We start from the raw sequence: 72089 nt of genomic DNA, 5'->3' as shown, positions 1-72089 counted from the left end.
AATAGTAAAATTTATAAATAATGTAGCATGTCATATAAAAGGAAAAGGATCTACTACACTTGAAGGAAAGACTAACACTGAGAATGTTTACTTTGTGAATGGTTTGAGACATAATACTTTGAGTGTTAGACAACTTTTTCACAAGGGATATTAGTTGTAGTTTATAGTTGAGACTTGCATTATCAAGGATAATAATGGTACATTGATAGGTATTGGTACAAGGATAAGAGGTAATGTATTTCAATTGAACTCTATTGAAATTAGTTGCTAAAGTGGATGATAATTGGTTGTGCCATATAAAAATTTTCCATATCAACTAGATAACATTGTGAAGGGTAGTACTAAATTTTTAGTTAGATATTTTCCTAAGATTATGAAACCTACTAAAATCATTTCCAAAGAATGTATACTGGAAAAATGGAAGAAAATTTCATTTCCAAATAAGACATTTACTACTTCAGCAAACTTTTAAATTGTGCATACAAATCTAAGTGGTCCTACAAGAACATGAGATTTTTATGGTGAAAGGTAACTATTTCATTCTTCTTAGTGATTATTTCACTAGAACCACATGAATTACATTTCTTAGAGATAAATTTGAAGCCTTTGATAAATTTAGGATGTTTGAGAATAGAGTTGAGAATGAATCTAGTTTGAAGATTAAATGTTTGAGATCTGATACAAGAGGATAATTTATTTCAAATGAGTTTAAAAAATTTTGTGAGGATGATGGTATAAAGGGACAAATTTTAGTCCCTATAACTCTGTAATAGAATGTAATAGTAGAAAGAAGGAGCATATCAGTGATAGAAGAATCCAAATAAATGACATTTGAGAACTAAGTATCACATATCTTTTGGAGAGAAGTAGTGAACATAATAGTATACAATATAAACATAGTGGAGATTAGACAAGGCACTAGTGAGACACCTTATGAACTTTGATTTGGACATGCACAAACTATTGGTGTAAATTAGTACTTCACTATTTACACTTACTTAAGTTTACTTAGGTTAATGCATTAGTTAATTACTTTGCATTATTTTTATTATTTTTATTATGAGACACTTAGGATTTTGTGCCACCTTGTGATTTGTCATGTTGACAACATAGGAGTCTGCACCTTTATTTGAGCACATGGTGTCTACAACACTGTTTTGCGTATTCCACTCTTCTAGGCTTATCCTCTCATCACCGCACTTACTTCCGTGCTTAATGGAGGATAATCCATATCTGGTGGACATGTGCTAGGTTGTTTGACACTTCATGATGCTAACTTCTAGGCATTCTAGAAGCTCTCCTGTAGCCTTTATAATCAGGCACTCCTAGTGTACTCTGCATCATGCATAGCATATCACATTCTGAACAGAGCAATGTATTCGGACATACTCTGATTAATTGATCATATCCTTCTTTGGTCTACTGTGTGCTTGTGTTTGAGTTCTTGGTTCTTGGGTGAATTTTTCCCTTAAGCAAATTCTTACATGGTATCAGAGCTTGGAGACTTTCTCATCACAAGCTATTCGAGACCTCTTGCTTCATCACCTCAGGCCGAATCCGGAGTGCTACAAAAATTGGGAGCGTCCAGCATCAGATCTGACCTCTCCATTGCATCTGGAACGCTGAATCGGTGAAAATCGACTATAAGCACGCTTACTTTGGCCCCTAGTCGACCGTGAGGCAAATTTTTTTTGCAAATTGGCACCCGAAGGCCCGATTTGCGGTATGGGTATGGTCTTTTTTGTAGATTTATGATTAATTTCAGATCTGCAATTTTTCTCTGTAATGTCCATCATATTTTCGTAAAATTTTTAGAATTTATTTGGCCCTTTTTGGGCACAGTACAGAGGAAAATTTTTTGATAGATCCGGACAGTCACACCCCGGATCTACCAATTTGGAGGATATTTTATTATTTTCGCAGGGTATTTTTCTTTGTGTCGTACTGCAGAAACCCTCTCCAAATCCGGCACATCTTTCCCGCCCGCGTGACAGTGGCTCGGATAGCATTCATTTCCCGGCATTAAGTCTCAGTGGTTGGTAGCTGTTGTAGTGTTTCCCGACGTCGATCTCTCCTTCCATGGCGAGGGTTTTTCATGACTGGTAGACAGTCCGACGACTATTCTCGTCGTGTCTGAGATTCCTGGCGACTGCCCAAATTTTTGGCAGGGTTTAATCCCAATTTTTGACACACGATCTTCGATTTTTCGGTGACATTGGTGTTATCCGGCCCCTATGATCAGAGATTCCAGCGCTACTTAATACTCCCGCCCACAGACTTGGTATTTGGCCCCGAGCTCAGTTCCAACGATGTGAGATTTTCTTTTCTGCACGATTTTTGGCATCCTTGGTTTTTCGGCGATAGTCAAACCCCCGCCCACTGTTTCAAAGTAACATACGGAAGCACTGTTCCAAAGTGCTCGCCAACTAGACCCTCCACAAACCCGTTGCCCCGTGTAAACTTTGACACGTAAGCAATTCGGTACTGCCACATTTCCCCTGTGGAAATTGATTATTGACTCAACGTTCCACGTCAGCAAGGGCGCAATTTTTTGCTGACGTCATTATTTCAATGGGTTAAAATTGACGCCCGTCTGGACGTCATCCCAGGGTATTTTTACAACTGCGTTGACGACCGTTTGACCGTCAAATTTAACCTCGCAGTTCCTGCTCCAGACCCCTCTCCATATTGCTTTTCAATTTGGCAGCCTGTCTTCACGAGGTCATAACTCGGGCATCCGACCTCCGATTCAGGTGCAATTTTTTTTGAAATCAGGTAGAATTTCCTGAATTTTTTAGTGGTGGTATTATTTTCTATTTTTAGTGCATGGATTGGTTAGAATTTGTGTCTTTTGGCGACTGTACCTGCTTCATCCTGCATTTTGCAACTTGAAACGCTCCGTATAGGCACATCCGGACTCCTTTTCAAGTTCTGTTTTTTTTGAAAGTGCATTATTTTTTGTCTACTTTCTAGATCTGCATTCAGATTCTAGGGTTGTGTGGACATATTTGTCACTTTCAGAATTAGGAGATCTGAGTCTTTGGCCTCAAGCGGCAGTTGCATCTCACAAAATCAGTAGTCTACTTTGTTCTTTTTTGACTAGTGGACACACCACATTTCACATGCCAAAAGCATTTTTTTAGGGGGGGTTATTTGATTTTTTGGAGGTTCTTTTGATTGATCCATCATGCAAGAGGATGATTTGATTCAATTGACCACAGACAACTATCAAGAATGGAGTCAACTTGCTATCAGATATCTTAGTCAGCACAATGTACTACCCTATGCACTAGGTCTTGAGTTTACTTTTGATTAGCATAACATCATTTTGCGTACTCTCTAGTTACATATGGAATATGACGTTATTGACTTCGTCACGGATGAAGTTAAGTTCACTGATCCCTATGATGTTTGGATGTTTCTTTGGGAGACTTATGGAGATCCATCTATTCCTCCCTTCCCAAAGGAACTCATTCCTCCAGTTGCAGCTGACACCTCTTCAAATGAGATCACACCTCCAGCTCCTGTTGCTCCTACTGATCCTATTCCAACCACAGATGCTTCGGATTCAGTGCAACAAGATACTTTATGTCTTCCTACTCTACCTTCATGCGAAGACTTCCTTTCAGACATTGCACATTTGTTCGTGGAGTCTCACATTGAAGATGTGGGAGACATTCTTGATGACATTCGTCTACTTTTTGAGGCAGACACTTCATCTTTTGCCGCAGTGATAGATTCATGCACTTTAGCATTACAGGGTACACATGGTCTTCCAGGTGCTGATTTCTTGCCAGACATTTCAGCTTTGTTCTTGGAGTCACACACAGTTGATATGGGAGATTTTTATGATGATTTCTTGCTTCTCTTTGCTGAGACTGATTCTTCTATAGTTATTGTACATTCTCTACATGATCAATCATTTCAGGTTGGTGTGATTGTGGATACTTATGTCCAACCTTTGCAGGTGATCTCTCTCACATTCGAGAAGACTGTTGGTGTTATGACACAGGTTTCAGAGATACCAATCATCATTGAGATTCCTTCTCCATCCAGGGGACACTTCTCGCCTGTACCCTTGCTGATGTTTCTTCCAAAGGGGAGGAACATTGTTCAGAGGTCGTGGATCAGCTTCTTCATCGGAGCACTTCTCACTGATTGGCACACTACTTTTAAGGGGGGGGGGGGGGGACTATCTCGTCTCCTTCTTCTCTTTTTGGGGGGGACTTTTTCCTCATAGGAGGTTTTGTCTTTCTCCATTTTCTTTTGTATATATTGGATGTATGTCGTAATGAGGGGGTCTTGATTACTCCATCCATCGTTGCATCCATCTTTATCTCTCTTTTTGGGGGAGGGTTTTTCCCATGAGGTTTTCCCTCTTTCCCCGCTTTATGGGAGATTCACATTTCATTATGTACATGGGTACCTAACATGGCCTAGTAGCCGGGACCCATTCTGCATCTTCATCCTAGCTTGTAAGCTTAAGCGCATTCCCCTAACTTGCACTTAAGGGGGGGTGTTGGTGTAAATTAGTACTTCACTATTTACACTTACTTAAGTTTACTTAGGTTAATGCATTAGTTAATTACTTTGCATTATTTTTATTATTTTTATTATGAGACACTTAGGATTTTGTGCCACCTTGTGATTTTTCATGTTGACAACACAGGAGTCTGCACTTTTATTTGAGCACATGGTGTCTACAACACTGTTTTGCGTATTCCACTCTTCTAGGCTTATCCTCTCATCACCGCACTTACTTACGTGCTTAATGGAGGATAATCCATATCTGGTGGACATGTGCTAGGTTGTTTGACACTTCATGATGCTAACTTCTAGGCATTCTAGAAGCTCTCCTGTAGCCTTTATAATCAGGCACTCCTAGTGTACTCTGCATCATGCATAGCATATCACATTCTGAACAGAGCAATGTATTCGGACATACTCTGATTAATTGATCATATCCTTCTTTGGTCTACTGTGTGCTTGTGTTTGAGTTCTTGGTTCTTGGGTGAATTTTTCCCTTAAGCAAATTCTTACACAAACTGTTAAATACTTTAAAATATTTGGAATTAAATGTTACAACAAGAGAGATGATGATATTGGAAAGTTTTGTTAGAAAGTAAAGTCCACTATGATAACTAGGGGTGAGTAAATCAATTATGTAATTATAATAACTCTCAATATCCTTATTAATTTCAAAACATGTAAATAGTAGAAACAACAACCATAGAAAGGTCACCATACACAATTAAACTATATTTTTTAACTAGGGAAACCCTTGATCAGAGCAAAAACCCTAGTGGGGATGCTACCCACAAAATGATGTACTAATATATGAGTTCCTTGTAAGAGAGTGAACCCTATTCGGAGTCAATGAGATACATTAAGTACACATCAGCCCCTCTTAGGACACTTTGAATCCCTATTAGGAGATTCCAACCATGTTAGTGTGTGCTAAAAATGTCACATTTCTATAAACCATTACACTTGAGAGAAGCCATTGAAGAGGGAGTCTCAAGAAGTGGCTTATAGCTTCATGTCTATGACATAAAAAGGTGCAAGTAGTGAAATGGTGGCTCTCAAATGAACCTATCTTATGCAATCCTTGAAAGGTGCACCATAGAATAGAAGATTCAAAAATGAGAGCAAGAATGACAGCATCCAAGAATCACTATGTGATGAAATGCAAGATGAGAGCTAAACTAAATGAGATGCAAGATACAAGCTAACAAGTATGAAAGATTACAAAACCCCATATTTAGACTAGGTGATCTAAGCTAGAGAATAAAAGGAACTCTAAACTAAAATATCATAATGAAAGTGTGAAGAAGCTAAAATGAGTATGCCAATATGAGAATGAAAATGCTCCAAATCTTCAAAATCTCCAAGGAACCTAGAAATCCTGAAGTATAGCATTAGCATGAACACAAAAGATATGAGAGTGGGGAGAGAGCCCTCTCTTTTAAAGAAAAATGGACGGTTGAGATCAAAATCCAAGAGAGGGTTAACCAAGGGTGTAGGATGCAATTTGAGTGATCCTTGTGCACAAGGATCTCACCTAATCAAGATCAATGGTGGAGTTCAAAAATGTGAGAGATGTGTGGAGGAGAATAAACATTCTACCCACCTTGGAAAGTGTGCACCTCATGTGAGATGAAAAGCTTTTATTTTATTTTTAAAATAGGAATAATGTGCTATTTGTGCACACTTAGGACAAGTGGGAAGTGGGATTTTTTGTTTAACTAAATAAGAGGCTTAAGATAAAGTGGTCAAATCATATGTTATAATCAAATAAATAGATTTTTGATGATTTGATCAAGAATAAGCAATGGATAAATTATACAAAAATGCTAGAAAGGGGGCTTATAGTCTAGATGACCATTTTTGGCTAATTATATTTCTTGTCTTTAAATAATATGTGATCAATCTGGGAACACATTACGTTAAAGAATAAAGAAGCCAAGCAAACAATAGAAACTAACTATGAAGAATGAAGTGTAGAGAGATAACAAATCCTAAACACTCAACCTATTAGTGGTAGAACTAAACATCAAGAGAGAGATAAACAATATCAATACTCAAGATGAGCACCAATATGTCAATTCAAGTAGCCAAAGAAAGAAGATGAATCAATAGAAAATGTAAAGGTAAAGCATATGCTCCTAAACAATAAATAACCATAACAAAAAAGCTATTTGCAGTAACAATAGAATAGATAGAATATTCATGCCCCCTTAGGATCGAAATCAAAATAAGATAGAGGAGATGCATAAATAAGAAAGATGTGATCAAATTAAGATAAGATATAGTATTGTACTAATCGCCAGCCTTCCCCTTTGGAATTCGTGACATGGCTTAACTGCCTCATGTGTTCTATAAGTCTAGTGGTTGTATCAGGCATTAACAGGTTAATGTTTTGGTGCAATGACAACCCTAGCTTGTAACAAGTGGTATCAGAGCTTGATCATAGGTTTGAATCTCCTTGGGTAACGCTAAGGGGGGGAATTGTTGGACTAACCGCCAACCTTCCCCTTCAGGATTTGTGACATGGATTAACTGCCTCCTATGTTCTATAAGTCTACTGGTTGTATTAGGCATTAATATGTCAATCTTTTGGTGAAATGACAACTTTAGCTTGTAACATATAGGTCATGATGAAGCAATTAAAACCAAAGAGAGACCACCAAGTAGTGATATTATGCCCCAGTGTAATTAGATTTGACCAAGAAGGATAAAGCATGAGAATTATGTCAAAGCAAGAGAACAAGTGAACTAGAATGAATAAGAAGAGTGGAAGAGAGTAGAAATGATGAAGGAATGAAGAAAGGTGGTTTCGCCAACTAAATTTGAAGATTAAGCCTCAAATAGTCAACCAACTACATAGAAGAAGGAATAATTTTATAAACATGATTTAGACCATCAAGATGAACTCAAATTTCAATTTTGATCCCAAAATGTATCCATGACATCAAAATTAGCTAGGGATGCAATTTTTATGCAAATCTAAGAAGTTCATTATGTTGACCCTATGGTAAGACATATTGTCAATTAGTGACAAACCACTTAAGCTATCCAAGAAGTTTGGTTAATACTACAACCGAGCTTTCAGCCAGGGAGCATAATTTAGTGTAGCCCGAGTAGATGAAGGTATACTATGTTAACCAAGCTCATACTATGTCCTGAGCTATTTAGTGTTATCAGTGGGAAACAAGTTCCATGTGTGAATTGAGTTCAGAGAGTTAACCGAGCTCTCTATGTAAACGGAGCTCCTATATCACCCAAGTTTCATAGTCATGTTATCCCAACTTCCAATGCTAACCAAGTAACAATGTCACATGAGCTCATTGTATTGCTTGAATGACAACAAAATATTAAAAACATTGTATTTCCTAAGCATGAACACTTAAGCTGACTTAAAGGTATATTTGGTTTTTACAAAGATATCTATTGTGGAAGCCAACTTATTGTTTGGAGGATATATAAGGAAGAAAAAATTGTTTGTCTAATAAATAGTATATAAGATATATGAATATTTGAAGGTACAAGAAATGAATATGGAGAAGAGTAAGTAAGAAGGATACAAGATAATATATATGGCATAACATAGACACATCTCTCATAGTCAGGTGATCATATTATTCAAAGGATCTTATTCAACAAATCAAGTTGCAAAGTAGAGATCATTCAACTGATTCATCCTAACAGGTGCATCAGCCAAATCCTCTAACTAGGTGGACCTAACAGTCCTTTGCTAAGTCTCTTAATAGAGAAGATATTTCCTTGTATTATAGAATCCTTCTACAAGGTGGACCTAATAGTCCTTCATACTCCTAACAAAGTAGATCAGCAGAAGTGATCAATTGTAAGCCCTAACAGGCCAACTTTACTACTACAGTAGTGAAGCTTGTGGGTGTCATTCCTGCCCTAGTTTTACCCTCTACTTGGAAGGTTTATGGGTTACCATATCTTGTGTCAAAGTGTTATGGTATTGATTTCTTTATTTCTTTATGTTTATGGAAGTAGATTAGATAATCTAAAGAAGTAAAGTTGAAGTAAAATGAGTGGTAAAATTTTTATTGGTTCCTAATTCACACCCACCCACCCCCCCCCTCTCCTAGTCACTTGCTTGTCGTTACATTTCCAACAATTGGTATCATAATTAGGTTCTCCTATTAGAGGGTGAACGGATTGAGAGTAAAGATATGAGGAAATGAAAATTTACAAGTTAGAGAAAGTTATTGACAATGAAAAATTGGATCTACACATGGCTATGGAGAAAATCAAGAAACTCAAGGAACAACTTACTCACTCTCTGAAAAGAAGAAAATAATTGGCTTTACAAATGAATGAAAAATATACATAGAAGAAACAATAGGAGATCTATACAAAGAAATGAGTTTAGAAGAAGCAGATGCATTCATAGAATATCTACTGTTAAGAAATGCTACTCTACAAGAAGAAAGAAAATTGAAAGGAGAACAAGAAAGTCACTTAGTTTGGCTATGTGAAGTCATCAAGCAAAAGAACAAATAAATAAATGACAAAGAATTGGAAGGTGAAGATAGAAGACTACTTGCTACAAGGATAGAGGAAAAGACCAATGAAGTTCAACAGTTATCTCAACTGATAAGTAGGAGATCAACTAGATGATGCAAATCAAGGAATCACCAATCTAAGAGCAAAAAATGAAAGACTCCAAAATGAACTAAGAGTTGAAAAGGAATTGAATGAAAAAGATTGAGCAATTATATGAGAAAACTCTGTATAGACCTAGAGGCTCTACTAGCTTAGGATACACCAATCAAGGGGAATCATCTTAGTAAGGAACAGAGAAGAACAAAAGGCCTACTTGCAACATTTGTGAAAAAATAGGTCATACTCTAATGTTTTTTGGAGCAATTCCATACAACCCAAGTTCAAAGGTCAGTGCTACAATTGCAAAAAATATGGTCAGAAGGAAAATGAATGCAGAACCAAATCAAAGTTTGAAGGAAATTGTTTGACATGTCATAAACAAGGTAAAAAATCTCCAAAGTGTAAATAAAATCTAAACACTTAACACAATGGAACCAGACAAAAATCATTTATTTATTAGGACTACAATACATGGGGAAGATGTCATTATTGAGGCAAATATAGGCACATTGGTATAGACTACGTAGAAACTCACATCAGAAAAAGAAATACCAATATAATATGCTATGTATGCAAGAAGATAGGTCACTTGGCAAGAAACTATATGAATAGAGATACAAAAAATAATGGTGAAGAAAACAAAGGCAAGTCAAAGATTGAGGAAATTAGAACTCGAAGGAATCAGAAATGGGTAAGAAAATTAGAGGAAAGCCCAAGGCAAGAAGCTACCATCATGCAATCTATTGAGTTGGGTGAAGCATACACATCCAACTAGGCATCCATGGAGATGACTGGAACTAGGAAATCAAGAAAATATTACATTAGTTCTAGATATGAAAAAGGGAGTAATTCAAATTAGGATAGAAAGATGTACATATTTATGTTTTAATTGAGTTGCATCTTAGTTGTAACTGAGTTACACGTTGTCACGAGCAAGTCAAGTTAGAATCTAGTTCTAATCGAGTTGTGAAAGGATTAGCTTGTGCCGATCTTGAATGCCCTAACTGAGCTATTCTACCTACTATTGTACAATGCATCAAAGAGGCCTTAACTTTTATTTTATTTTTGATAAAAGGAAAAATTGAGGTTTTTTATTTTTATCTTGCATTAAGTTTTCAAAGCGATTTTGAGCCCCAAGTGATCTATAGGAAAGTTAGTGTTGAAGAGTGGAGTTGTAGTGTCCAACTCTAGCTCAAAGGTAAATAAGGGTTCATAAATGTTAGTGAAGAATGTGGTTTGTGAGGCACCCAAATTCAAGCTTTGTCCAACAATTGCCAAGAAAAAAGATCAAATCGAAACATACTCAATTTTACCACCAAAGGTACTATTGATTAACAATATTAGGTCAGTCTACCACTGCACTATTTAAGCGTTAGGGACATTTTAAATGAACAAAGCACATAATGCTTATGTGATAATGAAGTATTAAAGCCAGATCGTAGACATCTGGAGATCAAGGGTTTAGCTCATGCCTTATACATGCCAAGGATTTAAAAATAAAGTAGATTAGGTTCATGTTGAGAAGAGTGCATGACATGTCCTTCTAGCTTGAGCAACTTGTGAACATTACAAAGAAGATGATTCACCGAGTTATGAGTTACCCTATGTTGGATAGACCCAAAACGACAAGGACTCTAGCTTGTTGTAAATTGGAAAAGTACACCCTAGTAGAATGGGATGGTAGGGAATGAAGCTAAAAAATTTCACTAACATGGAGATCAAATTGGGGATCCATTTCATTTCTCAAAAAAATTATAGCTTGAGTAAATTGAACAATGTCCCCTATGAAGCTATTGAATTGGCTTACAAAGTAGTGAAGAACAACCCATCATTTGACCCTGCCAAGTTGCAACTTAGTTAGCTTAGCAAAAACATGGAGAGCATCTAATCTTCAAAGAAGAACATATGTAATTTTGGGTCCCTCCTAGTTTGTTTATTCTTCTATGTTCAAAAATTCTTTCCATCCAAAGATAGTATGGTATGGAGTAAGGATAGGCCAATAATTTATCAAATCAATGATTACATTCAAGAGTTGGGAGAGAATTTTGATGGCATAATGGAAGCATATTTTGAGAATTTCAAGGAGAAATTGTAGAACAAGTATAGGATACCTCAATAGTTGGTGAGCAATATGCTTAAGATATTTGTTTCTTAGTTGATTGTGATAATACTCACATTCAAGCAATCATTCCTAGGATTGCATGGGTGAAACCTTTGAGATATGAAGTCAACATAGATGATACAAGGGATATAATAGAAGCTCTTCTAAATGTTCCTAATAACCCCAAGGAAACATATTTTGGCACCTATGATGAAGCAAAGACTAGGATATCTCTATAGATAGAGATTCCTCAAGTCTTGAAAAGAGGGAAGAAGATGATGGAGACCTTGAAGAAGAAGATGAAAGGTGGCCCCTTCATGCTAACTGAGGGTAAATGTGAAGATGAAGAGGAAGAAGAAGAAGAGGAAGAAGAAGAAGAGGAAGACAAAGAAGAAGAGAAAGAGCCTCCCAAGAAGAAAGGAAAAGTGATTACAAAGGCACCTAAGAAGGCTACACCGAAAAATGCAACTACCCCTATAATCACAACTACCAAGAAATCTGAGAGGAAGCTAAAACTTTAAGATGAAGATGATGAAGAGGATAACACTCCTATCATCCAGTTGAAGACCTTTGATTATAAATTGTAGAGATTAAGGGAAGGTAGTGGTATGACAGGTTTCAAATGCATCAAGTATGAAACCAGAGGCAAAGAAGAGAAACAATAGATTGAAGATGCTCTAGTGGAGAAAATGGCCAAATGAAAATATGACCCAAATGAGTTAAAAGGACAAGCCCCTTTTGTCCTACTAAAGGCAGTCAAACATAGGTGGACTAATGTTGTTAAAATAGAAAAAGACATTAGAGAGAAAACCTTGAAGAGTGTCATGACTAGTTTATCAAATGAAGAAATGAAAGAGGCCATGAAAAGGCATGAGAACATGCTGACTCCAAGATTCAAGGCTTTTCAAATTTTGACAAAAAATATTGAGGATTTTGTGCATCCCACAAAAAAGTTGTGGAAAACCATTTTTGAGCAAGAGGGTAAAATGAAGAAGGATGAAGAGCAAGAGGTACAGACTATAGAAGAGTCTGATATAGAGATAATAGTTGTGAATGTATCTCTACCTTCCATTCCAAGCCAAGACATTGCTATACCTAGTGTAGAACAATCAGAGAAGAAGGAACAAATTCTTCCATCCACCCAAGTAGGAACCAAGTTACAAACTCAATCTACCTTTGGGACATATTTAACTAAGCAGAATCTAAAGGATGAAGACAAGGTTGACTAAGAGTCAACCAAGTGGAGAGGAGAAGCAAGACAGGGATAAAGATAAAGAAATCATTGTCTCTTCTAGTGTTGAAAGAGACTTCATATAAACCTGAAGAACAAAAAGATCAAATGATCTTTACACAAACCAACACTTGGTTTGTCGAAACTAGTAGATGCATAGAGTTGTCTTGTGCCAAAAATTTAGGTCAAAAAAACACAACTAATTCATTTTTTTGAAGGAAAAAGGTAAAATTAGGAATCACATACTGCCTTTATCCATGTTGGGCGACATTTCCAACTAGGTCTTAGTTATAATGTGGTTGATAATTGTGATGCATATACCTATAGGATGTGGTTTGCTTGGATGTATAATTCTAGTTGGCGAGCAAGTTTGAAGATTCATTTCATCCAATAATCTAGTATCACAACATAATAATTTAATGGAAGATCTATTAACATTTATTCTAGTGTTTGAGTTATAACACATGGGCTAGTTATTAGTGGATTCCATAAGGGTACGCTTGCCTATGAGACCTTGTCATACAAGTCTATTATCATTTTAATTTAGCGACCTATCCTTGTGGGTGGATATGGCATCTATAAGATCTTTTCTAAACATAGTTTTATAATTGAATTGTATTAAAATGGGTAACCTAAAAAAGTATTTATCCATATTGCCTTCAAACTCTATATGGTTTCTTTCACACTATGTAATGTAATCCTAACATTCAACACACACATTTGGATCACAACTCTTAAGAATAATTCCTACACATTTGTTCCACCTCTTGAATTCTATCATATACATAGTACATGTGTAGCATTGGCTCTTCATCACATTGCATGTATATAGATTAAGTATTATTACTGTATAGAATGTGTGTCAATGATAGAGTTTAACAATTGAATGTCTAAACAATTAAATAAACAAATCCTTAGTCTACTAATCTCTAAGTAACTTAAATTAATTATTAATTTCCCAATCAACTAATCACTGTCCTATTAACCTTACTATCTTACTAATCCATTAGTTCTAATTACTGATTAGTCAACAACTTGCTCTTCCATTTATCCACTATCAAGGTTATTACCAATTAATCATATCTATTTACAAACATTAAATTTACTTTTATATTTATAAATCAGTAAATAGTTTCATACCAAATAATCTACTATTATAATTGTATAGCTTATATTCTAACCTTTAATTCTCTCTAACAATTTATTATCACATAACCCTACTAACTCCTTACATAGTTTATGCCACTACGTATGAATTGACTAACAATCTACACTAACTACTATTTAATCTACAACAATTACTTACTAAATAAGTTATTACTTTTATTTACTAACTAAATTATTGACATTAATTAATGACTAACTATTGCTATTACCTACTAACTACTAACCAACTTACATCCTAATTTAATTACTTACTTGCCTAGCTATACTTTCCCCCCTAATTCCTAATCTCTATGCCCTTACCCAACTTTTTCCAAGTCCCAAATTCTTATCCACGTAATCCCACGTGGTCCCCTTCCCAAGCACCCAATCTAAGTGCTAACCCCAAGTGTAGTCTCCCATTATCCCATGTGCCTTACCTACCTTAACTCACATTAAGGGGATAAGGGCCTGCCAAAAGGCATCAACAACTTCCAGTCTGAGCATGTGGTACAGTGGCATGTTTGGGGAGTGGACCCAACCCAAAGGGTTGTTCACCCAAATAAGTTTAGTTAAGATGCATTTATGTTTTTTATTTATTTAGCATATAGTTTAGCCTATAAGCTATTTGTGGGAAAAAAGTTTCCAAAATTGAAATTTTGATGGAAAAGTTGTCAATTTGGTTAGAAAATTATAAATTCTTCCCATTAATTATTTACCGACCATTTTTTATCTCATTCCACTTTTAACTCTTGTTTTGATATTTATTAGTTGTTATCTCCAGCTTTAACTATTGTTTTTCTTTTTGTATTTATTTTAAAAAAAAATTACTTATGATCTCCACATTAGCTCATGTTGTGATTTCTATTTATTTAACTTTTGATTTTTAAAATTGATTTAGGTTTTAGTTTTTAAATTGTTTTTTATATTAGTTTAGTTTTTTCTTTAAATATTATTTTTGATTTTCTATAATTTATTTAGTCAATAGAATATTTGAGACATTATTTTTTCATATTTTTTTTGTATTTCTCTTATTATTTTTTCATAATAGATTTTTTGATGAGATTTTTACAAATAATTTCTTTTTCATATTTGATAAATTGAATTTAAATAAATAATATTTATTAATCTATTTAAAAGATTTTAGTGAATATTATGTTATTTAAATTGAAAATTATTAATAATCTAATATGTTAACATAAGATTATATTTAAAAATAATAATTTTATTATCGAGCACCTATTGGCTTATCGTTGCAAGCACAAAAGCATGCAACTGCTAGGTTTTAATTTAATTTAATTTAAGTTGTGACAAGTCCCTTCTGAGCCACGTGAATGGTTTTTCCAAATATCTTGCACACTTGGGATGTAAGGTATATTGTTTATGCTTTTATTTATTTTTGGTTTTGTTTTAAAGAGAATATACATTATGAGATTTTAAGGTCACATGAATTTTATTTTGAGCTCTCCCATGCATCGTTTTAGATTTGGATCATGTACATATATATGTTTTTGAGTTGCTACAATAGTCAATGTCAAATCACAAGATCCTCGTGATATGGTTAAGTCTAGTCTAGCAATCAGTTCCTTCTATGGGTTTTCTATTTAGGAGATTCTATGGAATAATCTTCTCTAAATATTTTAATGATCTATAATAGGCAGTGGGGTATATTTTTCATCCCCATATAAAATCGAGAGAGCTAAAACGTATACTTCTAGCTCTTATTTGCCCTGTATGTTTATGCCGTGACTTCCTCTAGACTATTTTCTCTACTCAATGTATTTTTGACATGAGATGTAGTTATAGGATTGAGTTAAATGTCAATATAAAATTCTATTTAATGTAGCAATGCAAATATTCTATTGAAGACTATTAGAATATTGAAACTTGAAACTTAAGGAAATCATGACATACTAATCACTTGTAAAACAATCAATTTGAATCTTGTAAAACTCTTGGGCAAGATCAACTATGAACTCAACCTAGTACATTCTTACAAGACTACAATAAGACTATGAATAAAATTACTAATTACATTATGACAATCATTTACAAGATTAATTTGGATGAACACAAGTTTTCTCACAATAATTCTTAAGGCCAATAAACATAAATCAACCTATTTTAATCTTTCCAAAGGAACATTGAGTACATTAGAATGTCTCCTTGACCAACTTTCTTGCAACCTTTCATTATTCCTACAATGATAACCCAATCTTCAATTTTATTACATACATGGCATATCAATGAAAGATTAATATAATTACATAGAGTTCCTTCACAATTTCTTCACTCTACCATGAGACTCGTGCATTTCAATATTGTCAATATGATAGGAAATTTCTTATTGAACTAATGCTTCATGAATTTCCTTATTATGGACAATCTTTTGAATAATATTGATTCATGATTTCAAATGAACATAATACAAACAATGCAACTTCCTACATTCGTCTCCTAAGTTCATCATCCTTTCAAGAAGTTACACTTCGCAATAATGTTCATAAGAGGGATATTCCATCCTCACAGCTATGATACACAACAACATAGATAGATTTTTTTTATGTAATGCATCACATATCTACAAGATGCCACACCAATGCACTAAGCAATCCAAGCTTTTCCCAATGACCCATTGAGCACAAAACTTGCAAATTCATCAAAAAATAACAACAAGAACCATGCATACTCTCCTCCCAACCATAGGCCTCCAAAGAGACCACCCCAGAGCTAGGGGAATAAGGCTCAAACCAAGTTTCATTCCAATCTTACAAATGCATATACATCACATTACAACACTTGAACAATTCCATCCCAAGGATATTTCACTATGGTTCACCAATGGAGCCATGTCAATAATAATCACATACATTGAAAATTTCATCATGCCTCTTCAAGGCTTGTACAACACATTCTTATTTCCACAATTTTTACTTATCTCCCCCATATCACAATTACAAGACAATGGCTTCAATGGAGCCCTTACTCCATGAAATCACTCTCCCTCCAAGGAAGAGGCTCTCAACTCCATTGTCGAGCCTAACTAACCCCTTTACCCTGGACTTCTCTTCCCTTCCCAAAGGGTGAGTGAAGCCCTCACACCCATAACAACACCCATGCACAGAAACATGGAAAAACCAAAAGCAAGATAACAATGAAAAAAAATCAACTACATGCTCATCACAACACAACACAACATGATACAAGATGATACCACACATTTTACTTACAATGAAATCCTCACTTTCTAAATGTTTAAGAGGACAATACCATGATCCAACTTTAAATTAATGAAAAGAGGCAACTACATGGGGCAAAGACACCAACCTTCAATCCTTGCAAAATGAGAATGAAAAGTTGTAGAAGAGCTCCCTCCAAGCTTCCATACCCTTAGAGTCTCTAAAGTTAGAGAGTGGGTAGACAACCCACTAATTTTCTCCAAGCACCTTAAAAAGCCTCTAACTTCTCACTTAGCTAAATACAGCCCTAACAAGAAGCCTCAATTTTCTAGTACCCTTGCCCCTTTCTAAAATTACAACATTGACCAAGTGGGGGAGAACATATGAACTCTTAAATTTCGAAATTCTATGAAAGTGACTAGTCAAGAAGGTCTCCAAGGTCACCTAGATCCACTAATGGTTAAATTTAGACTCCCAACCCATACTACTATCATGTGGGCACTTATTTTTCACCAAAATGACCCCCTTGGACCACTTTTTGATCCTTAAAAAATAATAGAAAGTTAGAATTCGAATTTCAAATGGATAGGGACTTATCCTAACATCTTTCAATGTGAGGTTAACTTGGCCAGGGTTAGGTTTAGGTTAGGTTACTTTTCCCAAAAATCCTAAATGCCAAGTTATCTCCATGTCGAAAACACAAGTGTCAATGACACAAGAGCAACACATTACATTTAAAGTGACCTGCCTCCAATAATACCTGAATTCAACTATTACACACATACCATTCACATTACAAAATAAAACACATTACAATGAGGTCTGAATCTTTCCACAAGTTCAACCTTAGCTATGTCTTGTTCTCATGGGTTTGAGCTTTGATTCCCTAGTAAATCCCATGGTTAAATTCCTACAAACTAAACTCGAGCATCAATAGTCCAAGAAAATCATGTAAGTAATATGTAAATATGTGCGACAAATCATTATCACATTCATCATTATAGTTTCATACTTCATCATTTCCAATTAACTTACTTTTTTCTAATCATTTTCACATAAAACATTCAAAACATTATAATATCAAATTGTGCTTATTAGCATTAAACTTTACTTAACATGATCAAATTAATATTTTGAATAACTTCATAATCTATTTTCTATCATAGTGATGAAATATTGAATCCATGACTATTGAGTCCACAGGCATGTGAATTAGGTCCAGTGCATATCACAATCTATCCTTTAACCCTAATTTCCACTTAAACATTACAATTTGACATTTTAAGCATTTGTATAGTTCAATTTCTATCAAAGCAATTGTAATAGATTAGAACATGAATGCAATCATTAAATATATCATTTAGGTCCAAATGTGCAAACATAAGTGCAAATCGTCAAAATGTAGATATTAAAATAACATTATCCTAGAGTCTCAAAAGTGTATAAAACATAAAATTAGAAGTATCATAATGAAAATATGTCATCTCTGCTATGGCGGATTGAGTGAGGCCTCACAAGTCGCCATGGTGTTAGATGAGTGCCTCCAAAGGTTGATTGTACTAAAGAAAAAAAACACCCAATTTCTCAATGAATAGGTCACAAATTGGCTGACCATCGAACTTATGAAGCTGAAATTTGTGTCCTACCTAGTGTGCCAAAAAATGTGAAACAAAAGATTGCACCCTTGCTGAGGTATGACCCTCAAGCGACCTTGTGTAACATGGAAATGACCTCCAAGTGTAAGACTTTCACTTTGAGGTTGAATCTTTGGAGAAGACATGCTTCCTTACAATCACGATGCATCTACACTACCACTTGAGAGGAAAAGGGAGAGAGATTGTAGAAAGTAAAATACTGAAAGGGAAAGGGGGGTGATCCACCAAGACAAAACTGCAGTTACAACTCTGCCCACAATTGCACAAAATATCAATGAAACACTCCAATACACATATCTAAAATCTAATCTACATCCAAAGAATTCACATGCAAGTTTGGAATTGATTAAATGCTGAAAGGAAGGATATTTTCACAATACAACAATTATTAATTGATTAAACACAACATATAACTCTAAGAAGTAGGAAAGAAACATTCAAAACAAGGCAACATATAGAAGAGGTAAGAAATAAAGCTATTTCATTAATGGAAGGCAAAAGTTGTAGAGCATAATGGTGTTGCAAAATACAAGAAGAGAAGAACCCACAAAAAGTATTTACAACTTGCCTTTATAGATTGGGCATAACTCAAATTTAACTTGGAGTTCAAACCCCAACCAAGTGGACTTGAGTTGTAGAGGAAGCAATAACTGAAGAGTTGGAATAAAATCTAATCATGAAGTGCAATTTGCTGCTGGAAGTGACAAGCAATAACAAAAAAAATACACCCAACCGTAAAAGGGATCAAATCATCAAAGATTTGATCATTACATGCATTAAAGAGGCATGGAGGGCAATGGCATCATGTAAACAAGGCCCAAGAAGTCACTTAGCATTGAAGAGCTGGGCTTGGTAGTGTGTCATGGCCGCAAGAAGATGATTCACACCATTGTAGAAAAAAACTGCAGGGAGGGATAACACAACATGTTATCAGCCCACAAATGCAGGGTTGACTACAGGGGGGATCTGGTTTTCCCAAAAATGAATACTGGTCGTCGATGTAGATCTTCCCTTCAAAATGAACGACTGAGATGTAGTGAGGAAACTCCTCCCAATGAAGGATGAAATCGCAACCATCAATCAAGATCCTTCCTTTTGAAATGGATGACTGAGATGTCATGAGAAATGGGACCCTCTGCCATGTGGCACAATTCTAGGTTCTTGAGCATTGAAGAAGCACCAAAACATAAAGAAACGTCAGAATGAAGATGCGTGGTAGCATCTCGTGTTCTTGCAAGAATGACAGATGTCAGGTGAAAACACGAGAGTCGTCAAATCTTAGGATCTCAACAAAGAGGGAAATAGATAGCACGAAAAGTGGGACCCTCTACCATGTGGCATAATTTTAGGCTTCAAAAACACTACAGTATGAAGAAACACCATAATGTAGGCACGTGGCACCATGATGTCGAATGATGTGTTGAGTCAACCACCCACACAAGCAAGAGGACATGACAAAGATAACGCAGGAAGTGGGACCCTCTATCACGTGGTGGAATTATGGTTTCAGAGCATCAAAGAAACATTGCAGCATGAAGAAATACTAGAATGGAGATGCATGGCAGCATCTCGTGAAACCTCTCTGAGCCAAACATGAAGACACAACAACCATTGATCTTGTCTGCATGCATATGAAGCTTGCAACTCGGTAAAAGAGGAAACAAAGTTCACTCGGTCAATGAATAAACTGAGCCAACTTAGTCAATGAAGAAATTGAGCCAACTCGAAATATTAGCCACCAACTTTAGTGTGTTAACCCAAAAGAAAGAATCCAACCCATTGACGATCTCTCTGATTGGTTATCAATGATGGGCTAAATGGGGGGCAAAAATGGCCAACAATAACATCAATGTACAATAAACTACTGATTTAAAGAAATCCATACCACCATCGTCCCAAAAACACAATGTTCGTTCAAAAAAACTAACCTAGTTTAACTCCAAAATGCACTATACAACTTAAAATCTACAAATCTACCTTTCTTCATAACAAACCAGAGCATTCAAAGAAAAATGAACCCAAAACTAGTAGAATACAAACAAAATGGTATTGGTGTGCATCTGCTCAATACAACAAAATAAATCATTAATACTTGGCCAAAAAGTCTCCAAAAACTCATAGATGCAACATAGTGTTCGTTCAAACAAATCTAACCCTTGTTTAAGACTTCAATCCAAAATGAGTATATGACTCAATACCTAAAAATTTGCACTAGATTTCTTTCATGACAATACCAAAGTGTTCAAATTAAACATAAGACAAAACCAAAAGAATACAAACAAAATGTCATTCATCTACATCTGCTTAGTATAAGAAAATAAATCATTCATACTCAAGGCTAAAAGTCTACAAAAACTCATGTTACATGTAATGCTTACTCAAATAATCTAACCCCAGTTTAAGACTTTAAGATTGGAACAAAACTTATGTTCAGACAATGTGTGCTTTAGACTAGAAGAAAACTTGCATTAAGAGTAAAGAAATAGCACTACAATACAATTATTATGACGTGGTCTTAAGAAACCCTACCAATGTCGTACCTTGTGCAAAGTAGAAATAAAACCTTCAAAAACTGTACGTAGGATTTCTTGTTGGCTTCTTCAAAGCTGTCTATAGCAAAAGAAGATGAGTAAAGCCTAAAAATGAAGACAACACAATAAATATAAATTGTTACAAGACACACAATAGGTTAGGAAACCATGGCCCACCTCAAGAATTCTTTGCTTCAATGATAACAATGACTGACTCCACGTACAAGGGTGGTTTTACATTTGAACAAACCCTATTTTGTTTCCACCAAAAAATAATGCATGCTGCTGGACTTGACCACATATTAAATTTGGTTCACAAAAGAATGGAATAAGAATAGCTTATTCCTATTCCACCTATTAAGTGGGAATTCTGCCATGCCTATTTGGGACTAAAATTAGAATAAATAAATTCTATTTCTAATTCTACTTTTCATTTTTGCAACCAAACATTGAATTGTCAAATTCAAGCAATCACATTTTCTTATTCACATCCAATTCCTCCAACCAAACATGCCCATAAATTTTCAAGATTAAAATTTTAAAACATTAACTACACAAAAATTAAAATATCAAATATTTATTTATTATTGGAAGGTTTCAAATTTCTTCTTATTAATTTTTATATTATTTTATATCATTATACTAAATATAATTAATTTTTTAAATTTAAATATACTACTAAATTTATGAACAGAACCACTTTAAACTACTCTCAAGAAATTTCAATTACATGATTTTTATTTTATTTTAAAATCTCAATTGTAATGGTTTTTTTTAATGTACGAATCCAAATATCATCAATCTAAATGACGACCTGTTATTTTTCCCAAAGAAATGCTTCAGGAATGATGAACTGTTTTTTTTTCCCAAAGATATTTGCAAATTTTCAATGAAATCCTTGAAAAATTCATTTAGTGCATTTTACTGGGCCGCATTTCTACGAGGCATTCTACTGGAACAATGTTACACCATATCGCAAATCCTCGCTAGAGATGCTAGCAATTGCTAAAACATCAAATACACTTACTCTATCCTTAATGACCACTGGCTGCTCCAAAGCTCTCGTTAGTCCCAGGCTGGAAGGATGCTGAGAGGCCGACTTCGATTGCACTTGCTTTAAAAAAATCCATTTGGGCATATCCCAGAATCATGGCATTCTATTCAAGCACTTTGAGACATTCAGTCAAATAGTTGAGGAGCATTGTCTATGTTTCTTCATCAGATGAAAGGCGCCCATCATTTTTGCTTTACAGATCCTCTAAAACCAATTTCGACACTCCCATTTTCGCACTGGCTGCAAATAACTTTGGCGAATTTAATCTGATCGGCTTGGAGACCTGTAAAACAATGACTGTCTTATGAGGACACATTCACATAAGCCAGGCCGGGAATAGCGTTTGAAATGGAGAAGCGCGGAAACAACACTTGAATTTGATGACCCTGGTTTTTTCACGCGCTACAACTGCTGACCGCCGATGACTGACGACTAACCATAAAAAACTGTAGCAGCGAACTGGACGGAGTAAAGGGGTCCATACAAGTCGCCGAAGCGGTCAGCGCTTCACGTGTGCTGGTTAAACCCAGCCCATGCAACACGGGGTATAACGTTTACGATTAGCCATTGCCCAGTTTTGGCAGGTGTCGGGGATTTTCGAGGCAGAACCAACAAAAAGGGAGAAGCTGTTCACATTTGGAGTTTTCTTTTTCGACTGGGTTCAATTTGAGTCCCACTTTGGATAAACACGTTGAAGAGATAACAGTATATCAGTCGCCTCCACTTCAGTAGCATTAGGGCTACGCTACAATTTCAACAAAAAAAGAGCAGAGATTTGGCTGTACATGAAAGGATAAGATGGCATATATGAAGGCGGCTATGGAGGAAGCGAGGCGGACGTTTTCCCAACTGGAAGTTCCCGTGGGGTGCGTAATTGTTGAAAAGGGTCAAATCATTGCACGAGGGAGCAACGCCACCAATCACACCAGAAATGCAACGAGGCACGCCGAGATGGAAGCCATTGATAATCTTCTTCAGCTTTACCGTGCTGCCAATCTCACGCAACAGCAAGTCGCTCAGCGCTTTGCAGCATGTGAGCTCTATGTCACCTGTGAGCCCTGCATCATGTGTGCTGCTGCACTCTCCCTAACTAGGATCACACGCATTTTCTATGGCTGTGCGAATGACAGGTTTGGGGGATGCGGGTCTGTCATGGATGTGCACAAGGATGGATGCGGCCCATGCGGGGACAATCAAGCCGAGGAGAAGGGTGGAGGATTGACATGTGTTGGGGGATTAATGGCCGATGAGGCGGTTCATCTATTTAAAAATTTCTATGAGAAGGGGAATCCTAATGCTCCACGGCCTCCCAGGCCTCTCAGTTGAGAAATTGACAGTACGCGTTCCTTTCAAATTGAAAGTGTATGTTGGAATATGATTTTTCATATTTTGTTGACAACTGGCATGTTTCCTTTCTAGCTACTGTAAGATTTATTTACTGATGAAACATATATGTATATATATATATATTTTTTTAAAAATGAAACATATATATATATATATATATATATATATATATATTTTAAATGGTGGTGACCTTTTCAGTCCTTTATATGGCCAATTCGACTTCCCCTACTGTTTTTTCGTTGGTCTTGTATCCCTTTCAGTATAGCTTCTCTCTTCTGTTAGAAGATCTTTTAAACGTTCTTCTGATTTTATTTTTATTTGTTCTTAAATTTTTGCCCTAAAATTTAGGAGACAGATATATTCAATTGCATGCTCTAGATGAATAGTTTTATTTCTTTGGCTTAAAGGTTCTTTTGGATTACTAATCCTTTAGAGCCCGCAGTTTGGCGAATGTAATCTTAGTGATGAGGAGATAACAATAATAAAGCCTATAATAGCTTCACAATGGAATGGAAAGAAGAAACTAGAGAAACATCAAATACGAACAGCACCTTACCCATTATGTCTAGTCATTCACGGCAAGCACATAGGAATGCCTTACCAAACACGTGTTTCTTCAAATTGTAGCCCATTTTTACAAATGACCATATAGAAAATACTGTACATTCCTCCTACCCGCTCTACACCACACTCAAGCCACTTCACATAGTGTTCATGCAAGCAAAAGGCATTGCTGCCCAAATTAACTTCCAGAGATTCTTGTGTGAGTCTGACTTCCTACAACAATAACTTCTACACAAAAAAAAAATCCTACTACTACTTTATTCAGAAACCAATAAATATGATATGCATCCCTAATCAATTTGCAGTGTGAAAAAAAAATATAAACTAACAAGAAACCACTACAGTGTTATTTATTTCATCTGTTCAGGGCAGGGTACAAATAATCTTCACAATATCTCAGCCTTCTTCCCACAGAAAAAAAATAAAATAAAATCTCTCTTCTCAATGATCGACTTTGAAGAGAATATATAATCAATGATAAACAGTTAAAAACTGTTTTTGGCAACCACCAGACCCGTAAATGTTTTGTTCAATCCTTTAACAAAACATCAAAATATACCCTAAAACATTAAAATATACCCTCAAACATGAATCATTTACTAAGTGATAACAAAATATTAAAATAGCCCTAAAATATTAAAGTGCCCCTAATAAACAAAATATTATTCCTGTAGCTGCTCCTGCAGCACTTAAAAACAGCATTTTAGTAGATGCATATTCTAGTTTAAATACATTATAACCGTTACTTACTGTTGAGAATGACAGTAACTTGATGTTGTGACCAGGTTCGTCTTAGTCTTCTTATTTTAAATGTAATTGCATCAAGGTTTGTGGCAGACAGATGTTGCATGGTTGTTTAACATGTTGGCTATTTTGTTTAACATCATTTCTATAAACCCATAATGTTTTTATTTGTTTTGCGATGTGTTTGAGTTTTTTGTGATGACATGATGTGCATTTTGCCAAAAAGTTATCACTGGCAACTGTTCAAAATGTGTAAAGTTTTACAATACATTGTTGAATTCATTGAACAGATCGACATCTATTATCAGAATTCAACGAGTTTGCATAGAATCAATTTTCTGTTTATCCCACAAATCATGTGCATTCATAAAGTAGCTTAGTAAATTCACCCCGGGACTCATGGCTGTTTGCGTTAAAAGGGATTTGCTTGGATTGACAATAAATAATAATTTTCCGTGTTGCATACCTGTTAGCTTGAGTTTAAAATCAGATAGCTTGAGCTTAAAATCAAACTGAGTTAGCAAATAGGCTTGTTTGCTCAATACGATTGAATTCATTGCCTTTTGGCTTGATTCAAAAAATGTGTAATATTTTAATTCTTTGCCTTATAAGCACACGCAATTTACACCACTCTACATTTTCTCACCTCATATACCGATTTTCTAATCCCATATTTTGCCTTTGAGCAGTACTGCCTGATTGCAAGAGCAGATGCATATTGGAAAGAATCTTGGAAATGGTCCCTTACATCATGAAAGTTATATATTAAAAAGATTCCTCTATCCCTGCATTCTGCAGTTTGAGTTCGACATTTAATAGAAATCCTTAATTTCCGAGTTTGATTGTCTAGGTTTGTCATTTACCTAGAGAGCAAACATTGGTTGACTCAATTGGGATGGGTGAAACTTTATCCAACTTTATTTGTTTTTGGTCTTAATAATCATTTTTCTTAATAATCATTTTTCTTGAGAGGTGATTTTCCACTTCAGCTGAAGCTGAACACCACTAAACTCTGCATAATTGGAATTTGATGGTGAGATGGATTTCCAAAAAATAGAAGTTAATTGTTTCTCTCTTTAGATCATGAACAACCTTTTGACTTTGCCTACATTTTTCTTCTAATAACTGCTCGCAAGTGTAGCATAAATATGGGTTACTGACAGAGGTGGGAGAGTTCCTATAATATAATGTTGCAAAATAATTGAGGGTAGCATAAATATGGGTCACTGACAGAGGTGGGAGAGTTCCTATAATATAATGTTGCAAAATAATTGAGGGTTTTGAAGAGGAGGCAATAAATATTTTATATGTGGTCAGAGGAACAAAGAAAACTTTTTATCTACAGAACTCATGGAATGGAGAGATTGGCTTCCTCCACTTTTAGAGAGTATCTTTTTGAACTTCTTAATTAGTGTTATTTCTCCTAGGAAATCAAAAATCTACATTAGTTCTCCATTGAGCTCTACTGAAAATATGTTGGAATGCGGGCTTCTATATACATATATTGTATGTATATTTGTGTGTCTATATGTGGTCAGAGGAACAAAGAAAACTTCTTATCTACAGAATTCATGGAATGGAGAGATTGGCTTCCTCCACTTTTAGAAAGTATCTTTCTGAACTTCTTAACTAGTGTTATTTTTATAGAAGAACCAAGAAACCAAAATTCTGCATTAGTTCTCCATTGAGCTCTACTGAAAATATGTTAGAAATGTGAGCTTATATATACATATGTTGTATGTATATTTGTGTGTCTATATGTATATATGTATATGTATATTGAGTGCAATATGCATGGCCTCTCACACTTGAAATGCCATGCTTGAAATGTGGAGCAGAAACTGCTCACTTATGTCTAACAATTCAAGAACACAAAAAAGACAGGCTCTGTTTGTTAACTAAAACACATAACACAAAAAGAAACAGAGACTTTTTTTTAATTGAACACATAGATTGTGACAAGAAATATTATCTTTTTCCCGTTAAATCTGCAAGCACCACTTTTACGGTAATGGCCTCAATGGCCTTTCTATCTACACGATTACTAGCCATCTCATCTGTGCTTCAGTAGCCAAAAACCAAAGCTTTCCTGTTTTTGGCTGTAACCCATGATGCTCCTCTTGGCTAACTTGTCTTCCATTTCATAAGCTGCACTTGATTTTAATAGACAACAGTCCAAATTACCGATTCCTTGCATGCTGTAAACAACCTATAAGCAACTCTGCTGACTTCTGTTCTGCCCTCTTGTGAATTCGTATCCACCATTTGCGTCCCCTTCTGCAAAGGTATTCCTCCTCTACCCTTTCACTTCGTAGGATCCAACCCACCATCATCCAGTCTCTTCCACAAAAAAATATATCCACTCTTATCCTCTTTCCTTGGTTTTGACCCACCATGAACCAACCACCTTCACCCAATCCTTCCGTGCTATCCTCTATTGCTTCCATATAAGAGCATGCAATCTTCTCACACTGATCTACAAAATCCACTTGCATTTTTTCTACATGCACTAATTCTTCTTTCGTCTCTGATTTCAGCTGTGCAACATACTGTTCAACATCTATTGCTACAGTATCTTCTTCCCCATTGTTCACTGCAACCGTCATATCTTTTTTCTCATTCTCCAATTGAAATGAACAACTCTTCAATCCTTTTGGATCTTGACTCCAAGCAATGCACCATCTTTATCAGGTTCTTTATCAAGTATATGGCCTTCATAAACCTCTGCTGCAACCTCCAAGTCTACCTTCTGACTTCTTCCTCTTCCACTACCTCATTTCTTTTGTTCGTTAACATTGCCACTTTGGTCTATCTCAAGCCTCTAATCATGCCCCTCATTTCATTTGCGTACATTCTTTCTCTTTTAAAAAAGGCTGAAATTCCCAAAGGATTTCCCATTGCCAACCTCATACTTTCCTCTTTGAAATTTTATCAAACAATTCACATGCTTCCAATGTGCAACACACAAACATGGTCATCTCTCTCTTTGCATCTTCAGACCCTCAGCTCTAAATTGCTCAGGATTCCTCATACGCCTGCAAAAATCCTCTTGAGCCTCTCAGACAACTCTACTGCTTGAACTCCATCCCCAGTTCTTGTTGCCAAACTGCCTTATTTGGACACTTGGCCCACACGCTGAGGAATATTTTGATACCATTTGGTGCAGAATTTGCTTACTTTTGCCTGCCAATTTAAAATCTCAAAAGACATAACAGAAAAAGGACAGGGACTGCTTTTAATTGAGCGCTCAGATTGTAACAACAAATATTATCTTATTCCCATTAAATCTGCAAATACCACTTTTGCAGCCATGTCCTCTCACCAGCCTTTCTATCTACACAATTACTATCGATTTCATCTGCTTTCCAGCCAAAAGCCGTATCTTTCCTCTTCTTGGTAGTGGCCCATGATGCCTCTTTTGGTCCATGCCTTTAAGGCAGGAGACTAATGTTTTCAAGAGTCCTTTTAGCATTAGTCTCCTTCTTGAAAACTGGGAAATGAACAAAATCTTGTACAAAACTATAGTCCTCCAAAATTTCTGAAATTAATCTGACATCAAAAATGTAAATTGCTTTCTTCCTATTGGTGCTGGAAATTTTCCTGACAGTCCTATTTTTTCTTATTCATGGAAAAGTTGAAGAAAATTTGATGGACATTGCAAGTGGCATTTTGACAGAGTGCTACATGGCATAAGTGGTGTTTTCTTGTTGCATGGTATGGGTATTCCCAATGTGCTTTTCCAGGCAGGCCTCCACTCATCCGCTTGTTGCTGTATTTGAAGAAATTTTTTAATTGGGGTTTGTTTATATGTATTGAGGTGGAGATTATTTGAGCCCTTTGGTGCATAGATCGATGTGAGAGCAGTTGCTTAAAATATACAAACATTTAGAAGTGTTCTTTATCTAATGCTTCAAACATGCAGTGAAATATGAGTTTTTCGGGTAACCATCCTGTTTTGCTGTAAGTTTTTGTAGTCCTCTCCCATTTGACTTCTGTAAGTCATCTCGATGGATGCAACCTTGATGATCTTGCTTGGTGATGAATCATAATTGGGACCATGAGTGGTCTACACCCTTGAGGTGATTTGATTTATGTTATTGTATCAGTTATTTTGATTATGCTTATAGCTGATTTATGAGATTATGATGTGATTTATGGTTCATTGAGGTTTTTACTAGTGGTTACGAGGATCAATGTGGTATCATGATGTTGTTTTGTGATTACCTTGAGATGTGTGCAGAGATTGTACGATGTACTATAACCGTGCTACACTGGATTAGGTTCCTGTAGCAGTGCTTAGTCATGTTTATAACTATGTTCACTTACATGTTTTAAGAGTCTTTTCATGTTTTTAAAACAACTATTATTAAATGGTTAAATGTTTAGAAATTGATTGCCCATGTTGGATTCATTGGTTATGTGCCATGGATATTTACCTTGTTATATTTTGATTTGAGAGATACTTGATACTAATGTTATGTTTTACATTTGAGATGACCTATGGGTCAAATGTTATACCCTGATTTCAGTATCATAGATGTTAGACTTCTATGCTATTCAGTTGATCATATTGCATGATGATGCCATTTTGAGATGATAGTGTGTTTTATGATGATATTTGGTTATTTGGTATTTGGACATATCTCTGATTATGTTATGTGATGGATTTAATGCTATGGTTATTTACTTCATTCCTGCGTTGTTATGCTTTATGCGAATGGTTAGTGATGTAAATAGATTATTTCAGTATAATTGAATAAATGGTTAAATTAGGTGATTTAATGCATTTATTGCTTTGGCTTTGTTATTATATGCAATTGCACTTGATCGTGTATTTTAGTGTGCAAGATTTGTATCTCTAGTAGTGGCACATGGAGTTAGTGATTCAGTTGTTCATATTTTACCAATGTTGTCCCTGTATGGTCGACGTATCCTTATTTTTATTGTTTAATTAAACTTTTTGGTGATTATTAAATCCAAACTCATTTGCATTATGTGATTGGACCAGTGAGGATGTTTGTGCATTTAGAGGTTCACATTGTCACGAAAGTTGTTAAGAAAATTTCTGTGTTTTAGAATTTTCAGACTTTTAATTTTATTGAATTTAATTTCTGGCAGCTTTTCCATAGATGAATTCCTATTTCTAGGAATACCTATTTTTGTTTGGGTCAATTCGGAGTTTAACTAGGTTGGTTGGTTATTTGCCCTAATTGATTATTCACTCGAAAAGTGAATTAAGTATTCAAAAAAGAATTTAATTCATCACTTCTCACTTTTGAATTAGAAAGTTTGAGAGTAAAACCCAAAATCTTATTTAGAAGGATTTACTATTTTGTTCGTTGTGGGAGCTACGGGCGTGGGATCGTTGTGAGGTTGATCTAGTTGGATCCAGCTCTTGGAGACTTTCGATTGCCGAGATTTCTGGCTACTTCAGCGGGGTTTTTATTTTATGCTTTAGATTCCCGTTTTGCCCTTTTTGGTTGTGAGGTAGGGCTCTCCCATTTTATTGTTTCTGCTTTGTTTCAGCTTCTGTTTTTGGTAGCCGTTTGTTAGGAGGTTGAGAACTAGTGTTCCCCTCCGTTTCTGCATGCTAGCTCTAACTGGTTGGGTGGGTATGAGCATTTCCCTATTTTTCTAGATGAGGGTTTGGGGTTTTGCACCATTATGCTAGCCGTTTTTGCATACGGACTCCAAACACAGATTTTATTTGATATTTGAGGCTTTTGTGCCCTAAGACCAAATGAGTTTTAATTTCGACATTTTGAGTTTTGAGGTCTTCCGCCTTGGTTTATGTGCCACCCAATTTTCTTAGGTTTTCTTGACATGATGTTGGTCATGGACTTGGATTATCTGTAGGATGTTAGTCAAACCATTGTTGCACTGTTATGTTTGCATTGGGATGCATGCCGCATTCGTACTCTCAACTTTGTGTTCGGTTGAGTGATTTTATACCTAGTGTTATGGTTTCTTTTGGACCTTTGTTGTTATTTCGTGGACGCTAGGATTCATGTAGAATCCATACTCCCGGATTGAGGCCGGTTGAGTGAGTTCATGATGATAGGTCTTGTTACATCATTGGAATTCGTGTAGAATCCATACTCTCAGATTGAGGTTGATTGAGTGAGTTCATGATGTATGGTTTTATTGTTCGTTGGGATTTGTGTAGAATCTATCCTCCCAAGTTTGTTTTCAGTTGAGTGATATTTTGTTTGTGTTCTCATCCAGTCCTTGTGTTATGATCTTCATGACGGTGGTGCGCCACACATGAGTACGTGCGCATACCTTTGTAGGGTGACTTGCGAGGCCCGATTTCCTATGGTACTTATAGGAGTTATGATTATTGGGGTTGGGTTGGGAATTTGCATGCCTATGGGCACTCATCGTTGGATGAGCATGGGTAGGGTAGGGTAGCATATGGAGGGGGCTTCTACCTTGCAGCCTAGTGATCATTGTGCCTAGAGGGTTGGCAAATGAAGTTTTAAATAAGTGATAACTAAATAACACATTGGGTGGTAATAAAACTTAAGCTAATAATCTGTGCTAGAGCCTTTCTATTGAGGGAGTTGAATCTACACGTTCCGAGCTTAGGCTTGTCGATGCCAAGCGACTCTCCATGATGTTAGCCCCTACTTAGTAGCCCATTGACAGTTGGGAGGAACCACGTACTTGGTTGTTTTGTTTATTGCGATGTTGTTTTAGTACACTGTGATGTTTCCTTCTGTGCTTTCCCTTTACTGATTGTTAGATGGTTAGATTGTGTTTTTGTCTTTTAGTATTGTGTTCGAGTGTTTACGCCTCGAATTGTGGATCCGATACTCCCCGGAGTGGAGGTTCTGAATTATATTTATCTCTTTAGTTTGTCCTTAGAGTTTTTCTTGCTTTCCTGGGCGACCATGTGTTAGTATGGGGCGATAAAATTTAGTGTGATACGCCCAATAGAGATTTGTGGTACAATCCCTCATTTTATCGCACATCTCTTAGAGAAATATCGTGCGATACTTTCCAGTATCGCATCCCCATTGAAGAAGTGTCGTACGATACTTGTATAGTATCGCATGCCCTTGAGAGAAGGATCACCTAATCCTTGAAAGTGTCGCACCCCTTCTTGAGAAAGGTCGTAGAATACTAAAAGGTATTGCTCACTGCTGATTTAAAGTATCACCTGGTAATTGAAAAAAACCTATCTGGGTGGACAACGGGTACTTTTCGGTTTGACCCGAACTTTTCAAAAAGTGATTTGGCTGCCCTCTTCGGTGCTCTTCAATTCTTTGGCATCGCATTTTGAATTCAGGATGTTTTGATTCGAATTCGGTTGTGCGTCTTTCCTAGTTTGTTGTTTTGTTTGGTTGTGGCATTTGGAGGGTCGTTGGTTGCTTGGATTGTTGGTAAAGTCTTCCATTGTGATCTTTGTGATCCTTGTATGATGTTATCATGTGCATTCATACTTGTAAAAAAAAATATCTTGGCTTGTATCGAATCCTTGTTCCAAGGATCTCCAGGTGGGGCATCATAGTTTCTCCTTCTCAGTTTCCTTTCTTGAATCATTAATTTAAAAAAAATTAGTTTTACATGCCACTATTGAGGCATACCAGTTGTTGTTTTATTTGAGATTGTAAAACCCCAATTGAAAATGGTACTTTTGAAATTGTTGTATGGTATTTTTTGAAAATTTGAAGTTGAAATTTTTAGTCCCTGTAGTGACATAGGAGACTACAGGGACTAAAGTTTTCGAGTATCACATTAATCATTAATGCAAAATCCTTATTTAGACTAATGTTTTTAGTTTCATTTAGAGGAGACTGAATTAAAAAGTTTGTTCTCAAAAAAAAACTTTATTAAAGGAGACTGAATTAAAAAGCCTATTCTCAAAAAAAATCCTTATTAAATTTGAATTTTTAATTTTTATTTTCTCTTTCTCTATTGGCTGTGCTGATTTTTCAAGGTAGTCTTTTCATTTTCTTCATTCTAATATACCACTGTATTTATAGATTGGGCAATTTCAAAATTGAACAAGTGCTATTTTTCAAATGATCAATATGGCTGCCATGTGCTTGTAACTAGATAACAATTTGATGCAGTGCAAGGCAGGAGAATCCACAAAGGAGATCCAAACCTCCAACAAATAACCACACAACGGAAACACAAGCAACAATAATGCAAGATCAGATACCAAATTACAACTCTTTATTCATAAATAACTGATTACATGGAATATGCCGGGCTGTAAGGTGTTTCGGGTTAGGGCCAAATACAAACAATAATTACAATATCAGTTCTGCAAGATCCCACAAGATCCAACTTACAATCCCAATCCCAACTAGTCTGAAACCACAACTGAATAAGAACACCAAGAAGAATCCACACTTGTACCCTTAGGTCCACCAAGGAATCCTTTGGTTCTGAAGCCGCAACTACTAGCTCTTCAAAGTTTGCATTTTCCCTTCATCCTTTTCTCCAAGCTGGATGATCATAATGCCTAAAGACTTCACAAAACCCCCTACTTATACCCAACTAAGCCACAAGTTGGCCCAATTCATTACAAATTAAATTAAATCTCTTACATTAAATATATGTTGAGCCACAAGCTGGCTACAACACAAATTAAATACCCATACATATATTAAATGCCAAAAGTCGGCTCGTAGACAACTTGACACCAACAAGAACCAAGACCAAGCCAAGTGCTAGAGAAAACCAAGCCGAGCATCAGCCAAACCATAAGCAACACCGAGCTTACATAGTATGCCAAGCTCCTAGTGTTTGCCGAGCTCCATAGAGTATGCCGAGTTGCCGGTGTTTGCCGAGCTCCCAGGCCAAAACTATGCCCAATAATGACCAAGCACCACTCCTTTGGTGACCGAGTCCACATCTTCAAGCCAAAACCTCTCCAACATGCAAGATTGCAAGCCAACCAAGGATGCTCTTGCATTAGACACTCCAAGTTCAAAAAGATATTCTTAATAGCTGGAAAAACATCTTCTAGGAATCAACACATAAATCCGAAATTGGTTCTTCACATACATATCTTTAAGTCTTCAACTTCTATACTCTTTCCCTTGCTCTTCTTCTGCTTCTTCACATCCATCCTCAATGTGCTATAGGTCTATTTTCCATGCTGATTTCCGACCTTCTCAGAATTCCTCAACTCAACTCGACTACCAATACTCAAGTTCCTCCTACTAAGCTCTTCATTCTGCAAAGGAATTAGAGAATACTTCCTGCCACCTTTCTCAACAGTAAACACATTATTGACACAATCATACACAACCTTGCAATCATACTACCGAGGTCTACCAAGCAACATATGACAATTGTTCATGTCCAAAATATCACGCAACACTTGATCCTTATATTGCCCAGTCTGAAAATCAACAAGGCATTACTCTCTTACTTCCAAAGCATGCTCACCTTGCAACTAGCCAATCCTATAAGGATAAGGGTGTCTTTCTTTCTTCAAACCAAGTTTCTGAACCATCTCCTCAACAACAAGGTTATCAATACTACCACCATCCACAATCAGATTACAAACTTTACCACTAGACTTATAACGAGTCTTGAACAAACTAGTCCTCTGACAATAATCCAATCTCCTTCGACCAACTAGTACTTGTTGAGCTAGCAAACTCTCTCCTTGCTTAGGTTGACTTTCTTGGACTGCAACCTCATTCATAATAGAAGCTTTCCTACCATAATGACATTCAAAAGATCTATGCCCTTCTTTATCACATCTGAAACAATTACCACTAAACCCACCTCCACCTATCCTCTGCTAATCAACAGGTTTTGTTCACCTTTTGCACTCAGTTTAGCATTTGTTGAGTTATCCTGCTTCTCTTTCCCTCTACCATTACCTTGACTTTTCCTCTTCAACTTATCTCCTGCCTTTAGAGCATACTGATAAGCATCCTCAATTGAAGAAACATTCAACATACCACCCTCATCATAAAGATTGAATCTCAAACCATTAATGTACTGAGCTACCTTCTCCTTTGACAATTCTTTGTGCCTAGACCGAATAGTCAACTTTTAGAACTCCTCGGTATAATCTTTCATAGTCATATCTTTCTGCTTCAGATTCTGCAACCTCTTAAACAACTCAAGTTCATAATCAGCACAAATGAACTTAGCCTTCAACTTAATTACCATTAACCTCCATCTAGTGATCTTCATCTCACCTTCCTCCTTGTCTCTTTGTAATTCTTTCCACCAAAGAGAAGCATGTCCTTTCAACTTAGTTTGTGCCAACCTCACTCTGTGCAGATCCTCAATATCCTCAAGCTCAAAGTAGTCTTCCAATTCACCAATCCAATTAATCAGGTCTTCAGGAGTCAAAATACTTGAGAAATTGAAAACCTCCATCTTATTCTTCAGCTTCAACTAAGATCCAGGTCTAGCAAACTGACTAGCCCTAGTTCCAATAGGTCTCTCCACATGATTAGCTTTGTCCTCACCACTAGATCCAACAACTTCAAAGTCTTCAACAATTTCCTCATAGCCATCTTCATACCCACATGCCTAGGTATACCACTAAAGCACTCACAATTTTAACAATCATGTCACTCTTCATCAATGCAATCTCAGATCTGAATTCTGTTCTAATCTTCTTTGAGATCCTTTCCTCCACAACATCACAAAGATCATCAATTGCCCTAGGCTCCAATCTTCTTGGAGGCATCTTCCAAAATTTTTGCAAACCCTCTGCAACAAATCCACAGCTCCAAAAGATCAATTAGCTTCACAAGATCAACCTCCTCTTCCAACCTTCACCCAAGTCCGGTGTAAACTGCCTCAACTTCGGCGATCTGTCTACACACTCAAGAACACCATCGCTTTGATACCACCTGATGCAGTGCAAGGTGGGAGAATCCCCAAAGGAGATGTCCAAACCCCCAGCAAGTAACCACACAGTAGAAACACAACAAGCAACAATAATGCAAGATCTGATACCAAATCACAAATAATTTATTCATAAATAACTGATTACATGCAATATGTCCAGCTGTAAGGCCTTCTGGGTTAGGGCCAAATACAAACAATAATTACAATATCAGTTCTGCAAGATCCCACAAGATCCAACTCACAATCCCAATCCCAACTAGTTCGGAACCACAATTGGATAAGAACACCAAGAAGAATCCACACTTGTACCCTCAGGTCCACTGAGCAATCCTTTGGTTCTCAAGCCGTAACTACTAGCTCTTCAAAGTTTGCATCTACCCTTCATCCTCTTCTCTAAGTTGGATGATCATAATGCATAAAGACTCCACAAACCCCCTACTTATACCCAACTAAGCCACAAGTTGGCCTAGTTTATTACAGATTAAATTAAATCACTTACGTTAAATATATGTTGAGCCACAAGTTGGCAACAACACAAATTAAGTATCAAAAGTCGGCTCACAAACAATTTGGCACGAACAAGAACCAAGACCAAGCCGAGTGCTAGAGAAAACCAAGTCAAGCATCGTCCAAACCATAAGCAATGTCAAGCTCCCAAAGCATGCTGAGCTCCAAAGAGTATGCTGAGCTCCCATTGTCTACCGAGCTCCCAGGCCAAAACTATGCCCAATAACGACTGAGCACCACTCCTTTGGTGACCGAGTCCACATTTTCAAGCCAAAACCCCTCCAACATGCAAGATTGCAAGCCAACTAGGGATGCTCTTGCATCACAATTAAATATGACATATGTCATTTACATGTGCCTGTAACCAGCAACAATCCAAGATGATACATGGCTTAATAAAAGGTGGTTTCGATTTTTTATTAGCTCTCACAAGCAATTGGCAACAAAGGCTAAAAGGAAGAGTTTCCTTGCTACAGGGGAGTGAAGAAGCCTCTCAATGATTTGATTAATTCATGCATTTTTTTTCATAGGAAATATTTGTTTTTAAAATGCAGGGCTTTTGTTGACCTTTTAAAGGTTTTTTACACGTCTTTTTTGTTTTCGGCACTCTAATTTTGAATTTTAAGATGAAGTATTTTCTCATGTAGGAAATAGGAAATTGCTACGTCATTGATAAAAATATAAGCCACTCATTAAAATGAAGTCTACTAGTAATTGGATTTCATAGAGATAATTGTAATGTAGTAGGAATGTTTTTATGCCATCCATTTTTCCTTCACAACACTGTGCCTTCACAATATTTGCACTTCCTTCTGCATTTTTTTATCAAGTTGAAACCCTAGCCACTTTCAATAGTGCAGCTTTAATGTTACAGATTTATAATGGGTAGACTTTATCACACATATAAGAATATTTTGCCTACCATTTTTTGAATGAAAATCTTGATTTTTACTACTCATTGTCTCTAGATTTTCCTTCATTAAAAAATTCACTTGGTTATACAGTCTCTAGATTTTCCTTCATTAAAAAATTCACTTAGTTATACAGTCTCTATCTGCATATGGATAAGCTATTCTTAATTGGTTTACAAGAATGTGTTCCAAATCACATCTTGTTTAGTAACAAGAAAACTCTGGCCTCTGATTTGCACATTTCAACACAACCTCTGCAGCGAAAATTGAGGAAGCAAACAGAGACTCCAAAGGAGATTTTTCTTAGACTACAAGATGTGGGATTAATTTTTTGACACAATATGGTAGCGTCATTTATTTTTTATCTTACGAGTTTAGTGAAATTCTTGCTATGTTATTTAGATTTTAAGTCTTTAGACTAATGAATATGTAGAAGGATGTTGGTTGGTATAGAATTATGGTATATCTATTGCTAGGTGACTTTCTTGTTTCAATCATGTAGCATGTTGAGAGCCATTACTTTCATTTGTTTTTGTAGAGACTCCTGAATTTTTTACATTTATTGTGTAACCTCCATAAAAGGGATAGTTTGTTTAAGGCCAAATAATAACTTGAACACTATTTGGTGAGTCTTTTGAAAAATTTGTATATTTGTGGATCTAGGAGAGTAGCATTATTATGAGAAGTCGTCAATAATAATTTTATTAATAGAAATTTTGCTATGTTCCCTCGAGTTTTCGGTACAGGGGACGGCGAGACGGGTTTTCGGGACGACAATTTTTTTTAGCGATTTTAAGGATGGGGGGGGGAGGGGAGGGGAAGGAAAATGGGGATGGCTATATATATAGGAAAATTTTAAAATATACACTGAAATTAGTGAATATACATTTCATTCATATGAAACTAAGCACACAACATGTCATTTAAACATTATAGAACCATAACATACAACATTTGAATGCCATCTAGGAAATAATATCCGATTTCATTATCCAATTGTTAAAATGCATATCAATATCAGTGAACAATATCATAATGTCATAATAATAAACATGATAAATCTGAAAATCTAGATCTAAATATGCCCAAAGCTATAGGCCCAAAGGCTAGAGGGCTGCCATAAAGTAATAAGTATCAATGTATCATAATCATGTTCATGTTCAACATAAAAAACAAAACATAGAAAAATAAAGAAGACTGTTGTTCCTATTCTGCCTCTACCGCCATGGCATCAAAATTAGAGTCCTCACTATCATCCTCCACAAGAAGCAGTCTCATCTAATGGAACCCCAACCAATCCTGGTGCTGTGTCATTCTCATCTATTTGGGCCACATCCTCAGGCTCAACATCCCATTGCAAAGCTAGTGTTTGCCTTTACTTTGGAGTCTGACGATCCGCAAGCCGAAGAGCATGATGCATTGTCACTAGCTTCTCCGCTCTTTTAGAGGTAAGTTTGTTCCTCTTGATAGAGTAGATATATGAATATGTGAACCAATTCCTCTCTGTAGTTGAGGAACTAGCAACTTGTGCAAGGAGGTGAGTGGCAAGTATTTTTAACTTAGGTGTATCTCTCCCATGCTAGGTCCACCATCCAATAGGATCTCTCTATGCCAAAACAAATTTGTCCAACCTTGCTTGTGGCTACCCAAGTTTGGACCACGAAAGTTGGTGAAGTCAAGGAACTGTGCACGAAGAGTAGATGCATATTAAGCTGAATACATCTTATCAATTGCTCTTGTGAAGCCATCCAATACCTCAGGATCATCACATGGGAGGCCCCTTCCACCCAACTGTGCATACCATTTGGGATTTAGACCAAAGGCTCCCATATGAAGCGGGGTATTCATCATGTTCCACTTCTGCCTCACAATAGGCCTAATATGCTCCTCATAAAACCCCAATGTAGGATCTTTGCTGCAACAATTCTCTTCATCTTCCCCAATGTGCTGTCAATAGTCTCATAGATCTCTCCCAAACTAGGAGCATCAATATTAGCATATCTAATGACATCTATAATGGGTGCTATGATAGAGAAAATATATCTGCAAGATGCAAACAAAAATTAAAATCAGAATTAGAAATTTAAGAATTTTAAGATTTGCTAGTAGGAAAATCAGCAAGCAAAAGACTAACATTAAATTTAATACCCAACAACTTACCTCATTGTGAACCACCAACTCTCATCAAGGATCCTTTTCTTAACTGCTTTTCCTTTAGAGGGCTTAGAATTAGACCATTGTCCCCATTTTCGATTCACCACCATCAATTGAAGGGCTTCATACACCTCAATCATCCTTTCCATCAAGGTGAAATATGTGAAATACCTATAGCAACAAATTATAAATTAAAATATTAATAAAGTTAAACATTAATGATTAAAAACATCAAATGTAAGTTTATAACACTTATAAATAATTTTATCAAATAACTTAAACTTAAAACAAACTAAAAGTAAAGTATAATTAAAATTGACATACTTTGTCTCAATTGGTTTGAGGAACTCTATGAGAAGGATCTGAATAGAGCAAGTGAAGAGTGGTGGTTGCAAGTAAACATTTGCACTTCTCTAGCTTCTAGCATCGCTTGTTTCACCCATTCAATCTTCCCTATGTCCTTCAATGCATTTTTCAAGAAATGAACACAACAAGGTTTCCAAAAGATGTGCCTATAAGCACCCTCTATCATCATACCAGCTGATTTGCACACAGGTGCAGAATTTGTGATAACCTGTGCAACACTAGATGACCCAAACTCCTCTATGGCATCTCTCAAAATGGTGAACTGGAATTCTGCATCATTCTTTCCTGAGCAATCTATGGCTTTCAAAAAATAAGAGCCAATAGAGGATGTGACAATGATATTGATGAGTGATCGATGTCTAACATCAGGTCCACCCATCCATCACAATAGAGCAGCCCACCCTAACCCAAGTGCGTTTCATATCCTCAAATAACAAAGCAACCTTTGAGTACTCTTCATCTAAGATGGTGGTTCGTAGCTTATGCTCACCAAGGGGTACAAATGAGGGATTCATGCTCAATATATCTTTCACCATTGTTTAAAATAAGTGGAATGGGCTGCATGATATGGGATACCATTAGCAACAAAGAATCTACTTATGATGTTTTATGATTGGTAATGCTTGTTATATGTATTGTATTTAGCAATTTCTAGTCCTCTCAATTAGGTTCTATTATTTGGGTGACCTAATTTTTCTACTCCCCTTTAGGTTACATTTTCACATGAATGGTGTTGTTGTCTACAGTTTGCATAATTGGTCCTTATAGAGTGTCCTAGATATGGATATATAAATTAATATCTATTATCTGTGCATCTAGTTAGTTATCTTTCATTATCATGTTGAAGTCTGGACATGGTATATGTTGATTTGTTTTAGGATTTATTATTAGCATTGAGTCTTCTTTTTGACAAAGTATTTTTGTTCGCATTGTAGATTTATAACTACAAGTAGTGCCATTAAATTAGTTTCAGGACATGGGAATTCTCTAAACTTGCAGAACAAATGAAATTGATCATGTTTTTGTCATCACAGTTCATTATTTGAATTTTGTAGGCTATTTTCTTCAAATTTTCAATATTAATCTTTTCATAGGCGGACTGATGCACTACAGTCACCATTAAAATATGGAAGGCTCAATCCCCATACGATGTGCTAGACTAAGCATATAGCAGGTAGTACACTATTAAGAAAACCTTTAGCTAACCTTTGCAGGATGTCAACAAAGTACTGTAGTGTTTCTTAGTCTTGTGTGGGGAGCTATAATTTTCACAATAGTGTTGAAGTTTGTCTGAAGCTGCATGTGTATAAAAATGTGGATTCAAGTTAAGGTTTCACTTGAATGATTCTTCTGAGCAAGTTATAACTTGCTGTAAACCATTGAAATTACTTATAAAAAGTTGCTATACAGGCATCTATTGGATGTTAGATGTCTGCATCCTTGATTGTGATAGGTTATGTTTTAGTCAAGTTGGGAGAGGAGACTCTTTTATAATTAGCTTCAAGTACAAATAAATAAATGTTGATGTTTTTGTATTCTTTGTAATTCCTAGACGATAACCGCATGAATTTCACATTGGTAGGTAGTTTACAATACCCCACTATTTACTCTACACAATCATATAGTTGTTAATTTTATTAGAATATTATAATGTTTCTTTAGTTTATTAGGGATTCCTATTTTCATCTTTAGTTCACGATTGTTTCTTTTAGAAACATCGTCTTTGTAAATCTATATAAGGAGCTTTCACCTCCTCTATTTAATAAAACTACAACAACATTGATTTACCATAACATGGTATATGAGGGGGTCGATGGGATTTCATACAATTCGGCGATTTCAAGATTTGTAACTCTGAGTATGATCAGGATTGAATTAGTGTTGGGTGTTTTAATTATATTAGGACTATTGCTGAACAGAGAAATAACTTTTGGATTTGGGTTTGATTGGCTCTGTTGAATTTGGGAAAGCATTAAATAGCACTACAATAGGAAAACATGCTGTGTGATCATATTTGTAGACTTTGGTCCAGTTAATTTTTTTTACCAAATATCCCGAGGCTAATAGCAATGTTTTAGTGAATTGCATATTAGATTAAGCTATAAGACATCATGTAGTTTGAGCTCAATTTGTGAATATGCTTTTGTGTCATGGAGAGGACCACTGCTTTTAAGGTTCTGCTTTGGGAACTTCTGTTTAGTTACATTATTGCTTCCTGTGTGGGACTATAGTGGAGGTGATGTCATTAAACAGTGACTAAACAATTATATGACAAGCCAATCAGAGTTAAATTTTCTTGTAAATCTATTTTCTGTTTCAAGTTGAGAGGGTTAAAATGCAAGCTTTTTATGCAATGTATTTATAGAATTGTTTTTTCCATTCTGTTATTGTCTTTCATTTGTGGTTGTAGGCTTGTTTTCAGTGCTAGAAGAGACAGAATGCAGAATTATCTAGGTGTGGTGGCAGTGTTAGGAAAAATGCAATTATGAGCATGGTAGCTTGGGTGTTATAGTGCTAGAGGTTTTTATTATATTTTACCGTATCGTGGCATTTCAAAGACAGATTTCCTACATGTGAAGCTAGGGATTATAATTTCCAACTCAATTTTCTAACAACAATTCTCCCTTCTGTGAGTTATGCTCTGATAATGGATGTGTTTGCGACTCACTTTGCCCTGTTCCAAAGTACCCATTTTAGCAGAAATAGGGAGGAATGCTACCAAAGGCAATGAAAACTTTGTTTTTTCTGACTGCTCACTAGGGTGTGAGAAATCAAGAGAGATGGTGGAATTTGCTTTATACCTTCCAAAACTGCTGATCATTTGACTGTAATTTATCTAGAAAAACTCTTTTATTTGGTTCCACTTGTTTTCATTTAGTATTACTTTTACTTTTTCATGTTATCTGGACAAGGAATGTTTTAATGCTCTTTTACATTGCTAAAAGCCTTGTATGTATTTTTTATCCTTTGATTAATTTAATACAATCAAACTGTATAATGACTAAGCCCTAGCTTTTCATTGGAGAGACGAAGATTTTGCACTTTGCATTGGTTATATGCACATGGTGAGGAAGATGTTGAATTTACTATGTATGTTTGTCGGAATGATTTGTACTGATGTGTTTCTCCAGTAGAATTTGGGGCTCTTCTATTTTCTTGGTTTGTTATTTGGTAATTTTAATGACAACTTTGATGAGAAGTGCATTTACAAAATCAACTACTGTCGTTTTTCAGTGGCAGACACAAATCTCATTAACAAAATTGATGCATGGAAGAGCTTAGAGTTCAGTTTTACGATTCTTCATTTCTTTTAGGTCTTGGTCTTGATGTAGATTTTGCTGTTTTGGTTGCTACAAACTTAATGGGTCCTCGGTCTACTAGTGAAATTGAATGGCTCACAAAGAGCCCACCAGAGATCAAGTCTTGTTGAGTGCAAGGTTCCAATACCATAAAGGATGAGGCCGGGATTGTGCCTTGGATGATTTCGATAGTGTGGATGCCTCTGAGTCCTTGGCTCTAAGCTGAAGAGGTTTCAGGCATGTGTGGGCCCATAGCAGGTTCCTAAATCTTTCAATGGTGGCCTTTGCTGGTTGGTAGCTCGCAGGCCTCATGCTTCGCTAGATTGCCTTGCAGGTTTGAACCCTCAATTGAAAAAAAAAAACCTTATTGAACATAATTTGAAATTCATTCCATTCTTCGGCACATGTTGCAATTATCTGTACGATATATTTGTGTGACTTATTGAAGGATGAATCATGATGTAAATCAATGAGCATGTAGGTTTTTTTTCTTTTTGTCAGGCACACGTCTCTCTTGGCCCTCACTATTATTAGGGCAGTGCGACACCACTACATGCCGGGCCCAAATCTGATGCACTTCATTGCTGTTGTAACTGCCTGTTAGTGCTATACTCAAACCCAAAATTGATGAACATTACTTAATATCTTAATTCTTTTTTTATAGGTTTTCCTAAAGCCAATATATTTGAGTGATGAAATCTAATTTAAATGTTCTCCTTCTCCACGATGTATGCAGGTTTGCTTTGCGTTTAGCTCATGATTTTCTTGCTTTGTTTGTTGGGAGCTGCAAGGAGAACACAGAGAGCTCAAGGGCCTGTCTCTATGGCTGCCAGGTGGCATTTGTTATCCACATGCTCTTCAGGGTTCATTTCTTTTGTATGCTACTGAGAGGTGCATGATAGCGGTAAATTGTACTTCATAGATTCCAGTGACATTGTAAATACAAAATGGAATGGTTAAAAAAGTTACATCTTCAAACGTCTTATTATTAACAAGGAGCATTTATTTTTTTACATGTGAGCTATAAGTTTGTTAGGGTACATTCTAGTCAAAGTGCAATACAATCTAGAAATGATTTGGTGTTTCCCTCGTTTGGTGTTTTTATATTGAGATGACACAAATATCATAGTACTATCACTGTAAATGTGATAGTCTGGCAAATATTCAATGATTCACAAATCATACATATAATCACAAAAGAGTAGTAGTAGGAAGTATCATTTTTTTTAGCGATTGTCTTCTCTAACCTTTTAGGACTGTGACTATGTCGTTATAGTGATTGTCCAGTATGAGAAGGATTATGCTCTAGGCATTTTGTTTTGCCTTATCATATCCAATCTACTGAATGATTTATTATGTTAAATGATTCGATCCTTCTTAACTCTCATTGACATCTTATGTGATGGAGGGGGCACTTTGATTTGTCTCGTAAAATAATTTCATATGGTTAGAAGAAATAATTCATAAACAAAGCATGAATAATCTTCATCTCTAAAAAATTTTAGGGTTAAAAAGATTTGGTAGGACATTGTTTATTAAAAAATTAATTAGAGTCATTTGGTTTTAGTTTTGTATAGGTTATCTTTGATAAATTTTCATTTTTGTCAAATTTTTATAATTTTTTTTTTAAGAATTTAACTTTAGTTATTTAAACAATTTTCTTCAATTTTGGTATTATTTTGACATGGCATTGAACAAAAATGGAAAGAGAAAAATAAATAATAATAATTGAGGAAGGCTTGGATTAAGGGTTGTGTCATCTTTGACTACTTGTCAACATCCCTATGTGACTCCATCTCTTTGGTGTATGAGATATCTTACTCTTTTGCATTTATTGTAGTTTTTTTCATAGTCTTTTTTATAGTGATACACTAGTACGTGGGTACTTCGAGAAGACGGGATGCCAGGGCAAGTGTTCGGGACGTAGGGAAAATGGGCTTCATTTTCAGGATGACAGGGGGATGGCTAGGGGACGGCAACAATGGGAGGACAGACCAAAGAGGGGTATTAGTATACATATAGAACTTGAAATGCTAGTTATGAAATGATGTTTCAGCAGTTCACTAGAACATACCAAATTAAAATAGTTGAACATAGCGAAATTGCAACATAAATTAGAACCATTGACATTCAACATAGTAACGTATTACATACCCAATAGTAACATTCAAAAATCAAAAATCAAATAGAAATTCAAGTACACATCCCAACGACGGCATGGTTGTGGAATGTCAGAGGTGGGGGTGCTTGGTGTGAGGCCTCGCCCTGACCCATCGTAGCATAGTGATACTTTACTATTATTTTGATATTCACGACTCGAGATGTCGAGACATTATATGATGCTCAGAACATACTATACTATTTCATGTTGTGTGATGTTACTTTCAAATATATTTGATGTTTGCCATTTAATGTTTCATGTATATGTATGTTGATGAAATCAGTAAATGTAGGATTGAGACTTTGATTTAAGAGATTTTAAATGGGTAAGAATTAAGCAGGATGAAGAAACCCTTATTGATGTATGTTTCAATTTTTGTGAATTTTTGATACGTATACATATATGTACATGTGATTTTACGGGACTACTGATGTGTGCAATGAGTGTGCAGATATTTTAGCCAAGAAACCCTACAGAGGAACATAACTGATCTCTGTGTGCTAATTTTGGAAACCTTGTTGTTCGTAATTCATGTATTGTATTGTGAGATGTATGTATGTATCTTCCTATGCTCAGTGAATGTTATTGTTCATAATTATGTTCTTTTAGTGTCGTGTGACACTTGTAAATTGGTTATGTTCTTCAGTATGCAGATTAGGGTTAGTTGTGTAACCTTTGGACCCAAGTTGGTTTAAGTTAGTGTCAGTTTGCTAATTGGGTTCTTAATCGAAGTTAGTCATCCCTTAATCCGGATTAGTGCTTAATCTGCAATGTTAGAGTAGTTAGATGGTCCTATTTTTTTCCTAGATTTTGTTTGGCTCTAAACTTTTTTCCTAAGGCTTAAAACATGAAATTATTATACCCAAAGGGTATGGGTATGGGTATGGGTTAGGGGTCTTTTCCAACCCCTAAGCCCCTTTTATTGACTTTTGAGGCCACTCAAAAAGTCTCATTTTACCTTTGTGCGAAAATTGCAAGTGGTTATCTTGAGTTACCTCACCTCACCTCCACTTAGGGTTTAACCATAGTGTGGGTTGAGTTAGGAGTTTCTAGAATTGCAAGTGGGTGGGAGAAGTTATTGATCTCTTTGGTGGTTGAGTTTGAGGCTTATTTAGATGCCCTTCTTGGACTAGTAGAGTTTGTTACCCAATCTCTACATTTAGAGAGGAGTTTTTGAAGATTGAAGGAAGGAAGTGGAAACTCTACTCAAACTTGTTCATTGCCATTACCTCTTTGTGAAGGTAGGAATTCTCATCTCCCTTGTTCAGCTTTCATGTTGTTTCATGCTTATGCTACCTTGTTGTTGTTTCAATGTTTGTATGTTTGTGGGTATGTTGGGAAGATTTGAAAACCATATATTTTTTGGATGATTTCCTTTCATGTTTATGTTTGCAATTTTGAGATTTTTCTTGCATGGGTGTTTTGATATTACTCACCCTTGGAGAGGGCAGAAGTGACCATTTTGGGAAAGGTCTGTTTTGTTGGACTCCAACCAGTGTAGAGTTTCTTCTCAGGATGAAAAGAGAGAGAGAGGGTAGGGTGTTATGGGCCCCTACCCGTCAGCACAAACTTCGTATGAGTATGGCATGTTTAAATGGAAGAACGGAAGTTCTTGGTTATAGCCCCGATTGGGCATCTGTTGGTGTTGTGCTTTGACTTCTCCTGGTTGGAAGAATCCACCTTTCTCTAGTGTTGATTCATTGTGAATCATATAGTGATAACCTTGTGTGAATATGCATGGTCGAATTGTTCTTGGTCATGCTTGTTGTCACCTGATCAGAATTTTGTTCCCTCCATGGTTCTAAAAATGTGTTGCAAAAAACATTATAAATCCCTTAATGAAGGTCATGAAGAAAATTCAATTAAATTGTTGAAATTTGGGATTGATATCCTATTGTAAATTGTATTTCAAACTTTGTTGTAAATGGCAACGAAGTCGGGTTTTCTTCCTGGTTCTTTCCCGGCTGAGCTTTTGAATCAAGTTTGCCAATAAAATTGGTGTTTTGAATATAATTGGTCATCATGTGACTTAATCGTGATTTAAATTTAAATGGATGAATCTCAAAAATAGGATGGAATTGATGATGTTCAATTTGGTAAAATTTCAAGTTTTCTTTTATGTTGAAAATGAAAATTATGATCATGGATGTAGATTCAGGTTGCATGATTATTTGAATCAACAAGTATTGCATTATTGAATAAAATGGATAATTCATATTCTTGGTATGTTAAGGTTGTAATTAGGCTTTATGGATTTTCATTTAAAAAGAAATTATTGACAAAGGTCGAATTATTCCAATTTAAGATTTATAGGAGATCAAATGATTTTGGTATAAATGTCTTAAAACTATTCCAAAGAAAAAAAAATACACCTTGAATTTTTTTTTTTTTTGCTTGCCTTGTAATTTCTATACTTAGAAAATTTTGCATCAAAAAAATAATGTGTGTTGCAAAGAGTAAAACTCTCTGCCTTTTGTATGGGAGAAGAAATTAAATGGGTTTGAGCAACAGGGAATATTCCTTAAATGAATTTTTTAATTTAAAATTTTGGAATTAAACAAAATAAAATAGAAACATTGATATACTTGTTAAATTTACAAAGGAAATTTAAAATATATATATATATATATATATATATATATATATATATATATATATATATATATATATATATATATATATATATATATATATATATATAACATCTCCTCCTAATTATCTCCTCACTTATAAAACTTTATGAGTTAATTGTTTCCCATTGGCCTTGGACGTCAGTTTAGATTGGATTTAGAAAGGTAATTATGTCCAATCAAGATCTAGGTTGTCTTGATGGGAGGGTGACGTCACCCTGCCACCCTGTCCCATTCCCATCTTCCTCCTTATCTAGTGCTCAGTTTGGATGGTAAAACATTTATGTTAGGGGGAAAGTTTGCTTGTTGTCTTAAGTTTGAAATGGGTGGTCTTTTCCTTTCTTATTCCTTTTCCCTTGTCTCTGCTCACTTGCCACAGCTTGGGATGCGTTTTCCTCCTTCTTGGGCTGTGTGGGAAGGAGTGTGAATGATGCCATGTCAGTAACATGACATAAGTTGAGGTCTTTGATATAAGTTTTGGGTTGTAGTAAATTTTGCATAAAGAAATCTGCTTTAAAAACTTCATCTCCTCCATGATATCAGTGTACTCTTTTTTGATGTGAAGGCTTGGGATTGCGTGGGGCCTAGGGAGGGGTGTTGGGGGTCAAATCAACTTGATTAGTGGCCAAGTGGGATGGTTAGGTTTAGGGTAGAGTAGAGTGTAGGTTAGTAATAGTTAGGTTAGATTATGATGTTAGTTAGTTAGTTTGATAGATTTATTATTAATAGTTTTATTTAGTTAGTTGTTTTAGTAGTTAGTTTTATTTAGTTTAAATTGTAAATTGTTAAGTTATTTGTTTAAATTTTATATATATTTCTTTAGTAATATTAGTTTGATTTCATGTTTTAATTAGATAGTTTTAATTTTATTTAAATTGTAAAGTTAAGTTCTATTTAAAGATTAGACACTCATTTTGTATATGGTTAGATCAATTTTAGATTCAGTTAGTTAGTTTAAGTTAAATAAGTTAGTTGTTAGTAAATTAAATTTATGACTAAGTGTATATTTCACATTAATAATCTTTAATTTAAGTTTGGGATTAATGTTTGTTTTTAATTGTTATAATTGTTTTAGTTCATTCTAAGTAGATAAAGTATGAAAGGTTAATTGGCTATTTGATATAGGATTAAACTCGGGTTTATTTGATTGGATTTTACGATTAATATAAACCCAATTTCATTTAGATTGTTATTAAAATAATTTTCACATGATTGTTTAAGCAATGTAATAACGAATCAAATAAATATTGATATCAATCTAATAACGAAGAGCTTCAAAATCCCGACGATGTATTCCTCCACAAGAGTTTTAAACTAAAGATGATGTACAGAACCTTTACTTAAACTGTAATCAATCATTTCAAAACTTAGAGCAATTTAATTATTATTAAAATATATATATATATATATATATATATATATATATATATATATATATATATATATATTTGTGTGTTTTTGCCCTCGTAGTTTCGGCATGACACTTGGGTACTCAAGAACTTGGTGTAGGAATGTCTCGAGGATGGGTACTTCAAGGTTTGGGAGGGGGGTGCAAGTCTTCGGGTTATACTGCCTTTTTATGACCTCAAAACTATTTCAATCTAGCAATTCATGTTGATGTTCACAGTTTGGTGGCTTTGAGCAATGGCACCACTAGATAAGCATCTTCAAAGAATATTTGTTGAAGGTTATTTAATGAGGTAAACATTCTTAACATCTAACAAATATGGTTTTACCAATCCTTGTATTTGATAATGTATGTACATGGTTAGAACATTTTAATTTGATAGAATATCTTATCGGAAGAACTTCCCAAGAAACATGCTTTGCGATTGTGTTAACTATTGGGATTAAGATGTCTCAACCTTCAAATGTTTCAAAATTTAAGTAGTTATTTAAACATAGGTTGCATATTTTATTCATTATGACCAAAGAGTTTAATTTATAGGGTGTTATTTCACTTTGTGGGACTCATTGGAGTGTTGGCTTCCTACATGTGCAAAGTACAAAAAAATGTACCGGTTATCACTTAGGTGGTCTTTTGGAGAGGAGATTGCAAAATACTCTCAAAAGTGCGCTTTGGTGATGTGTCCTTTGTCAACTCTTTGCAAGATATGTAAACTACCGAGTCAGGATAAGAGGACTCAATGTTTGAATATTTATTAGTCCTTGCCTTTAAAAAGGCAGAGACTATAGTTTTCATATGAAATATAGACATTAATGGTGGATGCAAATTTTAGAAAAGAATCGCATATCCTATGGTCTGAAGTATAATTTTGATTTATATTTGATTTTTTGATTTTTCCTATTGGTCAGCCAAATTTTCCTAGTGGATTAATTAATTTTTGTATATTAAAATTTTTAATAATAAAAAAGTAGGCGCTGTGCAAAACAACTGTCGAGGTTTTAAGGACAGCGTTACACTCTTCAACATTCACTATTTTCATAATGACGATTAAATGGTGCATTAAATCGTCAACCTGGCTTCCTTCAAATCGTGTAGAAATGGGTTTATTTAATTCAGGCCAAGCTTTAACCATTACCTTGTTTCATCTAAGCAAGATTGTTGTTTTCCTGCAATCTAGGCTGGGCCTTTGGTTTTCATCGTCTCAAAGATTTCGCAGCAAGGCTTGTGTGGCTGAATTAAATTTTTTTTCTTCAGGTATTGCTCTTATTGACTGGTTTTCTCGCAATTGTTAGCGAGCATGGTGATCTATTTAGCGCTAACGACATTTGTTGTGGCGGTCTGTAAGATTTGGCCAACTCTTTGTTAAACATGGGGATTTATGTCTTTGATTTGGGTTTTTAAAACTTTGTGGTCATTGCGACTTATTGCGATTTGGGTTTTTTTAGTTACCAGGTTTACTGATTTGGTTTCTGATTCTTTCCTAGTGTCGATGTCATTTGTGCTAAGTCGTTTGGTTCATTCTGTGCAGCTAGGGTTTCTTGTCAGATGACCCAAACAAAACAACCATGGAAAGCCCATGTGTGCTCATGGGTTTCTTCTAAAGCATATACTGTTCCTTTGAAAATAAAGCTTTTCAATTATTTAGACCTGCCACAAAGAAGAACACTCCAGGGCATTTTACAATTACATTAGACAAGCAAATGCTTACCTTGACCAATGCTTTTATGAATACTGGACTTAACTCCCATCCTTAGAAATCCCTGTAAAACCAAAAGGGTCTCCTACGATACTCATTAGTCCACTTGTAAACAATGAGATGCGTTATCCTATCTGTACTCCATGGCGCGGCTTTCTCATGATATTATATAATGTGTTTTTAGCCACAAGTCTGTATTCTATCAACTGGGTATGTACGACTACCACCCAAAGACTTACGCACACTCTTCTTGTTGCAATGTTTACTATCTGTAGTCTCAGACTGTTAGTTAGATAGGTTATAAGATTTATTTACTATAAAATAGCTAAAATAACCTCTCATCCCTTGCTAGCTTCATCCCTGAAACTCTAGTTATGCCAAATTTGACAGTGTCCCTGTAGATAGTTTAACATTTGGATTTTAGCAAAACCTCTTGAAAATTCTTTACCAGTTGTCTCTATGTCTATTTTACTTTCTGATTTTGACTATATGTTTGGTTACTTTGAGTTGTTGGGTAAATGTAATAATATCTAGGAAGTTATCTATTTGGCTTTTTATATAACACTTCGCTTATGGTTGGTTGCCACATAAACAATGACCGTCATCTAAAAGTAAGCCCCTCTAATGATAGGGATTCTACTAGTAGGAGGCATCAACCTAGCAATGTTAGGGGTGAAACTAGGCCATTATTGTAGCAATCACTCCTCAATACCGCAACACTGCTGCTAGCTGGAGTCGAGGCATTTAAGGCTTAAGCCCTACCAAGATCTGTCAAAGGTAAAAAAATTATTGCATTCAATGACGATGGATAGCCAACATGGCTTGTAAATCACCATAACTATTGAAATGACATGCCAAAAATGTTTAAACAGACATCAGAATTATTCTGGGCTAGAGGCTTTTTGCTTTAATTTCAGTAGCGTTAACAATAGCTGAGGTTGAAAATAAATAGAAAATACTGCTTTCCTTCTCTATATGCGCAACTTAGGTTTTCTAATTTCAAACTGAAGTCTATGGTTTTTATAGTTAACTTGATCTCTTCTCTGGTTCTTTTATCATCTTAAGTAACATTTTCTTTTTCTTTAATTTTAGATTCACTATTTTCAATATTTTTCTATGCTGCTTTCAGTGGCATCATTAAACTGCCTCACTTCAACTAACTTCTCCTATCCTAAATTCTCCCTCCGATATCTTCTCTTTCTCGAGTGTACTCATATTCCACATCACTATTAGTATGGCAATCACAAAAGAGAAGAATGTACAGAGATCTAATGTCAAAAATTCATTTTAAGAAGTCAAGAAAGAAAGATTCCTTGATGGTTTTTTTAACAGTGTTTCCTTGCCTGTAGCCTTCAAGAAAACTGTTTATGTCCAATCCCAAATTTTCCATGTTTAAAGTTTGCAATCCAACAACCTTCACAATTTGAGCAAAACAACAGTTAGAAAATTCAAGAAAAAGAACGACATTTTACATGAATGCATAACTATTAAACACTCGCACTACATAAGTGGCTTCTTCTACCATAAAATATCAATTCAGAATAGGCAAGAAGCTGCTAAAGAATGTTGTCAACAACCCATACAGTGATCACATTTTATGTGCCAGTTTTTTAAATCCAGGATTCTAGTGTCTTCTTTCTTGAAGTAAGCTATTTATCAAATTGATTTATGCTCTCAATCAACACTTTTCTAATTGGTTGTTTTATCTTAAAATATATGTGGGTTCTCTATTTGATTCTATTTGGGGTTTCAGATAACAGTAGATACAGCTCTAATGCCACGCTTGAATCAGATTCACCGAATTTTTTCTTTGGTGTGTTTTTCGATTTCACTTTAATGTGTTTTAGTTTATATTCATCATTGTAGTCTGCTCATCCAAATTTAGGCACAATATATCAACTAGTGTCTTACATGCAGTTATACTGATAAATAAATGTTATGTTGCAATGTGAAATAGAAATCTTAATTGATCACCCAAATAAAAACATGAACATTATTAAATTTTTGCCGTTCATAAGTTTGTTCAAGTCAATTCTAATTGGTTTTTTTATTCTGATTTGTTCTTGGTTTAAAAATTTTATAAACAAGGAATTCTGAAACTCTTAAATGTACTATTTATTAATATTTTCTTAAATGCATTTTCTACTAACAATTTATATCCATTTATTTGAAATTACTATCTAGCTTCTAAAATGTGTCAATATATAAATTATAACATATAAGAATAATATATAAATTATAACATATAAGAATAATATATAAATTATAACATATTAGTAAATTCTAAAAATTCAATAGCTACTTCTAAGTTTCTTTAAAAAAAAAAATTAAAAAAATTTAAATGTTGTACTATTGTATTATTGCCATTGCAGCCTGATATGTCAAATTACTTTATAATCTTTCTGATTTGTTATTCGCCTTTTATTTTTCATTTTCCAATTTTTCAAAGTACTAGGCTCTTAGTTTCATTCACCTGCATGCAGAAATTTTTGTTTTGTATGACATCCTGTTATGTCTTGCTTTGACTTGGTTTGTATTGTGTGATCATGTCGGACCTGTATGAGGTTTGCACCTTCAGGTTGATCTTATTTATGTGCCTCCATTGGTAAGTTGTTTAATCCCTTATTCCTAATTGTGAGAACCATTATGTTGTGGCTAGTTGTATACCAGATTTGTGACATCTTGCTTTCAGTTTGGATGCTTTTTGTTTCTCCTACATGATCAGTTGAGCTGATCATATGATTTGCTGATTTGGTGATTATTCTTCATGTTATGTGATTATACTAGCACTATGAGATGCACTAGTTCAATTTAGTCTTGTGCTTCTTCCAAGATTACTACCATGTTCATGGTGACATTTGTCTTATGAAGACGTGATTTGATGGTTTCGCTGACTTATGTGTCAGTGGCTTCCTGATTATGATCATTTATCATGTTTATATGTTATCTAATTCAAGGATCATTATGTTTGTCTCGTAATATTATTATTCCATGATTATCTATGTTATTTGATCCCATGGTTGCACTGTGTAATGCATTCAATTACCATACTTTATTTTGGTTAATAGCACTTGTGATTAAAACAATTGATTTTGCAGCATCATCTCCTTCTCAAACCACGAACACTAAAGAGAGTAATTGGAGTGACCGGTTGAAGCCATTTGTTGGATTTAATGTACTAGTCCTCCTAGTAGCCTTTTGATTCACCTTATTTTGATCTAAACAGATCCTGCTATATTATTTTCATTGATTTTTAACTCCATCTTATAAAGTTTTTTATATATCAAAAAACAAACTCTTCTGCAGCAGTTTAGTTCAGATATATAAAATTCTTCTGCAGTAGTTCAGTTCAGTTTGTTTAGTATTTCAATCATTTAATTCAATAGATTCTAGATTGTTTTAGAATAAAGATATAGATAAAGAATAAATATTAAATATTAGTTACGAGAAAGAGATGAATAATATTAAATATTAGTTATTTAATAACATTAATAAGCTGAAGACATTTCTACAATCTATAATGATGTGAGTTTTTAAAAGTTTTTAAAAGGATTGAAGGTCCTACTGTAGCTGGACAAGGATGTTGTAGATGGACAAGGAGGCTCACCATTTGAAGAACTTATTATTTTAGTTTGTTTTAGTAGTTAGAGGGATTGTTCACTCAAAACAAAGGAATAAGTAGATCTTTTAAAAAATGAATTCATAGAGATGAAGAAAATTAAGTTCAAGTGAAAACCATTTTAGAAAAAGTAAACGAAAAACGTATATTTAAAGATGAAAATTTTAGAGTTTGAAAAGAGAAAGTAATGTTATTTAATAAGATTATAAGGACTGGGAGGAATGAGGATTTAAAATAAATAGTAAAGTTGTTTGATGGTTTATAAGCTAAATAAAATATATTAAAAGAGCACAATGCTTTCATGACTAAAGGATATTAAAGACAAGGAGAAAAATCAAAGTTCAAAAATAATTAGTAGCATATAATGGATATATGAAGTAAATTCAATTGGTGTATCGTGTTTTGTGGGTCAAACTATTTTAAGATGGAGATAAACATGTTAATTATCTTCAAAATCTTGTTAGATGTGATGCTAATGTGTTTGATTATTTAAAATTTTCTTGTGCAATAGGCTTCTTTTCAACTTTGTAGTTGTTCTCTGTTGCTTCTGGCATTCTCCATGAAAATTTCAAATGTTAGTAAACGTAGCTTTGTCATTCTTTATTGGTTCTCAGGAAACTGATTACTTCCACTTAATATAGAGACCTTATCTTCTTTCTTGATCTATGGATGTTTTGGCATTGTTTTTTGCAAGCTACATTCCTGCTTTTAAAAGCTTCAATATTCGCTCCAAGAGTACATTTTACTCATAACATAGAATAGATAACCATACATGAAAACCTAGATTTGTTGAAACAAATGAAATATAGAGATACTTGACAATTGTGAAATTATAGTCTTTGTCTTTGATTATAAAACGAGGACACCCTATTTTAGACTTACAAATATTGCGACAAGGAAAATATAGTAAGAAAGCCATCTTTAATTTCTAGCTGGAGATAGTGATAGAATAAGGAAAAAGCGAGGAGGAATTACACATTTAATATTGCATTATGGAAGCCACTGTGAATAGATTTTCTTACATCTAAAAGAAAAATGATGTAAATGTGTTTTGCGATCTCCATATAAGCATATTACATGTATAAATAAAATAAATAATCAGTTATGTACATTTTTATTTGCATGCTTGTATTGTATAAGGATTTCATGCTATTGTCTTTGATTATTGAAAGAAAAATATGAAGTTTATGTTTTACTTGGATCTACTTACATTGCTTTTATTTGGCTATCTTACTATGGTTTTAAACCCTGAAACATATACAATAGTGCAGTATCTAGCTTTATGAAGAATTTGTGTATCTTAATAATGTGCATTTATAGTTCTCCATTGTTGTTTACACCATCTTCAACAAAAATAGCAACAAGCAAGAGTTTAATGTTGTTATATCCCCTAGCTCCATCCAGAGATTTGTAGCTGTTGTAGCTAGTGGAAGATACTCTTCCTCTCCTTCTGCCATTAACACTCAATCTCCTAGTACTAGTACCTCTAACTCTTCTTCTCCTATTAGTATTAGTGCTGATACACAATCTGATGAAACAGTTAGCCTTAATATTAGTCCCAATACATAATCTGATGAAACTATTAGCCCCCCAATTGAGAGCCCCCCTAAATTACATAATACTGTTCCTGAATCAGAGATATGTTCATGGCTTAGACCATGGTCATCTGATATCGATGCCCAACCACACCCAAATCTTGATGACAGTGACTATGCAGTCACAAAATCCATCGGTCATATGTCTTGGATCCCCACATATTTTGTGGTTTTCTATATAGATTATTAATAGTTTTGGTTTTCTTATTAATAGATTTTCAATAAAATTTTGGATTGGAATGCTCATTCAATTTGTGGTAAACATTTTATTTAATTTTCAATTTTTTTAAAATGTTAAGGTCCTTGGATTTGATTGTGTAATATTTGTGTTTTTATGCCTTCTTTTTATGATTTTAAACAACAATGTTGGTTGGCATGGGTTTTTTGTGCTGGACAAAAGAATCATATTCATATAAATCATTTATTTCTATCATTGTAGGCATAACTGTTGATGGTGTTAAATATGAGTCAGTCCCAATTTAATTGGAGTTCAGATTCCTCCAAAACATTCTCCTCTAGTGCTAGAAATTGACATGGATTTACATTATTCCAAAATGAAGGAAGACAACTTTGTTGATGTTAGTGCTATAAAGGCTACTGATCTTCTATTATTTGAGAGAACTTAATTACTATTATATTCTTGTTATCTGATATCTTATTTCAATTATAGTACTCTACTATTGTAACTGAATGAGAACACTATTATGAAGAGTTATAATTGTGATCAGTTTGGGAATAGAAAAATTTAGTCCATAGACCATTATAAATTCTATTTGTTAACTGTAACATGAAAGAATTGTTGCTCCAGGCAAACTATTAGTTTAAAATTCTATATGCTGCTCCATCAGTCATATGTCTTGGATCCCCACCCCTGGTAGACCATAGCCATCTGATACAGGCTACCAATGACACAACTAAATCTTCATCGCAGCAGCTATGCAGCCACGAAATCCATGAATCATATCTAGTAGAACACTTAGCTTAGTTTTTTCTTTGGAAAAGTTGTGAATTGTCTTATAACAAAAGCCAAGTTTATCATATTTCATTGCTTAAACTACGTCATACTAGTGAAAGAATCTTATGCTCATATGCAACATTTAATATGTAAAGATTGACCAAAGTACCTCAAACAACTTCCATGGAATGAATATTTTTTCAGTCCTTGGACTTGTACCTGAAGCAGTGTTAGCTAGCACTCATGCTCCTATTCTAAATGGGAAAACAAACTCATGAATAGTTATAAAATCCTTAAAAGGGACTGAATTGGGATAAGGTGATAGTGTTCAAAGTAATAAAGAGTCAAGCATTTATAAGTTCATAGGATTATCAAAAAAGCTACAACATAAGGATAAGATTGTTGAAGAAAGTTCACTCACTCAAAAGCTGAATACTTTGTACATACAAAAATTCCCAAGTGCTAATTGTTTTCAAAAATTACATGCCAATTCAAAAACTGAATAGAAACTTAGATCTAAAAACCAAAGTATGTCAGTTCTAGAATATGTTTTTATCAAGAAAATGTACCCCTACTGTTCGATGTTAGTTCTAGAATGACTTTCATATTTTTAGCACCAGCATTGAAACCACTTGATATTGCTACCTCCTATATCACTTCCGATCTCAAATTGGTGTCTGATAAGGTAAATTCATTGTCATACCTTCTTCTTATCCATGGATATGTATTAAGGTTTGATTTGTAAGATGTTTACACTATTAGTGTAAAATTCTATATGCTGCTCCATCAGTCATATGTCTTGGATCCCCACCCCTAGCAGACCATAGCTATCTAATACAGGCAACCAATGACACAACTAAATCTTCATGGTAGCAACTATGCAGCCACAAAATCCATGAATCATAGCTAGGAGAACACTTAGTTTAGTTTTTTCTTTGGAAAAGTTGTGAATTGTCTTATAACAAAAGCCAAGTTTACCAGATTTCATTACTTAAACTACATCATACTGGTGAAAGAACCTTATGCTGATATGAAACATTTAATATGTAAAGATTGACCAAAGTACCTCAAGCAACTTCCATGGAATGAATATTTTTTCAGTCCTTGGACTTATACCTAAAGTAGTATTAGCTAGCACTCATGTTCCTATTCTAAATCAGAAAACAAACTCATGAATGGTTATAAAATCCTTCAAAGAGACTAAATTGGGATAAAGCGATAGAGTTCAAAGTATTAAAGAGTCAAGGCTTTATAAGTTCATAGGATTATCAAAAAAGCTACAGCATAAGGATAAGATTGTTGAAGAAAGTTCACTCACTCAAAAGCTGAATACCTTGTACATATAAAAATTCCCAAGTGCTAATTGTTTTCAAAAATTACATGCCAGTTCAAAAATTGAATAGAAACTTAGATCTAAAAACCAAAGTATATCAGTTCTAGAATATGTTTTTATCAAGAAAATGTACGCCTGCTGTCCAATGTCAGTTCTAGAATGGCTTTCATATTTTTAGCACCAGGATTGAAAGCACGCCATAGCTAAAGGATTTTCCAAAAAGCCTCTTTTTAATTTGGATAGATAAATCAAAAGAATCAACTCCATGTAAAAAATCTTAGTTTAAGTCTGAGTATAAACATTTAATTTAATTTGATGAGTACATGAACAAACATTTTTCAATGCTTTCTAATTCTAACTCTAGAAGTTGAAATTTTAACATTGTTCAATGTATTTCATAATATTTTATTCATTGTTTGATACTGTATTTGACACTCTTATGTAATATAAAATTATTAGGTCCTACTTACACTTGATATTGTTGCCTCCTATATCGCTTGCGACCTCAAATTGGCGTCTGATAAGGTAAATTCATTGTCATACCTTCTTCTTATCGATGGATATGTATTAAGGTTTGATTTGTAAGATGTTTATATATATTCAATTTCCATACAAACTAGTGAATGTCTTTGATAGATACCTCCACAAATTAAATGAAGTAGATGCTTAATACAGTTTATGTTGTTTGCTATTCAGGTTCAAATGGATCAACATTTGCTCTTGTCTCTCTCTTGGTGTCTTTTCTATTTATTTTTCTTGTTTTGTAATTGAGTAGTTTGCCTGATGTATTGTCAAAATAGATTGATCACCTCATATATGTAGCTGGAACTAAATGTTGACTATCTGTATGTATACTTTATGGTTACCAGTACTACCTTCATTCACAGGAGCGAATTTTTTAACTTCGTTTTAAACAATGAAAGACTATGGATGTCCATAAGTTATCTTCCGCAACCATGATTCCGAGAAATTTGCAACAAGAGATTGATACATCTTTCTTATCTCTTTTGAGCTTTGTAAAAGAAACTTTTTCTCTCACCTTGATTATTTCAATAGTCTCCCAATAATCTATAGTCACATCCATAAAGTAAAGCGTCATCATCATTCTTAATTGGACTTGTGGAAATCATCACATGACAACCTTGAAGCTGACCATGAGCAACAATCAATTTAAGAAGAAGCAAGAATAAGATAAGCTCAAACAATGAATTTCATTGGGTGCAACAACTACCATAGAACAAGATACACTCAAGGATAGTCATTAGGAATCAAGCACTAGACAACTTTGTAGACACATATATTAAAAGCAATTATTGTGCTTGCATTGATTTTTTTGCAGCTTGTCTATTACATGATTGAAGTACAGCATAGCTAAAGGATTTTCTTTTAAAGAAGTATATTTATTAGTATTCTTTTCCAAATGGAAATGTTTGACATCTATATACTACAAAAATTAGAGTTTGGCTTAGACAAATCTAGGAAAAAAATTGAAGAACTTGTTCTGTGGTCAATATGTTAAAGAAGCTTAATCAAAGTTATAAGGAAACATTAGATTTTAATTACTGTCTTCTTCTTATTTTAATTTTCTTATGGATATAATTAAGATACATATAAATGAGTATAACTAACTTGCATATAAATCAGTCCATCCGTATAATATGCTAAATGAGCATTTATTTACAACATAAGTATCTTTCAACTTATCTATCATAATTACAAGATCCATTACCTTGAATCACAACTAAATGTAACATACTTTAACACTTACTTTAAAAATTTGATTCCTCCAGTTATGTTAGAGAAAGCTCTTAATTCGAACGATTACAATTTTTGAAACATAGTGTAGTTTCTAACTTCATTCCCAATAAAAAGGTAATATTATGGATGATGTTTCACATAACATTCAAGTCGAGAAGCAAATAGAGAACATGGCATAAAGTATCTCCACTTTGACATGAAGATGAAAATGGATGAATCTAGCACTTATACAATGAATGGTCCATAAGGCACAATACTTGTCAACTATAGTAGGTTATGCATCTTCAATAATGGACTCTGGAAAAAATAACACCTAAATAGTCTAGATTTAAAGATTTTTTTTATATTCAGTATTTTTATATTAAACAAGATCTGTTCTTCATTGCTTCATATCCTGTCTTTCCATTCTTAGCATTCATAGCCTCTTTTGCCAATTATCTTGCAGGGGCTACTTTGGGAGGACTAGACCTAAGCAATTTCTTGTCATTATTTTGATCTAGATCTTAGATTTTGTTGCTATCCTGGTTCAAAAACATTTTGCACTTGCCAACTCATTATTATTATTATCAAATACTGGAACACACCCTTTACTTATCTTGAACAAATTACCAATTCATTTTTCCTTTCTGACTAAAACAATGGACACATACATAGCCACACCACATACATCAAGGCAGTCATCAAAAAACCCAATAATAGTAGAGACATACAAATCAAATGACCTATTTCAAACTGGATCAATTGATGATGATCTTGACAATGTCCATTACTTTCAAATGAACTCTTTTAACTTCAACATTGGTGATTGTTTGTTTGACACTATACAAGTCTTGCTTCATTGTCGTTATACATCTACTGAACTTCGTAATGGACTTGTTGACTACTTCTTGCACTCTCTACATCATGGATCTGATGTAGCTTCAACTTCTTTGCAACATGAGCTACATCCTACCTTGCTTTATGATTTGCATAAAGTCACCGACCAAGCCACATACTTGCGAAGAATGCGACTCTCTGCAATTGAAACCAATACTCAAGGTGAAACAGGTCTTTGGGGTGACACATTTTGTATTCATTGGCTGTCTCTTTGGCTAAACATACCCATATTTATTTGGTCATTCACATGCAAAAAACCATACCTCCACTTTAATAGAGATGTAACACATCCTACAATATCAATTCTTTTCCATGATGCTAACCCATTGGCTGGGCACTATGAACTATTCTTTCAAGAAACAGTACCTACAATATGATGCAAATTATGGATCAACTAATGCCCCCTTTATCATCTCCTACAATAGATGTCCCACATATAATTGAAGAAGAATTTGCCTGTCTTGGTCTAAAACAAGTCCCTACATTTACTTCGCCATATGGTGAAAGCATGTTTGCAGCTATTGCCTTCTTGGTTGACGATCGGTTCGATGCTATTGCTTTGCACTTGTTCATGGCCCAGTCATTGGCCAATGCATTAAAAACAAATAACAAATTTGCATTGGATTGCTTCCATATGTACAAACAATTTGCAATGTTAGATGCTGAATTGCTTTTACAAGCACATGCACTAATCAACAAAATTGGAATACAATACACTGATAGCCACTTGCAAGGCACTGAATTTTGCTTCTTATGGCTTTCATACATCTTCCATATAGCTATACACATTTGGCAACCAAATCCATTATCTAAAGTTCACTTCCATTGCAATTGCATCCAACCAAGAACAAGTATTAATTTTCTTTGTTACAAAGATGGCACAAGTCATTGCCACTATACACCGCTACAAGCAATAGAACAAAGCTTGATTCAACCCACAATAAATGGCCACAATTTTTTTCAAGCTGCAAATATTGCAACAACACCGAATGAAACAAGACCATCTCTTGTAGAAGTCTCAAACATTGCAAACCTTGAAACTGTGCCTACCCAGACTTTAAAGCTGTGTTCATCTTTGAGACACTTGAAAGCAATGATTCATAATAGGGAAAGAACTTCACCAAACATGCCCATTAATCAAAAAATTGCTACCAACAATAGAGCCAAAAACGAACACAAATCTACATTTGATAAGAAAAGATATGTCTTTCAAAAACCACATACAATACAACAAGTGGCAAGTTATCCATATCAATCTACATTGAACAAAAGACAACAAAAATCAATCAGGCTTTATCTACAAGAAATCAACAATACACCAACTGAAGCATGTACACTCTTTGAAATGTTATGCTTCAAAAAACACATCTGCAAAGTTACTAATGCATTTGTCAATGCTTTCTCTTCGCTCTCTATTCAAATGAATGACAAAATAATTGCCGCAAACCATATGATTTGCAAACACTGTATAAATGCCATTGTACATGCCAATCTCCCTGATTATACTACTCCATGGAACATCAGGCGAAATAAACAAATCCCTATTGTTCAAAACTTGACTAGCCTAGAAGAAAGACTTGTGTCTTTGCATATTGCTTTTGCACAAATCAGACAATTGGGATACAAAAAAGCACAATATGGATTGAATGGTACAATTATAAATGTTCCTGTCGATTTCGATAAAGTGCAACATGCATTGCCTAGAGACATAGATGAGACAAATACTATTGCAGTTAGACTAAAATGAAAACTTCAATATGAAAATGCGTATGCACAAGGAAATGTTAGACCTGCCCATGTTATGAATGCTTTATCAATCTTGTCTAGGACACCACTATACACAAAGGAAAAGGTCTTGATAAATGAAGAGTGGCAGTTACTATTTGCAAATAAAAGAGCAGAAAATGAAACAGATACCACCATAGATGCCAAGCTAGATGCAAAAGACATTGGCAATGAAGATGACAACGAACCTGAACAAGAATCACTAATACATTGGTTTAACGAATCACATTCAGTCAATGATCTTCGTACATCAATTCTTGAAATTGCACCAGCTGAAGGCTTCAAACCTCTTGGCTTTTTCCAAGATACTTATTCAGAAGAAATGAACTTTCCAACATTTTTTTTTGGATCCCCACGAGCATAAGACATCACAAAGAAATTTACATTCCAAAAAATTGTTAAGTGGGAGCTCATGCATCAAGACAATGACTTTTCAAGACATTTAACAGACATATTTTTTAAAGCCATTAAAATAATTATTCAACAAATATCGTCAATAGCATGGGTTTGTATAAGGAAAGTTGAAGTAAAAGGTGCAAAACTATATGTTAAGGATGTGTGCAACCCTAGAAACCTTGAACAAATATTGAAATCTCCAATAGGTTTTAGATCTTTAAAGAGTATTTGAACATCTCCAGATTATTTGCAGAATACGAGGAAAAACATATTTGCAATGATTCGTCAACTTGGTCCTCCAACTTTTTTCGTTACACTGACAAGTGCTGAACACTTATGGCAGCCATTGTGCAATGCAATTCAACATATTTCAAACATGCAACAACATAGACAAAGTGAAAGTTTACAGGATAGAGAGCTAGACTTTGAAATTAGGGAAAATCCAGTCCTTTGCAATCGCTATTTCAATCATAGACTCAACACATTTAGGAAGATGATGCTAAAAAATGATACCCTCTTTGGAAAAGTATCTGATTATTTTTATGTTACAGAATTTCAAAACCGAGGTAATGAACATGTCCACTTCATGCTATGGATCATGGATGCACCTGTCTTCGGACATTGCAAAAATAGTGACATAAAGGTGTTCATTGACAAGTACATTTCGTGTGACTCTACACTGCTAGATCAAAATCTTGTCAAAATGCAAACACACCACCATACAAAAACATGCAAAAAGTATAAAACATCCAATTGCAAATTTAATTTTCTGTTACCTCCTATGAGACAAACAACAATATTGGAGCCATTGATAAATGCTAATCCTGGAATCAAGGACAAAGTAAAAGTTTTTTTCACACAATTACAAGCCAAATCTTACATGAAGGATTTCACATTTGACAATTTCTTGTATGAATTTGAACTTGAAGAAGCTGATTACATTTCCATGTTGCAAGCAACATTGACCCAAAAAATTGTCTTCCTAAAAAGAGAACCGGCTGACATATTGATAAATGCATTCGCTAAAAAGGTTTCCGCGCTATGGTATGCAAATACAGATACACAATTTATCCTAGATGCATATGCTACTGCATCATACTATAGTTCATACATGACAAAAGAAGATAGAACCTTGTCACATGCATTCAATGAAGTACAAAAACAATGCACTTATGCTTGCAATGAAAAGACACATTTCATATGAAAAATAGGCAATGCATTGCTAAACTACCAACAAATGTCCAGTCGTCAAGCAGTACATATTGCCCTATCTCTACCATTACGCAAAAGTTCAAGAAGCGCCATCTTCATCAATACCTCACTTCCTGAAAGTAGAATTGTTATGCTAAAGAGCCCTAAGCTATTAGAGAAAGAAAAAGATGACTCCGAGAATATCATGTATGCAACAGCAATAGACAAGTATATAGAATGACCAAAATTCTTTGAGAAAATGTCATTGGCAGAATACATATCTTCTTACTCAAACAACTCATCGAAGCTTCCGAAAAGAAGGAAACCACAAATCATACGTTATGTCAGATATAATCCACATATTGATCACGAAAATTATTGTAGGGAACAACTCATTCTTTATGTACCTTTCAGAGATAATGAGAATTCATTAATGGTAGGGCATGAAACATGGAGTGCAGCATTTCAAGCATACAAAGTACAAATTTTGCAGATTGAAAAAATGTTCACCTCAGAAACAAATAGTAGATGGGGTGACAATGACAAAGCCACAACAGAAACTATGAACAATAACCAACCAACAATAGACCTTGATACTGAACATGGATCTACAAAAGCAACGGATCAAATAGAGAAATATGACATTATAACCGATATCAAACATATAAAAAACTCAAAAAAAATACGTGATACTACATCATCACTCTTCTTAGAACTTGCCCATCCATTCCTTCTTACAAACGAAGAATACTTTACCTTGCGCCGACGACTAAATGAGAGCAACAATCTATAGTTAAAGATTTCCTCGTAAAAAAAAGAGCTGCACTTGATAGACTGCTATACTTGTTCTTGACAGGAGGTGCTGGCACTGGCAAGACCTTTACAACAAAAGTCTTGTTCCAAGCTATGATTTGAAGCTATGATAGGGAACTAAATAGTGACCCGTACAAGCCAAAAGGCATTATTGTGGCTTCCAAAGGAAAAGTTGCATTCAATGCAGGTGGTGTCACTGCACATTCTATTTTCCAATTGCCATGTAACTCTTTGAAGATGTTGCCATTGGACTCAAACACTCTTGACAATATAAGCAAGAGAATGGATCAACTACAAGTCTTGCTTATTGATGAAGTCTCCTTAATAGGTTCAAGAATGCTATATTACATTGACAGAAGGCTTCGAAAAATCAAACATACACCAACAAAACCATTTGGCAATGTTGACATCATATTTTGTGGTGACTTATACCAAGCACAACCTGTTTGCGACAATTGGATATTTGAAGAGCCAACGATAAATAGTCAGAAAATCCCCTACACATTTTGGCTAGAACATGTCTTGTGTTTTGAATTACATAATGTTGTTAGACAAACAAACAAAAACTTCATTTCTGTTCTAAACCGTGCAAGAACTGGTCACCAAAATGATGTAGATCTTAGCTACTTGAACACAACGTGTTACCGGACACCTCCTGCTGATCCAAAATTCCCATACTTGTTCCATAGAAATGCAGTTGTTGCCGACCACAACAAAAGAATGTTAGACTTGTTGCCTACTAAGCTTTATATATTTGAAGCTCTTGATGAAACAGATTCACACATTGACAATGTCCAATACCAAGTGCAAAAAACATCATTGCCTATTGTACTCTATCTAAATCTAGGAATTCTAGTAGAGCTAATAGCAAGCAACCTTGACATGCATGATGGACTAGTCAATGGTGTTGATGGAGTCTTCCAACTTCATACAACTCATGATGAAGACATTGTATGGATTGAATTCAATGACCCTACAATTGGCATGTCACGACACACAAAAATGCAAAGCTTCTACACAAGTTCTATTCCACCTTCTTGGACCCCAATAACGAAAATAGCTAGGAAAATGAAAGCTGCTACTAAATATATTACACGTAAACAATTTCCTCTTCAACTAGCATCTACAAGAACTATCCATAGAGCACAAGGTCTGACAATGGATGGACTTGCTTTTGATCCTCATCTAGTATACCAACATGGTCTTGCCTATACAGCTCTATCTCATGTCAAAGCCATTGAAACATTATATTTAATGCACAAAGTACAACATCATAATTTCACAGTCTCACATAAAGTGAACAAGGAAATGGATTGACTCCGTAATCAAGCACAGTGGAAACTTCAACATAGCCTTCCTTTCCCATCACCAATAGATTTTATTCTATGCTCTTTGAATACTCGAAGTCTTCCATTGCATGCAGAGGAAATTATCCATGACCATGACTTGCTCAAAGCAACTGTGCTATGCTTCCAAGAAACAAGAGACAAGACACATGTACATCTTCGACTGCTAAATGAAATATACAATTGCTATTCTTCACTTGCAATTCATGGTATATTGACTTGCTGTTCAAAAACAACTGCAGTATTAAATACGAATTCTTTTGCAACAAATTATCTAGAATCAACCACCATCGATATATTGCATTTTGGCCATACTATATGAATCACTAATGTTTATATCACACCAACAGCAACAATCAATCACATTTCTCTTCTGATATTAAACATCTTCACATCATTGCCAACAAATTCCAAAATCATAATTACTGGGGACTTCAACATTGACATGCTACATGCTAGTAAAAAACAAAGAATGCTTGTAGAACTCATGCAACAATACAACTTTTCTTTAATAGTTGACAAAGCAACAACATTTGCAGGCACTTTATTAGATCGTTTTTGGATACACAATATTAATCACGAATTTGCAAAATTCTTAATATTAGATACATATTGGTCAAATCATTTGACAATATCTCTACAACTCCAATTCTAAATTCCACATCTATAGCTTGACAGAATGACAACATCTCAGCAAGTTAGATCCACATGCCACTCTAGAATACTGTTATGAAGGATGCTTTCAGAAAAGCATACATCTTTGACTTCTACCTATTCAGGTAACTATTAGTTTTTTCTAAGATTTGCACTTTCTATCATAAGTTTTCCATTATTCTTATTCTTCTTCATCGTTTTATGTTTTGTTAATTATCTTTGTTTCGATTTATGCTTTCTACACACTTGAGAGAAATATTTACAAATGTTTCAAATTATCCTTGTACAGAAAAAGCATATGTTTTCATAGATAAATTATTTTTCGTCTTTGGAATGATCTGTTTCTTCATGCTGCTCAGTTCATTGCTTAATTTTCTATGCATGTAATGGTGTGCTAAACAATGCGTGCTTCTTGTCTCCAACTATGTCTACTTCATTAACCTACTCTGTCTTCGTAATTGAACACTTGTTGCACATTAATTACCTCTTCTTTGGTTGTCATCTATATGGTAGTAGCCACTTTACAGGTAATTTAACACTATATGCAGTTCTTTGGATTTTCCACTGATAAGCTCATGTGTGTATATATATATACACTCTCTTTCTTGCCTGTTGGTATTGATCAGCCTGGCAACTCCAACTTTCAATCGTATGGCCTCAACACTTATCATCATCCACATTCAAATTGTGCAAATGTCTTCCATTTTCAATCTGTTCTGAATTTGATTTATTTTAGTTCAAAGTTTCCATACATTGGTAATGGGTAGGATTTGCAAGAGCCTGATCCAAATTTGGATTTATCTCACTACAGTAAAGTTGGTCCATCGGTCTAGCACATATTCATTGACATTGTGCCATAATGACTTCAACTTCACACTTGTTTTCAAATCTTGAGAATGTTGCTCAATTCTGTATCTGATTACTTTAAAAAGTGTTTCATAACCTTTTCTTGCAATTATCAAGGCACAAGGATTTCAATTATTATGCACAACATCTTCCTCATAGTTTTTGTGCACCTTATAGTATACTGTAATTGGCCAAAATGGGATTCAGAGCTAAATAATTTTATTCTATGTAAGGTCATATTTTTTTCTTTGTTTGAGGATCAATTAAAATATATACCTCAACTTTTTCCTTTAAGTTCTGTAGGAAGTTGTGAATTGACTTATGCTTTATCGAGAAGCTGAACAAAACCATCGAAAGAAACATGCTCAAAAAAGAAAGAGGACATAAAACCTAGTTCTATCTAGATATATATATCCAGAAAAAAAATAGGACATAAATGAATTTGACTAATCTCAAAGTGGACTAAGTAGTTGGGTAGGATTTGAAGATTCTTTTACAGCAGCTAGTCTAGAAGTCTGACAATTATAAGATTAACTTAATCTAGGAAGGGGTAGAAGTAAAGAAGAGGCACTGAATTCACTCTTACCATGCCAAAATCTCTATGACGTTTATGTAGCTGCAATTGATTTTCTTCTTTGATCGCTAAATTGTCCATTAAACCCTTTACCACCTTGACACTATATAAAAATACAACCTTTTAACAATCATTGAAAATAAATTGTAGATATATTTTAAAAACATGTTCAAGCTTTTGCCAGAACTAAGCCTATAGGTAGCTTGACAACTCTAACTCTTAATCCTATGGTCTGAATGATTTTCGCCATCCATATCCAAATTTTTCAAATGTCTTTCGTTGTCAACATGTTTTCAATTGGATTTATTTTGGTTGAAGATTTATATTCTAGTGGCATAGGAATGAAAACACTAGAAGACAACCATCAAATTCTGCAAATGTCTTCCATTTTCAATCTGTTATGAATTTGTTTTAGTTTGGTTGAAAGTTTCTATTAGAGTCGCAATGAGGAGCACTCTCAAGAGCCCTATCCAAGTTTCGATATATCTCACTACAGTAAACTCGGTCCATCACTCAAGGAGATATTCATTGACATTGTGCCATAACAACTTCAGCTTGGCCATTGTTTTCAAATCTTCAAATTGTAGTTTGAATTTTGAACTCGATAACTTTAACAACTATCTTTAACCTTGTCTATGAATGATCAAGGATTAAGGAATTCAATTATTATGCACATCATCCTCTTCATAGTTTTTGTGCAACTTATAGTGAACTGTGATTGGCCAAAATGGGATTTAGTGCTAAATAACTTTACTCTATGTGAGGCCATTTTTTTATATCTTCTTGAGATTGAATTAAAATATATATAGCAACTTTTTAATTAAATATTTATAGAAACTTCTGCATTGAGCTACCCTTTAGGGAGAAGTTGAACAACAAACACTGGAAAGCAAGATGCTCAACCATTTTTCTCTACTGCGGTTAGGATTCTAGAAGATTGACCTCAATTATCACAAACGAAAGAAGATGTAAGACCTAGTTCTATCTAGAGATATTTGTACAGATAAGAAAGGGACATAAATGAATTTGATTAGTCTCAAAAAAAAATTGATTAGTTTCATAGGATTTGAACAGTTTTTTATAGCAGATAGTCCAGAAGTCTGATAATTATAAACATAACTTAATTTAGGAAGGCATAGAAGTAGAGAAGAGAGATTGAATCCATTCTTACAAAGCCAAAATGTCTCTAGTATTTATTTAGTTGCAATGCATAGTCCTTTTTTTATTGATTGGTAATTTTATATTATTTTTATTAATAAAAGGATAAGTATGTTGCATTTTTCCTCAAAATTAATAAAAGGATACATATGTTTGCAGGGACTAAAGTACATATATATAAGTTTTCTGCCTTTGCATTGCATAAGAAACATAACCAACTTGGTTAATTGTCTTTTTTGTCAAACTCATTTGCGTATTTATCTTCTGGCAAAAAAAAAAAATCTGTCCAATTTTCCTATCAATAGATTTACTATGGACTCATCTGAAAAAAAAACAGAATGAACCTAAAAGCAGCGCTGATACAAACCAGCTGCAAATGCAAAGTTCAACACCCACAAAAAGGTATTCACATTATATACTTAATATTACATACTTTTCCATACATCCATTGCTATTTTTTATAGATTTTGTTTCTTCACTAATTTCAACTTTTAATACATTGTCTAGATCTCTATTCACCTCCTTGTCTCACCAGCAAAACGTTGCGGGCGATAGCATTGGCTCTGATGACAAACAACCAACAAAAGGTATAAAATATTTTTTAGTTCTTAGACTTTTCAGTTCATTTTAATCTCATTGCATAGCCTTAAACAATATTTGATTCTTTTCACAGGCACATAATAGAAGAAAACAATGTATCTAGTATCGCAGACATCTGTACTACACAAATAGCTACTCTTTTTGAAGGTGACGTCCTTGTCACTTATGGTCCTGCTTATGCCAAAAATCTGACAAGCCCAACAAAAACACCTATAGTTCATGCTGATCTCATTGACAACAATGGACACATGACCATAACAATAAACATTACCAACCAATTAATCAACAGGTTCATGACAAAGGTTTTACCTGGAGCAAGTGTCTGCATTAAAGACTTCTCCCTAAAGAAGAAAACACAATATGAAAGAGGCGATGCAGATTTTTGCATCCAGTTCACAGCTCAGACATCCATTGAAACCATTGACCAGGTCTGTCACCACCAAAAATTGATGCCTAATACAAGAATATTCCAACTTATCCACTCACCTAATAACTACTCAATTGGCACATTGGGTGTTATAGTAATAGCACATAAGCAGACACCAAAGGAGTATGAGCTCCACGTCAAGGATGGGGAATCTATTTCAGACACATCCATTGTAATCTTCTCATTCTTTATCTAACTCCAAACTTGATGCTTTTATCAAAATACAATCACTTATTATACTAACTGTCACATTCATCTTCTTTGCAGGAGACCGTGCTTGAATTCCATGCTCAAGCTTATACAACACTAGATGAAATCTTACATTCCACCACAACATCGCTTCTGCTTCTCAAAAATGTAGTCCGTAGTGGGCCAAGAGGAACAAATAGCATAAAAACAACACCATCAACATATGTTGCTCGCCTCAATGATGAAAGTACAATAAAAGCACTAAAAAACATTCTCTCCTCCAGTACCCAGGTAAGTAACACAACAATACCACCTCTCAAATACAAATGCAATCATAGTCTACATAATAGACATTCCAAACTCATAACTGAATCTTCTTTCACATACTAGGTTACCGGTACCTTGACAACAAAAAATGCTTATTTGCAACCTTACCAGCTACTGTGCGTAACATGCAACCAGCCAACTTCATTGGCGCCATCCTCAACCACTAGAAATTGCCAATGTATTGCATGTGGAAAAAACACAGATTTTGCTTATGGACCCTTTCTACAATGTACTATAGAAACTGAAGATAAAATTGTTGACTGTACCATGAGTGGGAAGATTCTTCAATAGTACTTACCGCAGCTTGCAAACATACCTTTTGACACCTACAAACAAAATATGTCAACAATTGTCTACTTGCTTCGAACATTTGAGATACATGAAACTTTCTCTATTGCAATGAATGCCAATATCATCTCCATAATGGGAGAAACTAGCAATGTAAGATAAACTTAATTCGTTTTTCTCTTCCTTTGCTTTTATCAAATTTTGATTCTTCTTCCAACTCTTTGCACTTAATAGCTCCATATTCCAATGTGTTGCAGATCCATTGAACCTACCACACTGAAGTTAACTTCTTTTTGTCGCTTGAAGGCTTCAATCCACCTCAGCATGTTCAACATATTGCAGCCCTTACAGATGTAACAACAAGAATATTTTTCCTCCATATGACATATACTATCAGATTTTGTCATATATACACACGTTATGATGAATAATATTAGCCTCGATTTATCTACTCGCCTAGAACTATATAATGAACAATATTTTTTGCTCTTCGCCATTCCGAACACATAGATCTTGTGTTTATGTTTTTGACAAAACTGTGTACAATGACTAGAAATTTGTCTCCTCTCTTGGTGAACAAACAAAAAAACATGTTATGAACAACATTATGTCTAATATTTTTCTATTTAATGAAAACTAGTATTTGAACTCAGTTTTGAGATGTTATTATGTTTGTTACAATTCTTTACATTGTTTTTGGT

The 72089-nt window shown here is 34.8% G+C and overlaps 1 pseudogene across 1 annotated transcript; it reads left to right on the top strand.

Moving 5' to 3' along the window:
- The first annotated feature begins 21785 nt into the window (after positions 1-21785).
- Positions 21786-43776, top strand: LOC149570619 (tRNA-specific adenosine deaminase TAD2 pseudogene; annotated as a pseudogene). Its single transcript, XR_016362978.1, has 4 exons — positions 21786-23394; positions 42699-43097; positions 43265-43362; positions 43500-43776. The product of XR_016362978.1 is annotated as a tRNA-specific adenosine deaminase TAD2 pseudogene (transcript).
- The last annotated feature ends 28313 nt before the right edge of the window (positions 43777-72089 follow it).

Source organism: Cupressus sempervirens, chromosome 3 (assembly GCF_028749045.1).
Source record: "Cupressus sempervirens isolate cs-2001-9-10 chromosome 3, ASM2874904v1, whole genome shotgun sequence".
Classification (NCBI taxonomy): domain Eukaryota; kingdom Viridiplantae; phylum Streptophyta; class Pinopsida; order Cupressales; family Cupressaceae; genus Cupressus; species Cupressus sempervirens.
This window is presented reverse-complemented; position numbering and strand designations above follow the sequence as displayed.